Source organism: Xenopus laevis, chromosome 3S (genome assembly GCF_017654675.1).
Source record: "Xenopus laevis strain J_2021 chromosome 3S, Xenopus_laevis_v10.1, whole genome shotgun sequence".
NCBI classification, from domain to species: Eukaryota; Metazoa; Chordata; class Amphibia; order Anura; family Pipidae; genus Xenopus; species Xenopus laevis.
Genome location: NC_054376.1, coordinates 2,013,812 through 2,085,900, shown reverse-complemented (window position 1 = coordinate 2,085,900; position 72,089 = coordinate 2,013,812). Strand labels below are relative to the sequence as shown.

General features: G+C 43.0%; 1 protein-coding gene across 3 annotated transcripts; it reads right to left on the bottom strand.

The window, feature by feature from the left end:
- Positions 1 to 14,913: 14,913 nt before the first annotated feature.
- Positions 14,914 to 60,387, bottom strand: LOC108712531 (PHD finger protein 21B). Of its 3 annotated transcripts, none has more exons than XM_018254750.2 (13): positions 60,020 to 60,387; positions 29,850 to 30,128; positions 27,912 to 28,004; positions 27,479 to 27,823; positions 25,555 to 25,683; positions 25,235 to 25,286; positions 22,820 to 22,896; positions 22,460 to 22,511; positions 21,194 to 21,216; positions 20,297 to 20,455; positions 20,051 to 20,123; positions 19,629 to 19,732; positions 14,914 to 17,988 (listed from the first exon to the last, which is right to left on the bottom strand). In XM_018254750.2, exons 1-13 carry the CDS (start codon positions 60,119 to 60,121, stop codon positions 17,737 to 17,739), a joined length of 1,740 nt encoding a protein of 579 aa, XP_018110239.1. In that variant the 5' UTR covers positions 60,122 to 60,387; the 3' UTR covers positions 14,914 to 17,736. The 3 variants fall into 3 exon arrangements, with proteins under 3 accessions (XP_018110239.1, XP_018110238.1, XP_018110240.1); XM_018254749.2 differs by having other exon boundaries at positions 29,850 to 30,131; positions 60,020 to 60,386; XM_018254751.2 differs by lacking the exon at positions 60,020 to 60,387 and adding an exon at positions 58,562 to 58,773 and having other exon boundaries at positions 29,850 to 30,131.
- Positions 60,388 to 72,089: the final 11,702 nt, after the last annotated feature.

Genomic DNA, 72,089 nt, shown 5'->3' with positions numbered 1-72,089 from the left:
CCACTGGGACAGAATGTTCTGTTATACAGATAGCTAGAATCTCAGCTGCCATAAAGCAGGACAGGACTGCTGCTTACAATGGGGATCAGATAGGATCTGTGCAGCCACTGGGACAGAATGTTCTGTTATACAGATAGCTAGAATCTCAGCTGCCATAAAAGCAGGACAGGACTGCTGCTTACAATGGGGATCAGATAGGATCTGTGCAGCCACTGGGACAGAATGCTCTGTTATACAGATAGCTAGAATCTCAGCTGCCATAAAGCAGGGCAGGACTGCTGCTTACAATGGGGATCAGATAGGATCTGTGCAGTCACTTGGACAGAATGTTCTGTTATACAGATAGCTAGAATCTCAGCTGCCATAAAGCAGGACAGGACTGCTGCTTACAATGGGGATCAGATAGGATCTGTGCAGCCACTGGGACAGAATGTTCTGTTATACAGATAGCTAGAATCTCAGCTGCCATAAAGCAGGACAGGACTGCTGCTTACAATGGGGATCAGATAGGATCTGTGCAGCCACTGGGACAGAATGTTCTGTTATACAGATAGCTAGAATCTCAGCTGCCATAAAGCAGGACAGGACTGCTGCTTACAATGGGGATCAGATAGGATCTGTGCAGCCACTGGGACAGAATGTTCTGTTATACAGATAGCTAGAATCTCAGCTGCCATAAAGCAGGACAGGACTGCTGCTTACAATGGGGATCAGATAGGATCTGTGCAGCCACTGGGACAGAATGTTCTGTTATACAGATAGCTAGAATCTCAGCTGCCATAAAGCAGGACAGGACTGCTGCTTACAATGGGGATCAGATAGGATCTGTGCAGCCACTGGGACAGAATGTTCTGTTATACAGATAGCTAGAATCTCAGCTGCCATAAAGCAGGACAGGACTGCTGCTTACAATGGGGATCAGATAGGATCTGTGCAGCCACTGGGACAGAATGTTCTGTTATACAGATAGCTAGAATCTCAGCTGCCATAAAGCAGGGCAGGACTGCTGCTTACAATGGGGATCAGAGCTTGATTGTATAGCTATAGGAGGGCAGATTGCTGATCCATCGGAGCCAAACAAAACGTGGGGTCTCACACAGGGTTAATTAGAGAGAACGTTGGATTCGGCAGAAATTCCACTTGTCAAACACTTAGTGAGACCCAATCTATTCGCCATCACCACGGAGGGCTCATTCATGTATTGGGAACATTGGCCTGTGCCAAGTTGTGCCTAAACAATGTGCCAATCAGGTTACACTGGGGCCTGAACCCTGCGTCATTTACGTGTAATTGGGAGGACGCTGGCCCCTCCCCCACATGCAAAACCATTAAACCTTTCTATTAACTGTACGTTTTTTTTTTGGACATTGTGATATTTGGACTCAATTTCCAGTTATTATTCGGCCTTTCTGCAGCTACAAATTCATTATTATAATTGGTTGCTGGGGTCTGTGACCCCATGAGTGGTAAATCCTTCTTCAATACATGATGTGAGTGAAGCTGCCGATAGATAAATCAATAGAAAGATAGATATATAAATAAATAGATGACATATATAGGGAAACAATTAGAAACCTTTCTCACATCTTTCCTAAGCAGAAGAACATCAGCCTCTTTCTTTCTCCTGACAACTTCCTTGACTACTTGCTGGTCAGACTGGTGGGAAACTGACCAGCAGGTGGCGCTGTTGTAACACAATTCATTCATATTAACAGCACATGTATCCCTTAATATCTTGGTATAAAAAGAAAATAAATAATGAATGTAAATGACAAAAGTGCTTAGAATAACCCCCTCATCAATTTTACATTCACTTATTGTAAAGGTTTACTTATCCTTTAAGGCTAAGTACAAAAATCAATATAAGACTTAAAGGGGAGGTTCACCTTTAAGGTAACTTTTAGTATATTACAGAATGGCCAATTCTAAACAACTTTTCAATTGGTCTTCATTATTTATTTTTTTATAGTTTTATAATTATTATGACTCTTTGCAGCTTTCAAATGGGCGTCGCTGACCCCTTCTAAAAAGCAAATGCTCCGTAAGGCTACAAATGTATTGCTATTGTTACTTTTTATTCCTCATCTTTCTATTCAGTCCCTCTCCTATTCATATTCCAGTCTCTTATTCAAATAGTGCATGGTTGCTAGGGGAATCTGGACCTTAGCTACCAGATTGTTAAAATGCAAATTGAAGAACTGCTGAATAAAAAGCCAAATAACTCAAAATAAAAAATGAAAACCAATTGCAAATTGACTCAGAATATCCCTCTCGACTTCATCCTAACAGTTATCTCAAAGGTGAACAACCCCTTTAATAGCTCAGGAATATCTTTGGGGCAGGTCAGGGAAGGGAAGACCCCATGGGTTCTATTTATAAGTTCTTAGAGGGACACTTTTGCTCCCCCCAAATTAATTATTTATAGCTGACGCCAATATGGATTGTAAAGGTAAAAAAAAGCGAGGGTCGCTGACCCTTTGCTCCCCAACCCAAATGTAGAGGTTGGCAGCTGAGGTTGCACTCCTATTGGCTGTGACACCACATGACCTAAGCAACTGCCTCCAAGTCTCTGTCACCCATCACAAGGGAACCCCAATTGTTACCAGGGTCCGGCTTATTCATCTACCCCTGATCTGCCCTCGACATGTCAACACCCCACCCATGAACCACCCAAAGGCTTCACTTTTGTACAACTCCCAGCATAGCCCTTGCACTCCCTGATACCCTGCTGAGCAGCCAATCATTAGCGACATACAGTATAGGTCTATTTTATGATCCGTTTCACAGGGGCCTGTGTAAATATTACGATTCCCAGTCCCTAAAGGAACAAACCTTTTATAGACGCTACAATTTCCATATGAATGGGAGAGCTGAAAGGTGACGTTGGGCTTGAGTGGTGTTGCCGTTGCTATGTGGTTGCTATGGTGATTCTATTATTACAAGTGAAACACATGATGATAAAGAAGGCCGAGGGGCTCTCACTGGGAAAACAAACTGTTCCTCTCTCACCCATTGCTCTTATTCATTAAGGAGATCAGTAAATGCAGCTGCTGCAGAACCTCTTGGCTGCTAGTCATTTGCCTGACTAGTACATTCTTGCCCCAATGCAGTAATAGTGATTGTCAGCTCTGCTGCTCAGTGGATTACAGGGTAATGGAAGCCAACAAGACAATCTTTGTACAGACTGAAGGCAGAACTCTTCATGGGCACAGGGTCTCTTATACAAGGGGTCCCCGGCAATAGGGGGAGTCGTTTTCCAAAACAGAAATGAGGGTACATAACCGAACCTGCTCCAATCGCTATAACAGTGTCACTTACAGGATTTTACTAAGACAAAGTTGTGCCAGTAGGTTTACACTCTATACTTAAACACATTCTCATTACTGGGTGAAACAACCTGGGGGGACCCAATACCTTCCCGAAAACTTGACACCTCAACCCATTGTGTCCTCTCGACCTCATCTCCTTCCCTGGTCTCTCTGTGTCCCCCTCCCCAATCCTTCCCAAACTTTCTGTCATTGCTTCTATGTGTCCTCTCTGTCTACTGCCCATTCCTACCCCAGTCTCCATGCTCAGTAGGCTTTCTCTTCACTCCATGTTTTCTCCTACTCCTTTTTACCCTCTATGTCTATTCCATGTCCTTCACTGTGTCCTCTCTGCCTTCTCCCCAGCCCTTTCCAAATCTTGGTGTCCCCTCCTTCTCCCCACTCCTCTGTGTCCTCTTTATTCACTGGGGCCTCTGCACTCCTTCCCTGATATCCACCATATCTATGCCTCCTCCCAGCTTATTTCATGATCTCCATGCTCTCTATAACTTCATCCATGATCTCAATACGCTCTCCATCACCTACTTCATTGTCTCTGCTCTCTGACTAGTCTTTACTCCTACCCTCATCTCCATGTCCTCTCCAAATCCTTCCCGAATCTCTGTACCCTCTTTGCCCTGATCTCTACCTCCTTTCCCATCTCTTCATTTTCTTTCCCAGTTCTTGCCCTGTCTATGTCGTCGATCTTACTCCTCACTCCTTCCCTGATCTCCATACAGTCCCTTTCCTCTTCTTCTCTTGACTATGTGTCCTCTTTGGATCCTCCAACCCCTGTGCTCAATCCCTATGTCCTCATGATCTTCTCAACAATCATGGTTTTCATTCCTCCTCCACCTTCACTCCACTTTTTCAACTGATCTTCCTGCCCTCTCTCCACATTTTCCTTCATCCCCATGTCTTCTCCTCCATCTCCCTGTTCAACAACCTCTAATAGCTCTGACAGTTGGGAATGTTTCTTGCTGAAGAATTGCAGAGGCAGCTCTCATGTCTGGGGAATAATACTTTGCTGAGTTATTGATAGATTTCATACCCACTTTTTCCACTAGAGGTCACTGTTTCATTAGAGTTATGGATAATGTGTTACTGGTTGCTCCTGTGAGGGACTAGAACACGTCACCTACTCGCTCCCAAATGTGACCTTTTCTTTTTTCCTTCACTCTCTATGCTCCTTCCTTTCCTCCGTTCCTTCCTTCCCCCCTTTGTTCTATCCTCCTTCCCTCTCTCTGTTCCTTCCTTTCTTTCCTCCATTCCTTCCTTCCTCCCTTTGTGTTTTCCTCATTCTCTCTCTCTGTTCCTTCATTTCCTCCATTCCTTTCTTCCTCCCTTTGTACTTTCCTCCTTCCCTCTATCCATTCTTCCTTCTTTCCTCAATTACACCCTGCCTCCCCCTCCCTCCATGGCTTCCTTCCTTCACTTCTCTCATTCCTTCATCCCTTCCTTCCTAGCTTTCTTCTTCACTCCTTCCCTCTCTGCATTCCTGCCTTCCTTCATTCATTTTTTCCTCCTTCCCTCTCACCATTTTTTCCTTCTTTATATTAAACCCTGCATTTCCCCCTCCCTCCATGGCTTCCTTCCTTTGTTCTTTTCTCCTTCCCTCTCTCTGTTCCTTCCTCCCTCACTCCCTTCATTTTTCCTTCACTCTCTCTGTTCCTTCCTTCCTCCCAGGATTCCTTCCTCCGTCCCTGACTTCCTTTCTCCCTCCCTGGCTTTCCTGAATCATTCCTTTTTTTTCATGTCTTCTTCCTCCCCATTCCATCCTTCCTCCCTCACTTCCTGGTTTCCTCTCTCCCTGGCTTTCCTTCCTTCTTCCTCGTAACATTTCTTCTTTCCTCCCTCTTCTGATTCTTTCCTCCTTCTTTCCCTCATTTCCCTTCTCTCTTGTTTCCTTCTTTCCTTCCTTATTTTATTTATGTTATTAATTTTCTGTATCATTCCTCCATTGATTTAGTCAGTTGAACCCAATGCCCATAGTACAGTGATGCCAGAGGAAATATCAGACCCCATTGTACTTAGAGGAAATACAATTTTTCATTTCATTGGGGGGGGGGATAAAATAGTCCAAGTTGCCATAGTGACATGTAACCCTGGAAACCCTAATCCTTCATGTTATACAGATACAACTCTCAATGTATTTACTGATGTCACATCAAAGGCTGCTCTGCTCTTTCTATAAACCGACAAGAAACCACCATCGAGGCACAAGGACCAAAGGAAATGGTTAAAGGCAAAGTAAACCTTTGTTTGTGCATGAGCTGAATAGTTTAAATCTCATGAGAAAATACAATTAGAGGTTCAGAAGTAGACAGGTATATACATGGTCTGTATCAAAATGTGTCCAATGAGCCATTCTTCAATAGGAAGAGATCTCACCATCAGCATAGGAAGGGGTTCTTTACTGTAAGGGCAGTCAGGTTATGGGATTCCCTACCAAGAGAGGGGGAATGAGTGATTCATTGGTGGGGAGGAAAGGAGATCTCACCATCAGCATAGGAAGGGGTTTACTGTAAGGGCAGTCAGGCTATGGGATTCCCTACCAAGAGAGGGGGGATGGGTTATACCTGGTGGGAAGGAAAGAGGAATGTCAGAATATTGGTGCTGTACAACAGATTAAATATCCCCACGTTATATATTGCATTGCTGCTTATAGCTCAGGTGTGTGGGAAAGAGGTGAAACGAGGGAAGAATTACAATGTTGCACCGACAATCATGGCACTTCCATCAGACTAAGACAAAGCTCCACAACTCACGTGTTGCTTTTATGTTTCCAGCAATGAATGTGGATAATCGATTGGACTCATCACTCAGTCGGACAATCGAAATATTTGCACGGGCAGTTTTTAACATTTGATTTAATTTCCAACTGAATTCTGCTTCACTAAAAACCTTTGTTCAGAAAACCCCCTGGGAAATGAAAGACTTACTTGAAAGTGGAGTTAATTATTATGCAGGCTGAGAGGGGTTCCCAAACTTTTTCACATGACTGTATATATATATTTGACAAGACATATGGCAACGAGATTAAAAGGCCCAGCGCTATTAGATTGCAGAGACTGTAACAGACTTTCATGTCCATTTAATTATAGGGATGATTAAAGGGCTCCTGTGGGGCCCCAATTGGCTGATGATTTAAAGGGACGCACCTTGTTTATATCTCTCAGGTCTGTTTGCAGCCTCCCTCCCTGTGGCTCCGGTATCTCTGGAAGGAGCAGCTGGTGCTGGAAATACAACAGGACAGGGGCCCAAACGAGCTTTTATTTCCCCGTCTCATGAAGGGAATGAAATGTGACAGATGGTTCTACCTGCGCCTCGTCTTTGCCCTTGTAATAAATCTAATGGGATCCCGCCGGTGTCGCCAATTCATCACGTTAATCTGAACACATGGTCTCACACCTGAACATTCCCGGGCTCCTTCTGCTTCCAGATTAAAATGCAAAGCTTGTGTCAGTACAAGAGCATTAAAGGTGACGTTAACCCTCCAAAAAATGCCAATTTCAATTATTATTCTTATTGCTTAGAGTTTCGTTCAACCCAATCCCAGCTGAAATGTCAATAATAATGTGGTTGCTAAGGGATGTGGGCCCCTAGCAACCAGTTTAAACACTGGCTGGTCCTCTCTTACTATATGTCATACACAGATTGTAGGCACAAACGTATTTTACTTTTAAGGAGGGTTTGTGTCCCCTTAAATGACATTGCGCTACAATGTAACACTTCATGTGACTGTCTCTACTTCCTTTGCACGGGGGAGTGTATTTCCTGGTACTAGTGTGACTGTCTCTACTTCCTTTGCACGGGGGGGTGTATTTCCTGGTACTCATGAGACTGTCTCTACTTCCTTTGCACTGGGGAGTGTATTTCCTGGTACTCATGTGACTGTCTCTAATTCCTTTGCACGGGGAGTTTATTTCCTGGTACTCGTGTGACTGTCTCTACTTCCTTTGCACGGGGGAGTGTATTTCCTGGTACTCGTGTGACTGTCTCTACTTCCTTTGCACGTTGGAGCGTATTTCCGGGTACTCATGTGACTGTATCTACTTCCATTGCACGGGGGAGTGTATTTCCTGGTACTCGTGTGACTGTCTCTACTTCCTTTGCACGGGGGAGTGTATTTCCTGGTACTCATGTGACTGTCTCTAATTCCTTTGCATGGGGGAGTGTATTTCCTGGTACTCGTGTGACTGTCTCTACTTCCTTTGCACGGGGGAGTGTATTTCCTGGTACTCATGTGACTGTCTCTAATTCCTTTGCACGTTGGAGTGTATTTCCGGGTACTCATGTGACTGTCTCTACTTCCTTTGCATGGGGGAGTGTATTTCCTGGTACTCGTGTGACTGTCTCTACTTCCTTTGCATGGGGGCGTGTATTTCCTGGTACTCGTGTGACTGTCTCTACTTCCTTTGCACGGGGGCGTGTATTTCCTGGTACTCATGTGACTGTCTCTACTTCCTTTGCATGGGGGAGTGTATTTCCTGGTACTCGTGTGACTGTCTCTACTTCCTTTGCACGGGAGAGTGTATTTCCTGGTACTCATGTGACTGTCTCTACTTTCTTTGCATGGGGGAGGGGAAGGGGGGGATATAATCACTATATATAAATATATAAGGAATTTATTCCATTAGCCAAGAGCTCACACAGAGCTGGAATGTGATGCTGGGAATAAATTAAATGATGGGTATCAGGTCTGTATGAAACAAGTTCCACCTCGTGGTAAAAAAGCAAATCACATCGTTATTATGATTATATTAGTTCTGATTATATTAGTTCTGATTATATTAATTAGCCAATAAAGGGATCACCTTTATACCACTTTTGTTATTTTTTTATTTCAAAAGGGTTGTCCTGTAACATTTACAGAAGAAAACCCCTGGCAAAGGTCCTACAGCGCCACCTGGTGGAGCGTCACATCTATTACAGCCGCACAGCAAAGGAATGACAATCGGCAGGTTTAGTTTTCCTTTGTGCAGGACTTATGGCAGTGAATATTAAAGAAACAGATGGTTTGTTGAGTAAACAATTGGTTCTGGTAATTACTCGGTGAAGAAGCAGAAAAATTAGATCGGAGTCACATTATTCCGAAATGAACTGCCGCATCCATTATGTACAGATTTGTCTTCTGTATCTCAGCGAATAGAGGGGAAGTTTAATGAGAGTCCTTGGGAGCCGCTTTTAATTATCAGCAACCAATCAGAAATCTGATGTTAGATAAACCTCTAGAATAATCTAGACTATGAGCAAATTTAGGGGCTGTTCCTGCTGAATTGTGCTTAGTACAGGGAATACCTATGCTGCCATAGTTTTATGGGATCTCTCTGTACAGACTATGAGCAAACTTAGGGACTGTTCCTGCTGAATTGTGCTTAGTACAGGGAATACCTATGTACCATAGTTTTATGGGATCTCTCTGTACAGACTATGAGCAAACTTAGGGACTGTTCCTGCTGAATTGTGCTTAGTACAGGGAATACCTATGTACCATAGTTTTATGGGATCTCTCTGTACAGACTATGAGCAAACTTAGGGACTGTTCCTGCTGAATTGTGCTTAGTACAGGGAATACCTATGCTGCCATAGTTTTATGGGATCTCTCTGTACAGACTATGAGCAAACTTAGGGGACTGTTCCTGCTGAATTGTGCTTAGTACAGGGAATACCTATGCTGCCATAGTTTTATGGGATCTCTCAGTACAGACTATGAGCAAACTTAGGGACTGTTCCTGCTGAATTGTGCTTAGTACAGGGAATACCTATGCTGCCATAGTTTTATGGGATCTCTCTGTACAGACTATGAGCAAACTTAGGGACTGTTCCTGCTGAATTGTGCTTAGTACAGGGAATACCTATGCTGCCATAGTTTTATGGGATCTCTCAGTACAGACTATGAGCAAACTTAGGGACTGTTCCTGCTGAATTGTGCTTAGTACAGGGAATACCTATGCTGCCATAGTTTTATGGGATCTCTCTGTACAGACTATGAGCAAACTTAGGGGTTGTTCCTGCTGAATTGTGCTTAGTACAGGGAATACCTATGTACCATAGTTTTATGGGATCTCTCTGTACAGACTATGAGCAAACTTAGGGACTGTTCCTGCTGAATTGTGCTTAGTACAGGGAATACCTATGCTGCCATAGTTTTATGGGATCTCTCTGTACAGACTATGAGCAAACTTAGGGACTGTTCCTGCTGAATTGTGCTTAGTACAGGGAATACCTATGCTGCCATAGTTTTATGGGATCTTTCTGTACAGACTATGAACAAACTTAGGGACTGTTCCTGCTGAATTGAATGATTGGATATCGGGAAGTTGTATCAGGAGTCAGAGGCAGCAGTGCAGAGAAGAAAATGAATGGATTTTGGGAAGCTGCTTAGAAAGACAATTTTGGGTTTATTTCCCCTTTCAAGGGAGTATTATAATTTTCTTCCCACTATATAAAGGAATATATCAGTGGATATAAATATAATTATTTTATTTCCAGGGCAGTGCTACTAAGAAATGGTGTTGAGTTTGTCTCTATCTGTAGCAGAATCCGGTGGCGCTGTTCTATTGCAGCCGTATGGGAGATTGGGCCCTGGGCTGATAGTGGTGGGAAGCGGTACTGCAAGTGTTTGACTGGAACAGTTCCCAGAAGGGGCAGAGACCTTGTTTAATGACAGAGGGTGGAGTGTAAGGAATAACGGCTGGTATCCTCTAGCAACCAATCAGATGTTTGCTTTGGTAAATGCTGCCTGCTGATTGGTTGCTCGTTTACAGGCGGAGCCCCAGGGTTTAGCCACTCCCAAATTCATGTTATTGTCTCTGGAAGGAGATGTAGAAGCTCCATAAAAGACGGCAGGTCAGGACTGAGAATAAAAATAGGAAAATTATAAAAAGAATATTTCCCCTGAGTCTTGGATAGACCAACAATTCCAATTCTTACATTTGGGTTATAATACAATGTTTTGTGAATCTTCTAGTTCTAGAAAAGAATCTTATTGCCCAAAATGTAAGAAACAGAATGTGGATATTTTTTCCACTATATTTGGTCACGTCCCACGATCAAGACATTTTGGGATAAAAACAGGAATTTAAAGAGAAAAAATAACTAAATTTAAAATTTAAACTTGTCCCACGGTTCGTTCTTCTTGATCTTATCGAATATTTCAAAGAATATCTTAAAGATTCGCTTCCTAATGTTTTTTTGGTTCGGCCGCAGGACGGAAGACAATTTTCTTTAAAATTGGATTAAAGATACGGCTCCTGTTTTGGAATTTGTTTTCCGAGACATTTCTAATCTTTGTTTACAAAAAGCAATTAGATTTAAAGTCAGAGATCGTCCGATAAGGAAACGAGGGGCAGATTTATCAAGGGTCGAATTTCGAAGTAACGGGAGTTTTTTTATAACTCCCATAACTTCGCAACTCGATTTAAAAACAACCGATCAAAATTTATAAAAAAAAACAACAACTTTTTTTCCCATTTTTTTTGAGGGAATTGGTCCGTTTTCGATCGTACGATTAGAAGTAACAGCGCATTCGAATCGAAGTTTTTCCCACAAACTTCACCAATCGCTACTAGGAGGTCCCCCATAGGCTAAAACTGCAATTCGACAGGTTTTAGATTTGTTAGAATTTTTAAAGAGACAGTACATAATGAATTTTGACTATTCCCTAGTCGAAGTACACAAAAAATAGCTTGAAATTTGAAATATTTAAATTCTAATTTTCACTTCGACTTTTGATAAATCTGCCCCTAAATGGTCTATTTATTTAGAAACTTCACGGCAGAGACGTACGCTGCTATTTTGCGAAATTAGTCGCCCAGCAATAAATCGCAACTTCTTCGGGCGACTAATCTCCCCGAACTGCCTTCCCGTCGACTAGAATGAAAATCACCAGCAGAATGGCACTCGGATCGCTTTTCGAAGTCGCCCAAAGTTTTCTCGTGAGGCGACTTCAGAAAACGAAGGTGGTCTCGCCCTACCTGGGCACCTACGGGCTCTAGTCTAATGAGGCACCTTTCTCTCACTCCTCCTGCATCCTAGATATGAACTACAACTCCCAGCATTCCATCTATCAACCCAAGAGCGGTTTCCCAGCATGCCTCCTGCCATCTTAGTCTTGCACACAGATCTGATGATTAAAATGAATATATATTATATATATAGTTGTAGTTGAAATATATATATATAATACCTTCACGTGCAGTACAGAATTTGGAACTTGCCCTGACAGAAATATTGTGATTTCTTGGAAAATCTCAATTTACATTTTAGAAGAGGGATCTGGTGCCACCTAGTGTATCTGTAGGGGAACTGCAGAGCGGGAGCTCAACATGAAAGGTGATCACGTGACTCTTATAAAATGAATAAAAAGCTGAAAATCTTATGCAGAAATTAAATCGCATACAATTTGATGTGGGGGAAGTGGGTTTCAGAAGAGCAGCTGCAATATAAATGCAGATCCAGTCACTGCTGGTTGGAGCTGCTGCACTGAAACAATCACTTGCCATAAACTCCAGTATAACAGCGCCACCATGTGCTCAAGTGCTGCAACTGCTCTTATGATTGGAACAGTGGAGGGAAGGGCAATTGCTATGGCAACACTATTGTAATACAAATCTGTCCAACCAGAAAGATCCTTTGATTCCTCCGAACACCCTAAAGCGACTGCCCAGGGGCCACAAACATATTGAGGGGTAATTACAAGACACTTACTGTTAATTATCTCTAATTGAAGCCAATGCAGGAGGCTCGGCCTGGGGGGTGACGTCTCATTTTGTATCTGATGGAGAGTGTGGAGGATCTCGGCCGACTATTTGTTCTGCCGTCACCATCTGTTCTCCCTCCGCACCTCTGGAGATGGAAATGAGAAGGGGCAGTTATTTTGGGTCAGATCCAGTTAATTTCTTTGTTTGTTATAAACACTGAGAATGGGGTCCCACCTATGAGAGCAGAAAACACATGGCCCCCTAATTATCATGAGAATTTTATGAAAAAGTGACGCCACAATTTAAACATGGCGGTCATAGGAAATCGCTAAATATTGGCAAAATGACTTCTGTTTCACTTCAACAGACATTTGGCCTATAGTAGAGACCTGGAAACTCAGGGTAACATCAAAATGGACCAGTTGGACTTACCCGGCAACCGGGCGACTGTGGGTGATGTCACAATGTGCAGATCCGGAATGACACGGTGACAAATGGTAACATCACAATGGGTGCATTTGTGCCCAACCTGGAGACATGGTGACTAGGGGAAACTTCACAGTGGGGTTTTGGGGATATTTAGGGTTTTTTTTATTCAGCAGCTTTACAATCTCAGCTATTTGGTTGCTAGGGTCCAAATTCCCCTAGCAACCAAGCATTGATATGAATAAGAGACTGGAATATGAATAGAAGAGGCCTGAACAGAAAGAGGAGGAATAAAAAGCAGCAATAACAACACATTTGTAGCCTTACAGAGTATTTGTTTTTTAGATGGGGTCAGTGACCCCTAGCAACAAGAGCTGCTGAATAAAAAGCTAAATAACTCAAAAACTACAAATAATAAAAGCTGAAACCCAATTGCAAATTGTCTCAGAAAATCCCTTTCTACATCATACTAACAGTTAACTCAAAGGTGAACAACCCCTCCTTGTAAAATAGAATTAGAATTTTTCTTAAAACTACAGGGATGGGGGGGGGGTTTGGCGGGTGACACGATCTTCAATATAAAAAAACCTTTTTACCCCCAAAACTCTAATATAATAAATATTCCATCAATAATGACATTAAATAATGAAAAACAAATAAAACCTTTCAAAAAGTTATTATTAAATAAAAAAATATATAAAAAAAAATGTAAATAAATAAAAAACCAAAATATGGGAATGCTTCTATGAATCAAAGAACATTAATAAAGAAATTAACAAATGTATTTTAATGCACTTTAAATCAAAATGCCATTAAAAAAAACTAATTTTAAAAAATGTAATTAAAAAAACAAATCTATATAAATATCATGAAAAATACTTTTAAAATGTCATTATTCTGTAAAATGGAAACATGCAGTTATGAAATAATAAAGAAAAAGACAGTTCCTGTCCTGTTCATGGCAGCTATTTGTTTTGATCTTGTATAGTTTTTCAATTATTTCCCCTTCTGCTTCATTTCAGCTTTCAAATGGGGGTCAGCGACCCCAACAGCCAAGAAATGATTGCTCTGTGAGGCTAAAATTCAATCGGTATTGCTACTTATTTTTCTGTTCAGGTCCCCTGCTATTTATCTTCCAGTCTCTCACTGAAATCGCTGTAGGGTTGCTAGGCGAAATTGAACCATAGCAACTAGATAGCTGCTGAAATTTAGAGTAGAGAGCTGTTGAACACAAACTTAAATAATTCAAAACTGCAAGACCCTCACAGTCTACAACATATTAAACATTAATTTAAAGGTGGACTACCACTTTAAGTTACTGACACAAGAAGCATCTCCTGACGCTCCCCTGCTCGCTTCTATGCCTTGTGTCACATTCAGACCTATAAATGAGCAGAAAATAGCAGACACTTACTGATTAAAAGGTGGAAGGGGGTGTCTGCAATTTCCGTCTCCCCTCCCCCCAAAAAAACGTTCTTAGTACCCCCTCTCTCCCCATTGGCTGGGAAGATCCTTAACCTACAATAGAACAGCGCCCCCTGGTTCCATAGTCGTAACAACTGCTGCGTAAACTGGAGCCATTTCCGATAGGCGGAATGGGCGACTTTCATCTGACAGTGAGGTGCTGGGAGTTGGAGCACTGGGAGTTCTAATTTAATGATGACACTCAACCACATTATACTTCTTAAAGGGGTACTGTCCAATCCTATTCTACCTAATAGCAACACCCCAATATCCATTCATTCCTCGTTATTAATATATTTAAATGAATGTATATGTCTGTCCCCTGTTTGTTCTGACTCAGTTAATCAGCTGTGTCACGAGTGAGAACCAGCAGTGCAGAGACTACATAGAGCCAGACAAGACTGGAAACGTATCTACATATTCTCCTGCCTCAACTTTTCAGTTGGTCTTCACTTTATTTTAAATTATTTGTCCTGCCTCATCCCAGCTGTCAAACGAAAGGAGTCGCTGACCCCAGCAGTAAAAAAAAACTATTGTTCTGCGAGTCTACAATTTCATGGTTATTGGTGCTTTTAATTATTATTTATCCTTTTATTCAGTCCCTCTCTCCTATTCATCTTCCAGTCTCTCGTGCACACAAACGGGCCTGGTTGCTAGGGTAACATGGAGCCTAGCAACCAGGCGGAGGCTGAAATTGCAAACCGGAGAGAGATGCTAAATATTTCAAAACTCCGGAAATCTTTGGGTAAATTGTTTGACTTTTAAAAACCATACAAATATAGTCAGAACATTAATATCAACATTATCATAAAATGACAACAGGAAACAATTTGTACAATTCTGCAAACATTTCGGTTTATATTTTTACTCCTTCGCCCCCTTCATCGCAACCAATGAGCTTTTCTAGTTCAAGTCCGGTTAGAATAAAGAAAGGCGGCATCTGATTGGCTGCCACTGTGGGTCCCTTGCCCCGCCCACCGGTCTCTACAGGCAAATTTAAAGAAACAGAGACAAAATATTCAATCATTTAATGCATCATATAGAAGTAAAACTACATTGGCATATTTAGGACAAACACTTTATTCTCTCTATGCACACCATCAAATGGACTGTTCCCTGTTTGGGCGCCGGAGAGGAGCCCAAAAGCGTCGCTTTTTTACTAAATTCTTAGTTTCTTTTTCCCCTTTCGGCACTTGAGGGAATAACAGTAAAAGAAAAAAACTACTTTTACCAGTCCCACATACATGGTTTGTTTATCTCCGAAATCCCTCGCATTTTCTAGCTGCACATTTCTGTCAAATTTAAATAAAATATTGAAAAATAAAAAAACAAAAAGCGGCATCTGAATGCAACGTATCACAATTGTGTTTCAAGTCATTTGTTCGTCGTTGGTAAAAGAATATAAAAAGAATCTCGTTCAACCCAGTGTTGCGTGTATTAAAATAGATCTGTATAGTACTGCACAGTATCTCCCGGAGGCGTGGAACACAAAAATAAATGCTTGGGATTCTTCTTCCCCTTTAAAAAGCTTCCGATAGGCTGGAGCCTCAGCTGCCTGTCTCGTCGGGGGCTTCCTACACACGAAAGCAAACTCTCAATATGAGATCAATCAATTAGGAATTAGAATAATAAGCAGCCGGTGATACCTGAAAAGAAAATCATAAATAAAAGTGATGCTTCCCCTTTAAAAAAAAAAAATGGATGCGACCATGGGTATCGAGTAAAGGCAGTTTATAGCAATATGCAAAGTTAATACAGCAATGATGCAACTGCCATGATTATCAGTGAGTGGCACCCACAGCTGTCAATCAATACCCGTCAGGGTCGCTATCTCAGCCCTTAAAGGGGTTGTTCGCCTTTAAATATAATTAGAGTATGATGTAGAGAGGGATATTCTGAGACAACTGCCAATTTGTTTACATTTTTTATTATCTATGGTTTGGGAGTTATTTAGATTCGTATCCAGCAGGTCTCCGGTTTGCCGTTTCCGCCATGCGGTTGCTAGGGCCCAAATCAACCTAGCAACCATGCGCAGATTTGAATAAGAGACTGGGATACGGATAGGAGAGGCCTAAAAAAACCCAATAACAATTAATGCGTAGCCTTCCAGAGCACTTGGTTTTTAGATGGGGTCAGCGACCCCTGTTTGAAATCTGGAAAAGGTAAGTCATTCTAAAACTAAAAATTGAATTTTTTTTTTAACATACTTAAAGTTAATTTAAAGGTGAACCATACAGCCCACATAAGTCATGCAGCTAAGGGGGTTGCCCCTTACAGAAGGGATGATGCAGCCACCCCCATTAGGGTTTCAAGACGAACCTATAGAAGGTGAATTTGGATCCCTCCCGTTTAAGCTCTAGATCATTCACATCAGAGGAATCACCTTAGATACACACAAAATACAAATAAAGGGGAAGTAAAGCTCAAAAATTTGTCTGTGATGTTTCTGTACCAGTCCAATGCCCTTTAGCAGGGACGATCCATTGGAGGAGAGCTGAGCTAAGGGAGCCAAACACAATATACAGTACATATAAACCTCGTTTTCTACTTAATGATTTCCCACGATCCCTAAGCTTAGCTTCTCCCCACTGAGCATGTGCAGTGCCGCCGACTCACACAAAATATGCCTGACAAGATCCAAGATGGGGAGCAACTGGATCATTACTGTTCTAGGGCTGGTACAGTCTATAAAATACAGCCTCTCTGATTCAGGCTTTAGTTCCCCTTTAAATCACTCGGCAACATAGACCTTTATTGCAACAGGAAGATCACCGAGCTCTAAAAAACCATTAGAAGCTTTTTTTTTATCCTTCAAGCAGTAAATAAATACATAATATTAAAAAATAAGAAAAAAAACAAAAATAAATAATTCTCATATAAAAAAAAAAATTGATATGCGTGACGGGAAACTGTTACATGAAACCGTTAATTTTCTTTTTTTTTCTAACCCCCCTTGTACCATAAAAAGCGGATAAATTCTGCCGGAAAAAAAAAATGAATTAAAAATAAAAATCATCTTGCTTTCACATTTCCTATTTTACAGTAAAAACTCAGTACAAAAAAAGGTCAAGTTTGTTTGTTTGGTTTTTTGTTTTTTTTGGCATATTGTCTGTACTGGCAAGAAAAGAAAAAATATTATTTTTTTTTTTAATCCGTTAGCAAAATCTAAATAAATCGGCCAAATATAACTACTTTTTGTTGAAAATCTTTCAAACAAAAAAAACCCCCTTCCATGAGAAAAATACATCGATAGCAAAATAAGTAGAAAGTAAAGTTTTTTTCGGTTGTTCAGACAAGCGTGAAAATACTTCAATAATATCCCCCCCCCCAAGGCCAAGTTTTGGACAGTTTTATAGAACTGTATTAATACTGAAAAAAACATTTTTTTTTTGTTTGAAGGCTCCGAGTTTCGCCAAACACAACCCTTTTTTTTTGTTGGACATTTCCCAACTGTCACCTCGCAGCAGAAGAAACATGGCGGTTGGACATAAATAGGGTTTTGAGCAGTGAAAAAAAAAATTCTATTGTTAAAATTCCCCATTTCCCTCGTTTGTATTCCCCCAAAATATATCCTCGCCCCTCCCCGTCCCCCTCTAAATCTACCGTATATTTGTCCTTTATTTATTTCTCATGGTCGTTCTGAAACAGAAATCCCCTTCGAAGACACGACTCTTCCCCCTCGGCCATTTTTGTTTTTTGCTTAAAGTTTTTTGTTTGTTAAATTCAGAAGAATTTTAAGGCCAAAGTAAAGGAACAGAAGAAAGTGACAGCCCCCCGACAGCCCTCTGTTTTTTCCTCTTCTTGGCAACGATTTGCTGAAATGACAGTTTGATGGGTCACTTGTTGCTCACAGACGGCTGCAGGACTTTGTGGAAAGCGGTGTTGGCGGCGGCAGAGGCAGCTGATGGTTTGATCCAAGAGACAGTGAATGGAGAGGAGGAAGAGGATGAAGAGGAGGAGGTGGTTGTCATGGTGACCTGGATCATCTGCTCATTCTGGATGAGTTGAATGAGAGTTTTGAGGCGTTCCAGAGAGCACTGGGTTCCTTTCTGCTGGACCAGCAACTTGTTCTTTAGCTCCAAGCATTTCTGTCACACAAAGATACAAAAACAAAAATTGTAAGCTCACTGGGGCAGGGACTGATGGGAATGTGATAGGGACCTTAGATTGTAAGCTCACTGGGGCAGGAACTGATGGGAATGTGATAGGGACCTTAGATTGTAAGCTCACTGGGGCAGGAACTGATGGGAATGTGATAGGGACCTTAGATTGTAAGCTCACTGGGGCAGGGACTGATGGGAATGTAATAGGGACCTTAGATTGTAAACTCACTGGGACAGGGACTGATGGAATGTGATAGGGACCTTAGATTGTAAGCTCACTGGGGCAGGGACTGATGGGAATGTGATAGGGACCTTAGATTGTAAACTCACTGGGACAGGGACTGATGGAATGTGATAGGGACCTTAGATTGTAAACTTGCTGGGGCAGGAACTGATGGGAATGTGATAGGGACCTTAGACTGTAAACTCACTGGGGCAGGGACTGATGGAAATGTGATAGGGACCTTAGATTGTAAGCTCACTGGGGCAGGGACTGATGGGAATGTGATAGGGACCTTAGATTGTAAGCTCACTGGGACAGGGACTGATGGGAATGTGATAGGGACCTTAGATTGTAAACTCACTGGGGCAGGGACTGATGGGAATGTGATAGGGACCTTAGATTGTAAGCTCACTGGGACAGGGACTGATGGGAATGTGATAGGGACCTTAGATTGTAAACTCACTGGGGCAGGGACTGATGGGAATGTGATAGGGACCTTAGATTATAAGATCACTGAACTGATGGGAATGTGATAGGGCCTTAGATTGTAAATTCACTGGGGCAGGAACTGATGGGAATGTGATAGGGACCTTAGATTGTAAGTTCACTGGGGCAGGAACTGATGGGAATGTGATAGGGACCTTAGATTGTAAGATCACTGGGGCAGGGACTGATGGGAATGTGATAGGGACCTTAGATTGTAATCTCACTGGGGCAGGAACTGATGGGAATGTGATAGGGACCTTAGATTGTAAACTCACTGGGGCAGGGACTGATGGGAATGTGATAGGGACCTTAGATTGTAAGCTCACTGGGGCAGGGACTGATGGGAATGTGATACGGACCTTAGATTGTAAGCTCACTGGGGCAGGAACTGATGGGAATGTGATAGGGACATTAGATTGTAAGCTCACTGGGGCAGGAACTGATGGGAATGTGATAGGGACATTAGATTGTAAGATCACCGGGACAGGGACTGATGGGAATGTGATAGGGACCTTAGATTGTAAGCTCACTGGGACAGGGACTAATGGGAATGTGATAGGGACCTTAGATTGTAAGCTCACTGGGGCAGGGACTGATGGGAATGTGATAGGGACCTTAGCTTGTAAGCTCATTGGGACAAGGACTGATGGGAATGTGATAGGGACCTTAGATTGTAAGTTCACTGGGGCAGGGACTGATGGGAATGTGATAGGGACCTTAGATTGTAAGCTCACTGGGGCAGGGGCTGATGGGAATGTGATAGGGACCTTAGATTGTAAGCTCACTGGGGCAGGGACTGATGGGAATGTGATAGGGACCTTAGATTGTGAGCTCATTGGGGCAGGGACGAGATCTTGCCTGATGACAATCAGTGCATAAAGGGGAGGGAATATTGGGGGGCTGTGGGCACAATCACCTTCATGGTGTTATTCAGCAGTCGCTCCTGATCCTCAAGCTGCCGCTGTTCGTTCTTCAGTTCGTTGCTTTTCTTTTGCAGTTTTCTCTTCTCCTCTTCTTTTACTGTGAGATGTTGAATAGAGGGGTTCAACATAGAAAACTCAGTTACCCCCAGAAATTGCAATACCCCCCCCTCCATTTAATGCCCAGACAGACTTGATTTCATTTCTTTATTTATTTCTAATATTAACCTTTTCTTAATGCTCCTCCCCCAAACATTCCCTCTCCTCCCCCAAACATTCACTCTCCTCCCTTCACCGCTCACTCATGCCCCGAGTCCCTGACTGACAGTACAATCAGTTGGTTGCAGGGGATTTGTGTTATGGAATGTCTGACCGATGTGCAATTTTGGGGGTGTCAATAAGAGAATATAGTCTGTACCTGATTTGTGGGTGACGTACGACTGGACTAATGTAAGGGCCCCGCTCCATGGCGCCGTGTCTTTCTTTAATAGCTGATTAAAACAAAATATCACATGATTAATTACAAGTTTCCACATCTCTGCCTCATATTTTAAAGAAGAAGGAGGTCACTGCCCTAAAAGGCTGACAATCTAACCAATACGCACAAGTACTTGTCAATGTGCTGCAATGAGGATTCTACCGAACATCAAGCAAAACATTTTACCTTTTGTTGGCACTTTGGACACAACCAGACTCCTTTGGGTGGTACTTTTAATGGCGGGTCCAGACAATCTAAATGATAAGCTCTTGGGCACGTGCCGCACGTCTGCAGCTCACGGTCTCGTTTGCATGCGGAGCAGTATTCATCATGTGTGATCTCATGCTGGGAATTAAAAACATTAATGTTATATGCACACATCCAACATGAAGCAGCAGTCCTGTCCTGCTTTATGGCAGCTGAGATTCTAGCTATCTGTATAACAGAACATTCTGTCCCAGTGGCTGCACAGATCCTATCTGATCCCCATTGTAAGCAGCAGTCCTGTCCTGCTTTATGGCAGCTGAGATTCTAGCTATCTGTATAACAGAACATTCTGTCCCAGTGGCTGCACAGATCCTATCTGGTCCCCATTGTAAGCAGCAGTCCTGTCCTGCTTTATGGCAGCTGAGATTCTAGCTATCTGTATAACAGAACATTCTGTCCCAGTGGCTGCACAGATCCTATCTGATCCCCATTGTAAGCAGCAGTCCTGTCCTGCTTTATGGCAGCTGAGATTCTAGCTATCTGTATAACAGAACATTCTGTCCCAGTGGCTGCACAGATCCTATCTGATCCCCATTGTAAGCAGCAGTCCTGTCCTGCTTTATGGCAGCTGAGATTCTAGCTATCTGTATAACAGAACATTCTGTCCCAGTGGCTGCACAGATCCTATCTGATCCCCATTGTAAGCAGCAGTCCTGCCCTGCTTTATGGCAGCTGAGATTCTAGCTATCTGTATAACAGATACAATGGCACAGATCGTATGCTATAAAAGTAAATTATTATTGACCTTTTAGGAATGTGAATATACATTTCAGAAATAAAAGACATTGCCATCAATTTGAATATCATGGCACCTACCTTCCAAAATAGATCCTCATTGGCTTGCAGGTAAAAAAAGGGGTGACAAGATTAGTGGTCGGTAAAAAAAAGCCCTATCCATTAAGGGGCCTTTAAGTGGTTAAAAAGAAGTTCTCTAAACATTCATTTCAATTGTGATATTGACATTCCGAGATCATCTGCCAATGGTTGAAGACCAATTATATATCAATAACCGTTACTAGGAATAATTTCACTTTATTAAAACCATAGTCTATTTATATGAAATCTGCAGGTGCCAGAGGATAAAGTGCAACAAAAATAAAGACACGTGGAACCTGCTACGTCCATTCAAATAAACTGGCGGTATTAGCTGGTCTTGTAAAAGGATTGTTAAGGCAGCCAAAAAGCAACACCCATTGTTGCTCGCATGAATAAGGGGGGCATGTTAAATGAGAATTAAAGCCTAAAAATTAATACAACTAAAAATGTCATATTTTATAAAGTGAAATGATCCAGGACTTCAATGATCACCACTAATTATCCAGCAGAAAATGAGCTTCCCTGGCTGTAATATAAGCTGATGCTACAGGTTTGCTGATTATTCAATTCTGATGCTAATTGCACTGGTTTCTGTGCTGCCATGTAGTAATTATGTGTATTAATTACTAATCAGCCTTATATTGTGACATTTCTATTCTATGTGTACTGTATATTGTGAGTGGCTCCCTAAGCTCAGTAAGTGACAGCAGCACAGAGCATGTGCATTGAATCAGCAGAAAAGAAGATGGGGAGCTACTGGGGCATCTTTGGAGACATAGATCTTTACTGCTAAAGGGCTGTGGTTGCCTTGGGCACAAAACATCATGTACAACATTTCTACCTACTTCTTTAGTTAGGCTTTAGTTCTCCCACCAATTAGTGGTGTGCTTATAAGGACAGAGACACACACTTCTTCGGGGCGACTAATCTTCCCGAACTGCCTTCCCGCAGGCTAGTATGTAAATCGCAGGCGGGATGGCACTCGGAGCACTTCATTTTCCGAAGACGCTCGTCCTTGTGAGGCAACTTCAGAAAACGAAGCACTCAGAGTGCCACCCCGTCGGTGATTTGCATTGAAGCCAGCGGGAAGGCAGTTCTGGGAGATTAGTCGCCCCGAAGAAGAGGAGATTTGTCACCGGGCGACTAATCTCCCCGAATCTGAGCGTGTCTCCGCCTTAAAGGGATACAGGGTCTGGGTTTAGTCTGGAAACAACTGGCCTATCACACTTCACTTTCTCTATCAAACACTGAACCGCAGATACTTACCTCTCCCTGATATGAATGGGTTACTCAAATAGTTTGACGCAAAACGTTTCCGCTTGGGGGAAAAAAAGAAAAAAAAACTTAAGTTCAAGTTTTAAGAATAATAACTGTATTTAAAGACATCATCGTAGCACATACACTGCAGATATTGTTGCATTGCAATTCCAAGCATTCCAGCACCGGCGGAAGGTTACTGGGAGTGCTGGGAGTTGCATTTTGACTACAGGTTACCCTTGCAGCCCACTTATCTGAGCAGCATTTGATTATATGCAGGGAATTAAAATAAAATGGCGCTCAGATAAGGGAATCTATTACAGAAGAGGGGGTGTGTGTGTAGTAAGCCCAAAAGCTTAGATCAGATACCTCAGGTTCAAGGAGTCCGCTATAGGCCGGATTGGCTGTGCTCCTCCTCTTTCGCTCGTGACGTTTGCTTTGGATCTCTGTAACCGTGGAAACGACATTAGTGATTTTTTGCATGCAGCACAAAGTCAAGGAGAGGCTCAGCAATGAACACACATGAATGAGTCTGGGGTGGGGGGTATTTTAACCCACTGCTCCTTCCCTGGGCACCCCCCCCCCCCATGGTACACCACTATGGTATTAAAGGGTCCTTTAGTGCAGAAATAAGATTTATAATATTTTTCAATGACTTCCCATTTGGGTTAGGGACCCAGTAAATTGATATATTTAGCCAATATATTTCTTATATGTGGCCCTGCCGTGCACAATCCCTCCGTTTCATTAAAGGAGGTTAATACAATAAGTTCCACGGACGCTCCTGAAAAATGGATCAACGATTGTAATCCTGGCGGTACAAAACGGATTGTGCTACTTGGTAACAGATGATCGATACGGCTTTAAAGGGTAAGTCAAGGCTTCCTGTCAAGTTAGGGAATCTGTTGCAATACACAACTTTCTAGTATATATTTATTTATTTATTTTGGCTCTCTATTTAGGAGCTATGAGTTCTGGTTCCTCCAGACTTAAGGTGGTCATACACGGGCCGATATAAACTGCCGATAGATTAAGACGGCAGCTTATTGCGTAGTGTATGGGCCCTCCGATGGGCTTCCCCGATCAACATCGACCAGATGGGTTTAAAAAACCCATTGGATCGAGGACCGCATCTGCTCGTTGATGTGGTCCTCAATCCGATCCGCTCATATACTTCCCGTTGCGATCCAATCGTTGGGCTCTAGGGCCCATGATTGGATCAGCCCGATATCGCCCACCTCTCCCAGTGCATGGCCACCTATATCCTGATACAGCCACTGTGCTCCTTCCTCTCTTCAACAGGAGCCAATCGGCAGCAAGTACATGCAGTGCCTGACAATGACATCACCATCAGTAGTCACTCTGATTGGCTCCATCCGAAAAGAGGGCAGAGGATGCTGCAGTGACTGCAATGATATTAACAAGATATTATTATTAACATGTATTTATATAGCGCCAACATATTTCGCAGCACTGTAGGATATCAGACCGTTTGAGTATAACCCTTACCAATGCAAAAAATAATATATATATATATATATATATATATATATATATATATATATATATATATATATATATATATATATATATATATTAGAAAGCTGTATATTCAGAAGGGATTCTAACACAATGCCTTAAAGGGATACTGTCATGGGAAAAAATATTTTTTTCAAAATGAATCAGTTAATAGTGCTGCTCCAGCAGAATTCTGCACTGAAATCCATTTCTCAAAAGAGCAAACAGATTTTTTTATATTCAATTTTGAAATCTGACATGGGGCTAGACATTTTGTCAATTTCCCAGCTGCCCCTCGTCATGTGACTTGTGCCTGCACTTTAGGAGAGAAATGCTTTCTGGCAGGCTGCTGTTTTTCCTTCTCAATGTAACTGAATGTGTCTCAGTGGGACATGGGTTTTTACTATTGAGTGTTGTTCTTAGATCTACCAGGCAGCTGTTATCTTGTGTTAAGGTGGCCATAGACTCAAAGATCCGCTCGTTTGGCGACATCGCCAAACGAGCGGATCTTTCCCCGATATGCCACTAACGGCATGGCTATATCGGGGGTAATCGAATCGAATTACGATGCGCCAAGGGGCTCCGACGGGTCGGTCGAGTAAAAATCCAACCTTCCCGATCGATATCGTGGCCAGATATCGATCGGGAAAACCTGTCGGAAGCCCCCATACACGGGCAGATAAGCTGTCAAATCGGTCCAAACGACCGATATCGGCAGCTTTATCTGCCCGTCTATGGCCACCATTAGGGAGCTGCTATCTGGTTACCTTCCTATTGTTCATTTGTTTGGCTGCTGGGGGGGAAAAGGGAGGGGGTGATATCAGTCCAACTTGCAGTACAGCAGTAAAGAGAGATTGAAGTTTATCAGAGCACAAGTCACATGACCAGGGGCAGCTGGGAAATTGACAATATGTCTAGCCCCATGTCAGATTTCAAAATTGAATATAAAAAAATCTGTTTGCTCTTTTGAGAAATGGATTTCAGTGCAGAATTCTGCTGGAGCAGCACTATTAACTGATTCATTTTGAAAAAAATTTTTTTTCCCATGACAGTATCCCTTTAACCTGATGAAAGGTCTTCACTTCTCCTTTAACTCTGCATGTTTTAGTTAACAAGTTAGTAATGCCAAAAACGTTGTACCTGTGTTTCTGGGGAAAATGTGTTGTTTTTTTGTGGAAGTGCACCGAAAAAGTGCCAGTTTGCTGTCAGCCAAAGAATGAACAGTCCCCAGTTTTGTACATTTAGTTAGTGAAAGGGTTGCCTTACCTTCCAAATGTTCCGTGGTGACGAGGCCCAGTGCTACCATGAAGGCAATTTTCTAGGCAAAAAAAATAAAAAAGCAAAGAATGTTTGTGGGGCACCTCCATGCGCAGGATCAGAGAATCCAGCAGAAGAGACAGGAGTAACAACATATTAAAGTATATTCAGAGATGCTCTAAAGGCTGTCGGGTTCATTACAGACATTTCTTGAAGTCGTATAACTAAAGGCCATAAACAAAGGTGATGTGTATGGAGGCATTTGTCCAATATCTGGCCCAATGCTGAATGGAAACTCACAGATTATACCCAAAATATATGTTTTTTACCTCTGGATTCTCTTCCTTTTTCTTTTTGGCAGCTGGGGGTCCCTGAGGTCTCTGCGTCTCTTCTGAAAGCTTCTTGATCTCAGTTTTGCATTCTGGCTGGCTCTGGATTTGAGGCTGAATAATGATAACCTGCGAAAGGTAAAGCATCACATCAGTATCGGAGCGAGAGAAAAAAACAGCAGAGGAGCAAACTGAGCATGCTCAAGCCCTAGCCCTGGAGGTTTAAAGGAGAAGGAAAGTAAAAAATTGAATCCTACTTTATTGCCTGTCCCACCAGGCCCCCTCCTGAAACGATGTGGTAAAAACTTGCATTACACTGCTGCATCTGAGCACTAACACTCCGAAGTTATGGCGCTTGTAACAGTTTGGCGCGGCCATATTCAAATAGGCGCGTCACTTCCGCCCTGCGCTCTGTTGTTAATGCGCATGTTTGATCTCAGCTCCTTAGCGATGACGAGCGGAGGTGTCATGTGACCGCATCGTCATCGCTGCACATAGAAGAAAAATGATTCTAGTGCGCATGCGCAGGGCACGGATGCAAACGATTGCGCATGCGTGTGCCCTATTCAGAAGCATTTGTGGACAGAAACAAAGGTATGCTATTTCATACATGCTTACACTTTTTTAAAAAAACGATTGCAGCTAAAAGATTGAGTGAAAATCTAATGGGAGATTGCTTGCTGGTACTTATAGGCAACACTTACAGCTTAAGTAATTTTTTGGCTTTCCTTCTCCTTTAAGCTGAAAACAGGAAGTCTGATACAGAAGCCCATGAGTACACAATAGAAGGAGAGAGGAACAAACTGAGCATGCTCAAGCCCTAGCCCTGGAGGTTTAAGCTGAAAACAGTTAGTCTGATACAGAAGCCCATGAGTACACAATAGAAGGAGAGAGGAACAAACTGAGCATGCTCAAGCCCTAGCCCTGGAGATTTAAGCTGAAAACAGTTAGTCTGATACAGAAGCCCATGAGTACACAATAGAAGGAGAGAGGAACAAACTGAGCATGCTCAAGCCCTAGCCCTGGAGGATTAAGCTGAAAAAAGTAAGTCTGATACAGAAGACCATGAGTACACAATAGAAGGAGAGAGGAGCAAACTGAGCATGCTCAAGCCCTAGCCCTGGAGGTTTAAGCTGAAAACAGTTAGTCTGATACAGAAGCCCATGAGTACACAATAGAAGGAAAGAAATGTGATGTTTGACAGAGGACTCAGAGCAGCATTACTTTGAGGGGTTACTGGTGTATTTATATAGACCTTTCTGATAAAGCTTACTTACTTTTAGCTTTTCCTTCTCCTTTAACAAACCAGCTTTATCTATGAATTAGGGATGTACCAAATTCACTTTTTTGGGATTCAGCAGAATCCCTGAATCCTTCGTGAAAGATTCGGCGGAATACCGATCCTAATGCAAATTAGAGGCAGGAAAGTAAAAGGTGGGAAAAATGTTTTTTTACTTCCTTGATTTGTGACGAAAAGTCACGTGATTTCCCTTCCCACACTTAATTTACATATGCAAAATAGTATTCGGTTGGGCCATGCACAAGGATTCGGCCGAATCTGAATCCTGCTGAAAAAGGCAGAATCCTGAACCAAATCCTGGATTTGGTGCATCCCTACTATAGATGTAAAAAGCCTATACAACCTTCCACCCATTCAGTCTCAGCTCTGTATCTGGAATCTGATTGGCCGTGAGCGACACTGGCCTGTAAATGGGACAAGAGCAGTGCTTAACCCTATGTGGGCTCTGTTGAGTGGCACCAGCTTGTATACGAGACCCAAGTATCAACATCAGCAGACAAAATTTTAAACATGAACCAATCAAAAGCGGTACAAGGATATTGGTCCAACATGCATGGAGCACAAACCATATGCAACTGGTTATTGATGCAGGATAAATAGTTGCTCTGATGGATTTGGACCCACCTTACTGTCGGCGCTGATGAGGAGCGGCTGAACTTTAATGCTGTCGTTGACCAATGAGACTGTGCTGGTGTTAATGGGACTGGCATTGCTGGGGGAAGCGGATATAATGGCATAGGCAACACCGGGGCCGCTGAGGGGCGAGGAAATCGTTGGCTCTAAAACATTCTGGGATTGGATGGTGGAAGTCGGGATGTGGCCGACCGTATTGTTGGCGATGGGAAGGGCGGGGCTGGGGTTTTTGATGCTGACGACTGTGGCTTTTTGAAAGGTAGGGGGCTGCTTGGAAGGCTGCTCTCTGCAGGGGGAGATGGAGAGGCTTTCTGGGATCAGGGTCTTTGGCCTAACCTGTAATAAAGAATAAAATAAACTGAATGTTATACACAAGGGACAATGATTTCCACATCCCATGGATTGAGGGGTCGGGGGTCCTTACCTGAGGTAGTACTGCAGGGCCGTGTCCTGCCAATCTGTGCAAGGAGCTCACCTGAGGGATTCTGATGGGCACCGCCGTTATTGTTCCCAATGCCTGGGGGAAGCAGGAGACAGAACAGTTGGCTTGGTTCATTTTATGGCCTAAACACACAGTCCATTGCCTTTCCCTTTATAGGGGTAGCAGGACGGGGAGAGAAAAAAAATGTCATGGAAACAGGAAACGTGACGATTCTTGATACTGATGTACATTAACCAAAGTCCTATGCGCAATGTATTCTGAATATGAATGGCAAAGGGAAGGGGGTTTAGCCTTGAGCAGCTTTCTTTGCTCTCGAGTGCTTTGTCCATGAGCCGCAAGGGTGAAAATATTGGAACGGAATTATTAACTCCTAAATGACAGTGGAGGGTGAACTAAAGCTTCAAAAGGAAATAGCTAAGAAATGTCATAGAAGCATAAGCTGCTCAGCCAAGAGCCCACTGAGCATGTGCAGTGCCGCTGACTCAGACAAAAGATGCTAAACAACATCCAAGATGGGGAGCTGCTGCTGGGGGGCAACTGGATCATTACTGTTCTAGGGCTGGTACAGTAAGTACAGTATATAAAATACACCATTACTGGACCTTTAATTATATCAAGCTTTGCAAGACCCAAACTGTAACCCAAACCTTAATCCTAAAAGCATGCACTTCTGACTTGAAAGTTGCCAGCACTGAGAGTGCAGAGAATACAGAAGGAAATGCCTTGGAAATGACTGATCTCTAAAGGGGGACTAAGCAATTCGATGCTACATAAAACAGATTTAAACTCAGTTTAGAGGTGACCCATTGAGCTCACACTCTGCGTCTCCAAAGCAAATCCAAGGGCTGATTGGACAGAGAAAGGCTACTCCATTCTTAAGGCTCAGTTTGTAATAAACGCAGGAATCCAGAGCAGTCTCTTCATTAATAAAATAAAAGCGAAAATGACAATCCCCCCCGAAACATAACATATTTTCCCAAATCGGTGGCATAATTTGATCATTTGGATTCTCGGCGTGCGAAAAAGAGCAATTAATGCTGCAGGCAATTAGCAGATGCCTCGGGGATACATTTCACATGAAACACAGAAATTTGTAAGATGCCGAATTATTATTATTTTATGTACAAGAAATTGTAAACAAAAAAAATACAAATTGCTGCATAAACCACATACTTGTCTGGATTCCAACACAGCCCAGCCAATGGCAAGTGCCCCTCCGATATGACTGCTAATATACCAGATGAGCAGATTTGTCCTTGGCACGTGGGCATACACTCCACCTGGACTTTTCAAAGGCGACCAATCAAAATGCATGGATGAAGCCATACACTACTTCTATACAAATGTTGTTAGACAACTCCCGGCATCTCAACAAGCACTGGGGGTTGTGGTTGAACAACAGGTGACTTTGAGGCTTGAAGTGGAGAAGCATCTGTAGAGCACCAGTTTGATTCAAACCAATCTACACATAGACGGCTTGCTAACAATATGCACCATAGTCTTCTAAAGGAATACACGGCTACAATAAGTACAATATATGGGAATTTGGCACAAAAAAAAAAGAGACTGCCCAACGCACTCAGTGTCTAAAGAAGGAGAAACGTCAGACTTAATCTGTGCCGAGATTTGAGAAAGGTTTTCTAACTGTTTTCCTAAGCAGAAGAACATCAGGCTCTTTCTTTCTCCTGACAACTTCCTTGACTACTTGCTGGTCAGACTGATCAGAAAATGACCAGCAGGTGGCGCTGTTGGAACAAAATTCATTCATATTAACAGCACATGTATCCCTTAATATCTTGGAATAAAAAGTAAATAAATAATAAATGTAAATGACAAAGTGATTAGAATAGCACTCTCATCAATTCCACATTCACTTATTTTAAAGGTTTACTCATCCATTAATGAGGATCTAAAACTCACCTGCGTATGGGATATGTTGGACACCCTCCTTGTTGCCAGATTTAAGGTCCCGCCCACCAGTTTGCCGGTAGTTTGGAGGTTGATTGGGGCGCTCTGTTCGGTGGCGTTCGCTGCCGAAGCAGCTGCGGAGTTGGTGGTCTTCTGGCCATTGAGGTGTGCGGTTACCATAGTGATGGGGGCTTTGGCCGGAACGACAGATATGGCGATGCCCTGGCCGCTGGGTGATTTGATGAGGGGGATGGGCTTGGCACTACCAACAGGACATTTTCGGACCGCCAGCTTCTGCCAGACACAGAGAGAGAGAGGAGAGAAACCAAAAAAAAAAAATGGTGAGTTGAGGCTACTATACAAACACATGCCCCCCTGATCCCTCCCATGTTTATATCTAGGTTCCTCCCACTGATGCTTCCTCACAACGAGGAGAGGTTTGCCCCATGGGCTACTGGCATTGTCCCTGCACAGAATAGAGACAAAGCTCCGGCTGCACAGAAGGGAGCAGAATCGCATCACTGCACCGCAGCTAAACCTCCAGCACCGCAGCTAAACCTCCAGCACCGCAGCTAAACCTCCAGCACCGCAGCCAATCCTCCAGCACCGCAGCCAATCCTCCAGCACCGCAGCCAATCCTCCAGCACCGCAGCCAAACCTCCAGCACCGCAGCTAAAACTCCAGCACCGCAGCTAAAACTCCAGCACCGCAGCTTAACCTCCAGCACCGCAGCCAATCCTCCAGCTACTACCAGTCTTCCCTGCTAGCAGCATTGACTTTCACCCCTCACTAGAGATTAAGCTTTCTCTGCCGACTCTGACCACCTTCCTGCAGTGAATCAGATGCACCGACCCTGGGGACCAACAGCCGCACATTACGGGGGAGCTGATAAAGCTTCTCTTTCTTATTGATACAAAAAAAGGGGGGGATTGTCCCATCTCTAAATGTGAATTTGCAGAGCAAGAGATGCCGGAATGATTTTTAATGAATAAACTAGGAAATGTTCTAAATACCTGACCCACATTTTTCACGTTCGTTATTTTATCATGCTTAGATTTTTTTCTTTTTTTGTCAATTCTTTATTTCTGAGTATATAAATCATATAAGGGGGATACAGAAAACAAAACAAAATTGTCCCCATATTCAGAATATAATAGCTCAGATAAATTCATACATTTCACGCTTATTCTCATCAAATTCTATCAGGTGCCGTCATTATCTATAAACATTAAGCCCTTTTGAAATGTTCAATACATTTGCTTATTCAGCTCTAACCCTTGTTGGAGATATAGAAATATTTAAAGAGATCCCCCAGCATGCATCTGTAGGGCCGAATAATCCCAAAGCAACCGCGCATAAGATCACAGGCCCCTTGCCAGACATACATATTCATGGAGAATCAAAAGGAGTGGTTAGATTCCATAAGGGACATACGGAAAAAAAATCTGATTTCACAAAGTGGTGGTGGGGGGCTCTGTGGGTCACAGACCCTCATCTCTAGAAGGATTATGTTCGGCTTGAGTGTCAGCCTGCATGCCCAATGTCTCTTTGGTCGTATGAAATATGAGACATTCCTCTTATTACAATCCAATTGCACAGCAGAATCAGCACATTAAAGGTGTTGTTCCCCTTTAAATTAACTGTTAGTATGATGTACAGAGGAATATTCTGAGACAATTTGCAGTTGGTTTTCATTTTTTTTTATTATTTGTGGGTTTTGAGTTATTTAGCTTTTTACTCAGCAGCTCTCCAGTTTGCAGTTTCAGTCACCTGGTTGCTAGGGTACAAATTCCCCTAGCAACCATGCACCGATATGAATTTCTATATTGATACTTTTTATTCCTCATCTTTCTATTCAGGCCTCTCCTGTTAATATTCCAGCCTCTTATTCACATCAATGCATGGTTGCTAGGGGAATTTGCACCCTAGCCACCGGAGAGGGTCTGGAGAGCTGCTGAATATAAAGCTAAATAACTCAAACCCCACAAATAATACAAAATATAACCAATTGCAAATTGTCTCAGAATATCAGCTCATTTAAAGGTGAACGACTCCTTTATTGCTTCTGTTGACAATTATTGCTATGCACAGCCTTTACAGGAATCCAGGCCACAATTTTTGTTTTTAATCTTTAAAAATCAGCTTATCCATTTCTGTTCCCAAGATGCTCAGCTAATAAAGAACCAGCTCAGAGCAGGGGTGGGGTCTAAGAATGGAGGCGTCGCTGGTGTCATGCCCTCTTCTGCTACGTGGGTGGGGCAAGAAACAAGCCGCAGCCAATCAGAATATTACAACCTGCAGAGATCTAGAATCAACCGTTAGCCAATCAGCATAAAGTATAGACACCTAGAACCTAGCTGCAGCGTTACAAGACGAGCTGAACTATTGGTGTAAGTTTGACCAGTCTGTAGCCAATCAGAGCATTAGTTCATAGGTCTACACAAGCCTATAACCAGTCTTTGGCTAGAGCAACCCAGGGGGGTAACTACAGAGGTAGCAGACCCTGCAGGGGAGGCCCAGGAGGTATAGGGGGCCCCATGAGGCCCAAATAATGAGCAAATTCAATATCCATTAGTAGAACAGGAGAACCTCTGTATATGTTTGGGGCCCTAAAATTAATTTGCTGTAGGGCCCTGTTTAGCGTCGCCACCTTTCCATACGTCGGAGACCGGGCAGGGGGGCGGGACTGTGACATCAGTGGGGGGGTCGTGACATAGATGAGAGTGGTTATGATGTCAGGGGGTGGGGCTATGAAGCCGCAGTCAGAGATTGGCTGATCGCTGTGTCGATCAAGGGAATCCTGCCCGGTTTATCTTATATGAAAAACCGGGCAGGAAGCTTTGACCCGGGCAGACCTTCAAACTACCAGGCTGTCCGGGTCAAAACCAGGTGGTAAGCCTAGCCCAGTAACATCTAGTTAGATTAATGCTAGATGCTGCTCCTGGTAACTTTAAGAGCTGAATTTCCAGTTTTCAGACGGGAAATTCGGACCCCCAAGACCCCCTCTGGTGCCAAAAAGATGTGCGGGGGAGGGGAGAGGCAACAGCAAGTAGAGGGGCCAGCATCTCCCCTGCCTATAAAAGCATCAGAACCTCTACAATGATAGAACAAAAGGTAGCCAATCAGAACTTTTCACAGGGAAAAAACAGCCAATCGGCAACAGAATGGCCACAGAGTCGGGACCAACAGGTGGCAGTTGCAGAATTAGTAAAGGGGAATATAACAAATCTGCACATCTATGGCCAGAGCCTGTGTGGCCCTCCATTACGGACAAGTATTAGATACAGTGGTGTAAACAACAGAAGCCCTTAGGGTAAAGGCACACCTGGAGATTCGGGGAGATTTAGGGTTAGGGTTAGAAGTTTACCCATGAGGAAACTTCGGGCGACTTCGGAAATCGAACCGCCGCGAGTGCATTGGCGCATGGGTTTTTTCATTGAATCAAACGGAAGCCACGGGGAAGCAGTTCGGGGAGATTAGTCGCCCCAAAGAAGAGGCGATTAGTCGCTGGGGCAAATAAATCTCACCGAATCTCCAGGTGTGCCCTTACTCTTAGTGTGTAAACAGATGGGCAAAAGGCTTCCATAGATACCAAGGTGCTACTGGTGCAAGGAGATCTCTAGTAGAACTTGCAGGAGCGGCTCAATGGAAGCCGCATCACAGCAAGAACTAGCCAAATCAATATCCCCCACCCTTCCCCTTTCAAGAAGAATAAATCGGCTTTATTAAAGGAGCTGCCAACGCCATTGTGATTTCTGGTACAATCACAAGATGTCACTTATTATAGGAAACAATTGCCTCCCTTCAACGCACGGCTGGACTCCTCTTCTCTAGAAGGATAACTTGCCCTTTAAAGGGGACAAGACGATAACACAAAGCAAAGGATATGGCCGTCGTGTGAAGCTATCTGAGGTTTTCGGGAATGAATATAAAAGAACTAAAACATGCAGATAAAGGGGAAATTAAAGCTAGGAGGGACACACATAAAGTTGCAAATCTGTACTATTGCAGCCTGATATTCCTATAAATCGGGCATATTCCCACTAGAGGGAGCAATGAGGAGCAACTTCGGGAGAGTCGGACTCCTCTACTACATGCGCTGCCTGCTGTACCGGTCGATTGAGGCGAGATTGGGTTTATACAAACACTCAAGAGTTAAAGCAAACACCTTTAGAGAAAGGGAAGAAACAGCTTCCATCAATGCCATATTCATCTCAGGGAAGAGTAAAAAGCCAGAGAGAGAGCAATGATATTATTTTAGGCATACAGGGTTTTTTAACGCGAAAAAAAATATGTATCTAAGCCACCATCAGTGTTATAACCACAACCCCTAAGGACACCAAACCCCCACCCTTCGTATGCAGAAAGTTCTACACCTGTCCACTACGTGTGTTAAAATCTCCTTTCCCCCCACCTGTAAACCGCCATTGGTGTGTTCTAATCCCACCCACTGCTTCCTATCCCTCATCCTGTAAACCCCCATTGGTGTGTTCTAGTCCCACCCACTGCTTCCTGTCCCTCATCCTGTAAGCTGCCATTGGTGTATTCTAGTCCCACCCACTGCTTTCTATCCCTCATCCTGTAAACCGCCATTGGTGTGTTCTCGTCCCACCCACTGCTTCCTGTCCCTCATCCTGTAAGCTGCCATTGGTGTATTCTAGTCCCACCCACTGCTTTCTATCCCTTATCCTGTAAGCCCCCTTTGGTGTGTTCTCGTCCCACCCATTGCTTCCTGTCCCTCATCCTGTAAGCCCCCATTGGTGTGTTCTCGTCCCACCCACTGCTTCCTGTCCCTCATCCTGTAAGCCCCCATTGGTGTGTTCTCGTCCCACCCACTGCTTCCTGTCCCTCATCCTGTAAGCCCCCATTGGTGTGTTCTCGTCCCACCCACTGCTTCTTGTCCCTCATCCTGTAAGCCGCCATTGGTGTGTTCTAGTCCCACCCACTGCTTCCTATCCCTCACCTGTAAGCCCCCATTGGTATGTTCTAGTCCCACCCACTGCTTCCTGTCCCTTTCCCTGTAAGCCGCCATTGGTGTGTTCTGGTCCCGCCCACTGCTTCCTGTCCCTCACCCTGTAAGCCACCATTGGTGTGTTATGGTCCCACCCATTGCTACCTGTCCCTTATCATTTAAGTGTTCTAATACCACCCAGTACCCCTCCACCCATAAGCTGCTGGCAAAGTGTTCTAGCCCCACCCACTGTGAGTTACAGACTCCTTGCCCCTCCCCTTTAAACTGGTATCAAAGTTTTCTAGTCCCGCCCACTATGAGGTAACCAATCACCTACAATATGAATAACAACTATAAAATGTTTCTCACTTTCATTAATCTCACTCATTTTAAAGGAAGATGAAAATGCCAATGTGTTTAACACAGGCAAGTGCTGCTGCCTCGCTTTCAACTGGCCATTTTATATCCCCAATATTGTGAAAAGCGCAGGCCAAGGCAGTTTTAATGTTCCGCTTTGAATGAATGGGGGGGGAAATAAATCGCCTGTTACTACAGATCTCCCGAGAGAAAACACTGAATCAGTTTATTCTACTTGTCAGATATAAAAAAAGCCATTTAGGGGAAGAAGAAAAAAGGAAATCCCTGCGAGTGTGAGATTTAGCCAGAAGTGACGCTTTGTATCGTTATTCACCTCTTGTACATGTTAAATGAATAGAAAACATTAAAGGGACGGAAGCTGTTGTAGTAAACAATGTGCTGTATTTATTGGGCCGGCCTATAAGAACAGGCACTGAGCGAGTCCTGTGGCTACAGAAAAGCGTGACCTGATCTACCATAAAGTGACCTCATTTCCGCTGCAATCGGCTCCTACGCAGCTCTTTTATATTCTTCCAAGGGAATCCTGTGTATCGACCTTGCATTTCTGAACATACAGAACATTTTATAATTGATAGTTGGGGTGAGCTGCTCAACGCATGGGGGAAATCAGAGGAATACAAATCAGAGTAACCCAACTCCCAGAGGAACGGACAAACCTTCTCCCGGCAGGCCCCCCATTATGCCCTGGACCTATGGGAAAAAGATCCTCGTCAAACGAACGAATCTTAAATTGCATAGCGCCCGGCTTAAACCAACTATACTCGTTTTGACGGGGTCGCCAAATGAGCAAATCTCTCCCCTTTATTCCCACCTTGAGGTTTGGCCCTAGTGCCCAACGATAAGATCACAACGGGTGGTCGGATGAAGAACCACATTAACTAACCTACCCGCTCCTCAATCCGATACGATTTTTACACCTGCCAAATCTTTCGCCCAGAGGCCACCCATACACTGCCCGATAATCTCCCATCTGTCGGCAGCTTATATCTGCTTCTGTGTAGGACCTTAAAGGGGAAGGAAACCTAGTCGGCGCAAACCCCCCACCCCCCCTCCCGTTTGTTGCCCCCCTCCCTCCTCCCCCCTGGCCTACCCGTCCCGCTGGGCAAATGCCCCTTACTTGTTACTTACCCTTCTGCGCAGGTCCAGTCCAGGGAGTTCACCGACAACATCTTCTTCCACGCGATCTTCTTCCTGCTTTGAACGGCGCATGCGCAGTAGGATCATTTCGCCGGTACGATCTACTGCGCATGCGCGTGACTTTTGGCGCATGCGCAGTAGATCGTACCGGCGAAATGATCCTACTGCGCATGCGCCAAAACGCTGTTCAAAGCAGGAAGAAGACGCGCGTGGAAGAAGATGTTGTCGGTGAACTCCCTGGACTGGACCTGCGCAGAAGGGTAAGTAACAAGTTAGGGGCATTTGCCCAGCGGGACGGGTAGGCCAGGGGGGAGGAGGGAGGGGGGCAACAAACGGGAGGGGGGGTGGGGGGTTTGCACCGGCTAGGTTTCCTTCCCCTTTAAGGGCAGAGACACACGCTCAGATTCGGGGGGAGATTAGTCACCCATCAACAAATCTCCTCTTCTTCAAGGGTGACTAATTTCCCCAAACTGCCTCCAGCCGGCTAAAACGTAAATCACCGGCGTGATGGCAATCGGAGCGCTTCGTTTTCTGAAGTCGCCCAAAGTTGCCTCACGAAGGAACTTCAGACGACTTTGGAAAACTAAACACTCCCTATGGCAATTTAGATTCTAGCGGGAGGCAATTCGGGGAGATTACGTCCCCGAAGAAGAGATTTGTTGCCGGCCGACTAAATCTCCCCTAATCTGAGCGTGTGTCTCTTAACACTTTTACACCAGATGTGGACCAATCGGATTGCCCACCCCATGGAGCAGCCCCAGCTTAGTTTAATGCCTAAACGGATCCTCCTTTAGATTTTAAGGGATTACCTCCATGGGATCAAGTTAGAATCAAACAATCGACGGCTGAGCACACAAACAAATGATGGTGATCGGATTCAGGGAGACACAATAGTGGTGTGTGTGTGTGTGTGAATGAGACCCTATCCCTCCCTATAGAACCATTAACAGCTGAAAGTCTCTCTTCTCCAATGTAACACAGGAACAAAGATTTCAAGGATATTTTTCTCTTACCCACGGGCGGTTTTTCCTGCGCTCCCCTGCGTTGCGCTTTCTTCCATTCAGCCGCAGGGGAGCGCAGGAGTAGGGGGGCTGTACTCACACAGACGCATGTAAGTGCCGAACGCAGGTTGGGACGCAGCATGTTGCATTTCACCTGCGTTTGGCGCTTACATGCGTCTATGTGAGTACAGCCCCCTTCAAAATAATTGAGTGCGTCTACTCCTGCGGCTGAAGCGCAACGCAGGGGATCGCAGGGAAAACCGCCCGTGTGTAAGAGCCCTTACACTGAAAATATTCTTGAAATCTGTTCCTGCGTTGCAATTTCTTCCGTTCAGTCGCAGGTTTAGTCAATTATTTTGAAGGGGGCTGTACTCACACAGACGCATGTATGCACAGGTGAAATGCAACATGCTGCGTCCCACCTTCGTTTGGCGCTTACATGCGTCTGTGTGAGTACAGCCCCTTTCCCAATAAATGAGTGCGTCTACTCTGGTGATCCCCTACGGCTGAACGGAAGAAAACGCAACGTAGGGGAGCGCAGAAAAAAACGCCCCTTAGTTTCCCAGGAACGAGGCTGAATTCTACTGAATTAATAGCAATCCCTACCTTTAATCTCCTTTGATATTATCAGTACAGACACCCGGTATTTCTTACGACTGAGGCCGACCATAATAGTATAACAGAAACCTCTGCTACTATGTATCACATGTAAAACGTTAACGGGTCGCTGACCCACTTCTGTAGGGTTTATTAATAATAATAATAATAATAACAATTCTATCGACACGGCTCGGGCATTTGGTTTAAACAGGCAACTTTTCTTTTCTTTTTTTTTTCCTGCTGCGATACAAGTAAAGTGCAGTTTATAAAAAAAAAACTGCAAGTGGTGTGGCTTTGTGGTGCATCTGTGCCTGGTAATTGTGTGCGAGGGTCCATCTGCTAGTAGATTTCTAACCCCTCCTTAAAGCCATTTGTAGAACTAACCAGATGCTCCTTTCTCCACTCTTCCCCCAATTAGGTTTTCCAACAGAAAAGAGGAGAGCGGAGGGGGGAGGCTTGTAAATATCCCCCTGACAATATCCACAGGCAACCATCTTATTGTGCACTCACACACACACACACTCTAACACGCACACTCTAACACGCTCACTCTAACACGCACACTCTAACACGCACACTCTAACACGCACACTCTAACACGCACACTCTAACACGCACACTCTAACACGCACACTCTAACACGCACACTCTAACACGCACACTCTAACACGCACACTCTAACACGCACACTCTAACACGCACACTCTAACACGCACACTCTAACACACACACACTCTAACACACACACACTCTAACACACACACACTCTAACACACACTCTAACACACACACTCTAACACACACACTCTAACACACACACACTAACACACACACTCTAACACACACACTCTAACACACACTCTAACACACACACTCTAACACACACACTCTAACACACAACAATGTGCATATGAAAGAAAGTAGCACTTTGATTAGTGTTTTAAAAGTCAGAAACCGCACACACAGCTGATCTATTGAACTGTGCACCTCCCTATTGATTTGGGTTTCTAAGGGAAAAAAAAAGGAGTAAGAAAAGAAAATGCTCTTGATAAAAAAAAAAAAACCACACACACACACACATCACACACACACACATACACATCACAGAAAGAAATTTAAAGGGTAACTTTTCTCATTACAAAGAAAAATATGAATTGGAGTGGCAAGCAACTTTCTGATACAAGTCGATTAAAGACGGAGGGTTATTTACCCTTCAATTCTGCTACATCGTTGCAACGGTGTCAAACTATAAAACCAGTTCCAATGCGGCATTAAGAGTTTCTTTGGATTAGACGCGAAAAAGAAATAGTTTAGTGTGGTGTTCTCCTTTAAAAAAAAGGGGGGGGAAATGGGATCCATTATCCGGAAAAGATCTGAATTACTGAAAGGGGGGTCTCCCATAGACTTTGTTTTAACCAAATTTTTTTAAAAATGATTTCCTTTTTCTGTGTAATAATAAAACAGTTGCTTGTACTTGATCCCAACTAAGATATAATTAATCCTTATTGGAAGCAAAACCAGCCTATTGGTTTTATTTCATGTTTATATGATTTTCTAGTAGACTTAAGGTATGAAGGTCCAAATTATGGAAAATCCCTTATCCACAAAACCCCAGGTCCCGTGCATTCTGGACAGGGCCGCCATCAGGGGGGGACAGGGGGGACAAGCGTACCGGGCCCGGGCATGAAGGGGGGCCCGGCAGCGCTGCATTTTTTTGAAGATCCGGGCCCCCCTTACGAGCGCCCGAGCCGTACGTCTTGCCTCTTCAGTGCCGAATGCGGAAGTGCCGAAAAGCCGAAGCCGATGCGCCGAAAAGACCCGAAGTCACGGAAAAAGCCGAAGTCCCGAAGTCACGAAGCGCCGAAAAGACCCGAAGTCACGAAAACAGCCGAAGCCGAAGTCCTGAAGCAGCGCAAAGACCCGAAGTCACGAAAACAGCCGAAGCCGAAGTCCTGAAGCGGTGAAAAGACCCGAAGTCACGAAAGGAGGCGAAGTTGAAGTACTGAAGCCATGAGTTCAATCCTACTGAACAACAGTTTGTGTTTTTTTTTTTTTAATCCCCTGGCCACCAATGTATTATTTTAATATTCTATAGGCCCTGCCACCAATCTTTTTTTTTAAAACTTTTGTTTTTGGGGCCCCAATTTTTTTTTTAACTCGTAAGGGGCCCCTTGCCACCATTGTTTTTTTTTGGTTTTTTTTTTTAAAAAAAAAATTAATTTTCTTTTTGGTGGCCCCCAAATTTTTTTAACTTTGGCCCCTGCCACCAGTTTTTTTTTTTTTTCAAAAAAAAATTTTTTTTTTTAAATTTTTTTTTGGGGCCCCAATTTGTTTTTAACTTGTAAGGGGGCCCCTGCCACCAGTTTTTTTTTTTCAAAAAAATTTTTTTTTTCCAAATTTTTTTTTTGGGGCCCCAATTTGTTTTTAACTTATAAGGGGGCCCCTGCCGCCAATGTTTTTTTTTTTTTCAAAAAAAAAATTAATTTTTTTTCAAATTTTTTTTTGGGGCCCCAATTTGTTTTTAACTTATAAGGGGGCCCCTGCCACCAATGTTTGTTTATTTTTTAGTTTTTTTTACATTTTTTTTGTTGGGGCCCCAAGTTTTTTTTAACTTATAAGGGGGCCCCTGCCACCAATGTTTTTTTAAAAAAAAAAAAAAAATTTAATTTTTTTTTTGGGGCCCCAATTTTTTTTATAAGGGGGCCCTGACCATCAATAGCTTTTTACAACTTGTGTGGGGGGGGGGGGTTACTTTTTTAGCGCTGATGTCTGTGTGGTCTTTTAACTGCGATGTGGGTGGGATATGGGGCGGAGCTTGGTCGTCAGTGTGGGCGGGGCCCAGGGGGCCCCAAAAATTTTTTTGTACGGGGCCCCGTGATTTCTAATGGCGGCCCTGATTCTGGATAACAGGTCCCATACCTGTACCTTGTACTTGATCCCAACTAAGATACAATTAATCCTTATTGGAAGCAAAACCAGAATATTGGCTTTATTTAATGTTTATATGATTTTCTAATAGACTTATGATATAAAGATTAATATTACAAAAAGATCTGTTATCCGGAAAGCCCCAGGTTCTGAGCATTCTGGATAACAGGTCCCATACCTGTACCTTGTACTTGATCCCAACTAAGATACAATTAATCCTTATTGGAAGCAAAAGCAGACTATTTATTTCATGTTTATATAAGCCCCAGGTTCTGAGCATTCTGGATAACAGGTCCCATACCGGTATCTGCCCCCAGCTACCACAGAACCGTTGGAAAGTTTAAGTTCCGGAATATAATCGGATAATATATTAGTTGACTTGGAATTCAGGGTCATTGTATTGAATGTAATTATAAATGCTGCTTCTGTTCCACTGGGAAATATCTATTTAAAAAAAAAGCTGCATATTTCTCTACTGATCAGGGTTTCATGTCAGATAAATATTAATTAACGGAGAAGGCGCTTCTGTTGTTTAAAAAGGCTTCTCATTCATGTAACAAAGAGGGAAATTATGCAAATGGGATGTTTTTTATAAATAAACGGATGTTAAATTAACATTTTGTTATTTAATCAAACTCTTCTTACTTGTCTAATTAGGTGAAGGAGGAGAAGGAATGTTCTGGGCACACAATAAGCTATACCCTCATACTGTACTGTCTAAGGGAATCAATATGGCACCTCCTCCTCCCATATGTATAAATACAAATATACAGAGAAGGAATGTTCTGGGCACACAATAAGCTATACCCTCATACTGTACTGTCTAAGGGAATCAATATGGCACCTCCTCCTCCCATATGTATAAATACAAATATACAGAGAAGGAATGTTCTGGGCACACAATAAGCTATACCCTCATACTGTACTGTCTAAGGGAATCAATATGGCACCTCCTCCTCCCATATGTATAAATACAAATATACAGAGAAGGAATGTTCTGGGCACACAATAAGCTATACCCTCATACTGTACTGTCTAAGGGAATCAATATGGCACCTCCTCCTCCCATATGTATAAATACAAATATACAGAGAAGGAATGCTCTGGGCACACAATAAGCTTTACCCTCATACTGTACTGTCTAAGGGAATCAATATGGCACCTCCTCCCATATGTATAAATACAAATATACAGAGAAGGAATGTTCTGGGCACACAATAAGCTATACCCTCATACTGTACTGTCTAAGGGAATCAATATGGCACCTCCTCCTCCCATATGTATAAATACAAATATACAGAGAAGGAATGTTCTGGGCACACAATAAGCTATACCCTCATACTGTACTGTCTAAGGGAATCAATATGGCACCTCCTCCTCCCATATGTATAAATACAAATATACAGAGAAGGAATGTTCTGGGCACACAATAAGCTATACCCTCATACTATACTGTCTAAGGGAATCAATATGGCACCTCCTCCCATATGTATAAATACAAATATACAGAGAAGGAATGTTCTGGGCACACAATAAGCTATACCCTCATACTGTACTGTCTAAGGGAATCAATATGGCACCTCCTCCTCCCATATGTATAAATACAAATATACAAGTTGTACAATAAACAGATTTCCCCTTTAGAAGGCCACATATAGGAGTAATCGCTGTGGGATAAAAACAACATGAAGACTACAACAACTATTTATTCTGCTCGCTGCGAATCAGAGGCATAAAATCTATATGTTACTACAGAACCGGCCACCACTTAATCAATAAACCCCAGAACACAAATCTCCCCATGGATCGGAAGCATTTGGTCGAAGCTGCACCTACAAACTCATTTGGATTCACAGATTAACCCCTTCCTCTCCCATAGGTGCCCTAACTGATCCCATCCCCCAGCGCTCATTACCCACTTCTACTGAACTATATTCACAAATCACATCTCAACCCCCCGCGCTTCACTTTCTCTCTGGAACGCGGTCACACGCCACAAATATGCAGATTTTTTTTCCCCCTTTACGGAGAATTATTTTGAAGGGCGACTGTTCTTTAGGCGAAGGGCAAACTAGTCAGAAAGTGTTCGGAAGGAGCAGAAATAGCAGAGGACAAAAGAGGCCTAAGGAAAGTATCAGTGAACAATCAATGAATTGCTGTGGTTGCCTGAAATGATGAACTCTGACATGAAACTCCGCTTTTCTGCAAAGTCAGGAACAAACAGATGTCTCTTTGGAATAACTAGAAGGCTGGTTATTTAATAGCTGATTGTCACTCACCCCAGTGCTATGGAAAATAGACACACGGAGCTGGTTACCTTCCCCTTTAGACAGCCACTCATACATATATATATATATATATAGAGATATATATATATATATATATATATATATATATATATCTATATCTATATCTATATATATATCTATATCTATATATATATCTATATCTATATATATATATCTCAAATCTAAAAGGACATAGTCATCAGTCTAAGTATAATGTTAATAATTACATGACACACATTATATATTTGCAAAGTTACAATAATTCAAGTGTTTGATCAGGTATATTTGTTCTCCAACAGCAGCACCTCCTTTATATGAAAAAGCAACAGTCCTGTCCTGCTTTATGGCAGCTGAGATTCTAGCTATCTGTATAACAGAACATTCTGTCCCAGTGGCTGCACAGATCCTATCTGATCCCCATTGTAAGCAGCAGTCCTGTCCTGCTTTATGGCAGCTGAGATTCTAGCTATCTGTATAACAGAACATTCTGTCCCAGTGGCTGCACAGATCCTATCTGATCCCCATTGTAAGCAGCAGTCCTGTCCTGCTTTATGGCAGCTGAGATTCTAGCTATCTGTATAACAGAACATTCTGTCCCAGTGGCTGCACAGATCCTATCTGATCCCCATTGTAAGCAGCAGTCCTGTCCTGCTTTATGGCAGCTGAGATTCTAGCTATCTGTATAACAGAACATTCTGTCCCAGTGGCTGCACAGATCCTATCTGATCCCCATTGTAAGCAGCAGTCCTGTCCTGCTTTATGGCAGCTGAGATTCTAGCTATCTGTATAACAGAACATTCTGTCCCAGTGGCTGCACAGATCCTATCTGATCCCCATTGTAAGCAGCAGTCCTGTCCTGCTTTATGGCAGCTGAGATTCTAGCTATCTGTATTACAGAACATTCTGTGCCAGTAACACAAATCCTAAAATACACAGGTTGTTAAAATGGCATGTAAATCTACTTTGGAGTGTTTAGTTCCCATGGTGAAGAACAGGCAGCAACGCAAGTTTCAATGCCTAATGAAGAACTGCCAACCTGATTCCCGAGAATAACAGATGTCAATATGCTGGTGAGGGGCAATTTAAAAAAAATATAAAAAAATTTGTTAGTATACTACGAAGCCTTTATTAAGAAACATCTTACTATCCATCATGCAACGCTCGATTTCTCCTCCCTGGCTAACTCCTATAAGGAAGGCAGGGAGGAAAAATGGAGAGCCACACAATGGATCACCGAGTCACTTAATCACTTAGTGACTTTAAAGTTTAATATGTGTTGGTGTCTTTTTTTCGTAGCATACAAACTAATTAAAAAAATTTTTTTTGCAGTTACTGGTCCTTTAAGGAGGTAAAGGTACAGGGCAGGTGCCAAAAAGGCAGTAAAGAGAGGCAATGGGGGACTCAGGGGCTCTTGAAGTCATAGCTCTGGTGGACCCAGAGTGCCCCAATCTGACCCTGTTTAATGAGCGCACAGGTCCCCCACATCACCCAGTGTGATACAGGCTCCTCCCTGCAGTAAAGTATATTAAAGCCAGTGATGGGAGAGACACCGTTACGTGAGCAACACAAGGGCACTGTTCCCATTTCAGCATCCAGAGCAATTACGTCTGAATTGTGATGCCTTTATCTGCTGCAGTCTGCCTGCAACTCCAGCGCTGCTTCTGTAACAGGGGCATTGAATTAAAGCGACGTTTCAACCCAAAAACGATGCTTTACCTAATGAAAGAACGTGGGATATTAAGCAACTTTCCAATATACATTCATGGCACATTTTCACTGCTTCGGAAGTTATAAGTCAATTCATTTGCAAATGGAAGCGGCCTCTGTCTCTCCATGTTTGTTCTCTCCGCCCCAGACTTTGCAACAATGTAACAGAAGGAGGATGGAGGACCTGGGAAATTCACTTGCAACATTGTTTCAAAAATCAGAACCAGGAGTACAAAGATAGATACATACAAACACTTTCAATAGCAATTACAATTGGGAAGTTGCTTAAAATTATATTTTTTATTTAAGGGGGGGTTCACCTTTAAGTTAACTTTTACTATTTTATAGAAAAGCCAATTATAAGCAACTTTTCAAATAGTCTTCATTATTTATAGTTTATTTATGATTTGCCTTCTTCTTCTGACTCTTTCCAGCTTTCAAATGTGGGTCACTGACCCCATTTAAAAAACAAATGCTCTGTAAGGCTACAAATGTATTGTTATTGCTACTTTTTATTACTCATCTTTCTATTCAGTCCTCGCCTATTCATATTGCAGCTTCTTACGCAAATCAGTGCATGGTTGCTAGGGGAATTTGGACACTAGCAACAAGATGGCTGAAACTGCAAACTGGAGAGCTGCTGAATAAAAAGATAAATAGCTGAAAAACCATGAACATTAAAAAATGAAAACCAATTGCAAATTGTCTCAGAATATCCTTTTCTACATCATACTAAAAATTCATGCAAAGTTCAACAACCCCTTTAAGCACCACTTTATCTTTGAGTCAACCTCCCCTTTAAAGGAGGTGGTTCACCTTTAAGGTAATTTTAGTATGTTACAGAATGGTGAATTCTAAGCAGTTTCTTACTCAAATCAATGCATGGTTGCTAGGGTAATTAGGACGCAAGCAACAAGATGGCTGAAACTGCAAACTGGAGAGCTGCTAAATAAAAAGCTAAATAACTAAAAAACCATGAATATTAGAAAATTAAAACCAATTGCAAATTGTCTCAGAATATCCCTCTCTACATCGTAAAAAAAGTTAACGCAAAGTTGAACAACCCCTTTAAGCAGCACTTTATATTTGAGTCTACATACCCTTTAAAGGGGGTGGTTCACCTTTAAGATCAATTTTATTATGTTATAGAATGGCCAATTTGAACTTTTCAATGGTTCTCCGATATTTATTTTTTATTAGGGATGCACCGAATCCAGGATTCGGGCTTTTTCAGCAGGATTCGGCTGAATCCTTCTGCCAGGCCAAACCAAATTCTAATTTGCATATGCAAATTAGGGGCAGGGAGGGAAATCCAGTGACCTTTTGACGCAAAACAAGTAAGTAAAAAATGTTTTCCCCTTCCCACCCCTAATTTGCATATATTCAGGCTCGGTATTCGGCTGAATCTTTTGCTAAGGATTTGGGGGTGTGGCCGACTCCAAAATAGTGATAGTTTTAGAATAAGTCTTTTTTTTTTATCTGGGGGTAGGTAACTTTTTCACCTCACATAATAAACCAGTAATGTTATTTTCCCCCTGGGCCAGTCAGTAAGGGAAAATATTATGTGGGAGGAGCTTTGTAGCCGACAGTTAGTTCATCCGAGCAATGTAACTGTCATGATTTACACGAGCAAAGATTTCAACTTTCCTCCAGCTGAGACGATTCTAGGCCATAACAAAATTGCTGTGTTTTTGAAAGCTGAAAATGACTGAAATCAAATTTTTGTTTTTAAATTTCAGCTGCAATTTCAGATCTTCCGCACTAACAGTTTTAGAGTTTAAAGGGCCCGGGCAGTTACTACAGTGCTGTAAACCAAGCATCAGAATTCCTGCGACTGACTGCTGATCACTATGGAAACTGTACATGACAGTTTGCAGTTGCAAAAAAAAAAAAAGGAGGGGGAGGGGATTTTAACATTTCTACTGTTTTGCCGTAATATCCTTGAAGGTTTGCAGTCTCTGAAAAGAACTTTTATCATTGAAGTGGAGGTCTTGTTCAAAGCAAGCAACGATTAGAGCAATCAGAGTCCGCTCGTTAAAGAAGGAATTAGAAAGAGACAAAATAAAATGCCATTGAGTCATCCGATTGGCCTTGTAGATGTATAATAATGAAGGCCCACCAACGGAGCGGCGTTATTCAGAACGAGCCATTAGACGCGAGAGCGCCAAGTCGGCACATTCCGATCCAGTCGCCAGGGAGTGCAAACTGCAAGGTGGATGGGGGAGAGGAAAATGTATAAATTAGCATGTGTAACTGCCATCTGCAACTGCCTCCCATGCATAAAGCACGTTGCTAAGCGACCGGCAACTATAGAAGTTCATTAAAGGACATTTTTAAAAGAAAGCTGCCAGTGAAGAAGGGATATCAGTATGGGACCTGTTAACCAGAATGCTCGGGAGCTGGGGTTTTCCAGATAATGGATCTTTCTGTTTATTTACCTTAAGTCTACTAGAACATCATGTAAACATTAAATAAACCCAATAGGCCGGTTTTGCCTCCAATAAGGATTAATTTTATTTTAGTTGGGATCAAGTACAAGTGACTGTTTTATTAATATTATAAAATTTGGATTGTATGGATTAAAGTCTATGGGAGACAGCCGTTCCATTATCTGGATAACAAGTTTCTGGATAATGGATCCCATACCTGTACTGGCAAAACATCACCCTAGTTAAAGGGATCCTGTCATCGGAAAACATGTTTTTTTCAAAACCTGACAGTTAATAGTGCTGCTCCAGCAGAATTCTGCACTGAAATCCATTTCTCAAAAGAGCAAACAGATTTTTTTATATTCAATTTTGAAATCGGACATGGGGCTAGACATATTGTCAATTTCCCAGCTGCCTCCAGTCATGTGACTTGTGCCAGCCCTTTAGGAGAGAAATACTTTCTGGCAGGCTGCTGTTTTTCCTTCTCAATGTAACTGAATGTGTCTCAGTGGGACCTGGATTTTACTATTGAGTGTTGTTCTTAGATCTACCAGGCAGCTGTTATCTTGTGTTAGGGAGCTGTTATCTGGTTACCTTCCCATTGTTCTGTTGTTAGGCTGCTGGGGGGAAAAAGGGAGGGGATGATATCACTCTAACTTGCAGTACAGCAGTAAAGTGTGATTGAAGTTTATCTGAGCACAAGTCACATGACTGGGGGCAGCTGGGAAATTGACAATATGTCTAGCCCAATGTCAGATTTCAAAATTGAATATAAAAAAAATCAGCTTGATCTTTTGAGAAATGGATTTCAATGCAGAATTCTGCTGGAGCAGCACTATTAACTGAATCATTTTGAAAAAAAATTTTTTTCCCATGACAGTATCCCTTTAAATCCATCTCAGGCACTTGACGCAGTAAACATTCACCGACCCCAGTCTGGATAAGGGCACTCGTTTTAAGACCATATCAAGAATCCATGCCATAAAGGAAGACTGAACTGCTGTAGTTTGCTAAAAAGGATATAGTCACAGGTCTGCCAGCAAACAAATTCTGCCATGCAAGAACAGCAAGTGCCATAAACAGTTCCAACACATTTTCCAAACCTGTATTACCGTTTGCAAAATGATATACACTTAAGGATTTCGGTTCGAGGGGCTCAGCCTCAAGACCAGATAGAGGAATGACTTTTTTTGGGGGTCCTGGAACCCTAGATTTTGAGTATACACTTATTGGATGCTCTAGATATTTTTTCTAAATCTATTAAAAGCTAAAGAGGGCTTGCAAACAAATCTCGGACCTTGAAGGAACTAGAACGGCGTTACGAAAAGTGAACTTCCCCTTTAAATAAACCCATTTGGTTAATGAATATACTGAAGGCGGACGCACAGATCTCAGTGCTCCCCAAGGCCTTCTATGGAATCCTCCAATACAAAAGAGCTAGGGAGAGTTAGCAGATCCAGGATCAGCATTTATACCTGGTCTGATGAAGCAAAGTATAAAGTGCAAGAGAATTAAAAAAAAAGCAAAGCAACCTGGAACGTTACTTTCTCGTGCAGATCGTGCAAATAACAGTTGTGCATTATCTTCGCTAAAGCTGATGATAGACGTGCAGATTTTACCCTTATATCCGACTAACAACCGGACGTCACAACTTCCGACCTGCCACTATCCATTCACATTACATAAAGTAGTAAAAGAACAAATCAGACGACGTACGAAAGTTATGAGTGACAGATAGAAGGGACAGTCACCCATTGATATGGTCAGATAGGCAAAACATGCAGAGAAATTATTATTAAATTATCAGTAATCTCATTGACTAAACGGCTGATCGCCATGGTATGAAAAATGTCCACACACTGTCCGAAATAGTACGTACCTTCGATTCTTACGACTTTATCTTTGCGTCTATGGCCAGCTTATCTCTAGCTTAGCAGCCAGCCCTTTGGGGTCGGCGATACCTTTGTTCCCAGATGCTGCGCCCCAAAGGATGTATAATCCCCCCAAATTAATCCTTACAGCGCAAGGTTTGGTGCTGACTAGGCGGAATTGTTTCTTTATTCCAAATAAAGGGAGCGAAGATTTGCACAGTTCACGTAAGAAATGATATATAAAAGACTTAAAGCAATGACAATGTGTAGATGAGACAGCTTGTGCCAATAAGAAATTCCCCAAATATTTGCATTATATGGCCTGTAAGGGGCCTGTCCATCATAAAGAAGACAAAACAAAGCGGCACAACCATCTGTTCTCTGAAGTTTCACAAAGGGACAATGGCCTTTCTACAGATCACCACCGACACAATAGAAACAGATTCAAATCTGAACTTTCCTCGCCCTCTTTCATGGGACCTTCTTAATTACTGTTCAGACAGATAATGACTCCCAGTTATAAGAATACGGTGCACCCACTGAAGCTGAATAGAAACCTATGGGCTGGGGGATATATAGACTAATCCCAATGTGATCATTTACACCCTCTTTGCGCTACTACCAGAGCGAAAACTTCGGGTCACTTCGGAAACAAATTGCTCCGAGTGCCATCCCGCCGGTGATTTCCATTTTAGCCGACGGGAAGGCAGTTCGGGGAGATTAGTCGCCCCAAAGAGGAGATTTGTTGGCTGGGGAGACTAATCTCCCTGAAAATGCCTGCATGCCCTGACCCTAAATACCAACTATACACGACTTTATTTACTAGTTACAGTTAATGGGGATGTGGGTGCTCCAGGCCTTAAAGCAATCGTGATCTCTGCCTCTTCAGCACAATTCATATCTTGGTGCTTTTATCTAAAAAAAATGTTGTCAATAAAGGAAATTAGTTTTGGGGATTTATTAAAAAAAAAAAAAAAGAAAAAAAACATGTTTTTGGGAGTGAAGATTCCTTTAAAAGTGCAGCATCAGTTACACAGAGAAGGCACAATGGCAAGACTGAGAATCAGCAGCTCTGTGTCCCTAAATAATTCAGAATAATAATCCAGAAGCCAGAGCACAGAAAGCATATACGCCACTAGTTTTTATTGGAGCCGCCATTACAAGTCATGCATATGGGAGTTATTTCTAGAAGTCCAGTCGGATCCAGCGCCGACATGTTCCAGCAGAGATGAGAGCTCACCTACGGGTAGGGTTGCCACCTGGCTGGAATTTTACTGGCCTGACCTGTAAAAATGATGGTTGCTCACAATGTTATTAATAGGGTAAAAAATAAATATATAGGAAAGCCAGTGAAATGATCCCAATGTTATTAATAGGGGAAAAAACTAAAATATAGGAAGGCCGGGATTTTTTTCCAGGTGGCAACCCTACCTATGGTACGTGATACTGTATATAGTAGTGCAACAAAATCTATGTCCTTATATATATGGAAAAGATTTGTACTCATACACGAGTTTGGTCCAAGTGGGTTAGGGTCAGACATAAAGTCAACCCATGCTTAACTATGTGATGAAAAATTCATATAAACTTCTTAAAATCTTCACCCACCCATTTCTTCGATTTGCACATAGTATAACTGAACGCCAAAGCCCATCTAGAAATTTGCAAAAGCTCCCATCATTGATTGGCTCTGAAGTTGATTCCTTAGAAGAATTACGCCTTAAGCTGCCCATAGACGAGCAGCTTTATCCTTATGTCCGATTGTGCAGTGTAATCACCCGACCTACAACTAACCATTCAACTAACTTATGGATCTACAACTAACCATTCAACTAACTTATGGATCTACAACTAACCATTCAACTAACTTATGGATCTACAACTAACCATTCAACTAACTTATGGATCTACAACTAACCATTCAACTAACTTATGGATCTACAACTAACCATTCAACCAACTTATGGATCTACAACTAACCATTCAACCAACTTATGGATCTACAACTAACCATTCAACTAACTTATGGATCTACAACTAACCATTCAACTAACTTATGGATCTACAACTAACCATTCAACTAACTTATGGATCTACAACTAACCATTCAACTAACTTATGGATCTACAACTAACCATTCAACCAACTTATGGATCTACAACTAACCATTCAACTAACTTATGGATCTACAACTAACCATTCCACTAACTTATGGATCTACAACTAACCATTCAACTAACTTATGGATCTACAACTAACCATTCAACTAACTTATGGATCTACAACTAACCATTCAACTAACTTATGGATCTACAACTAACCATTCAACATTCAACCATTCTTTTTACTACAATAAAGTAGTAAAAAGAACAAATCAGATGATGTTCTGGACATTAAGGGGCAGATTTATCAAGGGTCAAATTGAAAATTCGAATCCTAATTTTCGAGTTTTTTTATGGTCAAAACTGTCAAATGCAACTAGGGAATTGTTCAAATTCGAATCGAGTTTTTTAAAAAAATTAAATTTTCAAGATTTATCATACTCTGGCCCTTAAAGAACTCGAATTCAACTTTTCGCCACCTAAAACCTGCCAAATCGCTGTTTTAGTCAATGGTCGATGTCCTGGGATCAATTTGGTGTTTTTTGCAGCCTTACTGACATGCAAGGTTTTTCTTCGGAGAGAGTTTTTAAAACTCTAAACAAACTCTATTCGAATTTGAGTTTTTGGGTCTACCCTAGTCGCCCGAGTTTTACAAATTGGATTTTTTTTAAATAAATTTCGATTGATCGAATTTTGAGTTCATGGGAGTTTTTAAAAACTCACATGAATCTCCCTGAGCGTGTACCCCTGCCCTTAATCTACTAGAAAGCCATATAAGCATTAACTAAACCCAATATGCTGGTTTTACTTATAATAAGGATTAATTACAGTATATCTGGAAACTGGAAGCAAAATCAGCCTATTGGGTTTATTTAATGTTTACAACATTTTCTAGTAGACTTGAGGTATAAAAATCCAAATGATGGAAATATCCGTTATCTGGGAAATCTCAGGCCCTGAGCATTCTGGATAACAGGTCCCATAACTGTACTTTGCCACTCTATAAACCCAAGAAGAGTTCTAAGAAGCAACACTGAAAGGTTGCGGAAGGTAAAATGAAAAGCGTTGGAGAGAGAGAAATTCAGAGTTATGGCTCCAACCCCTCTTTTATTTACACCAGATCCCTATTCTCGAGAGAAGCTGGAACAGGAGATTTTTCCCGAAAGCTACAGAATAGCAAGAAAATCAGCCACAGTCATGTTAGCAGGAGCAACACCGCACTCTATTAAACTGCGCTTTCAACAGCCTCAAGCAACAATAATCAATATGTCCGAAATCATCTGATAAAGCGAGTGAAAGCGAAAACGTGCCCCAACATGACACCGGCAGATTGAATCGGGCCCTAGGAACAAACACTCTCTCTTGTATAAACATTACTGGTTCTCCACGGCTCCAAACAATTAAAGAACCAGCGCCACGTAAAAAAAAAATCTGTATTCACATATGTGCCAATTTTACTTTCCCTTTGCAGGGATTTTCAAGTCATGAATATGTATTGTATATAAAGAAGCGCTCCATTCTCCAATGTTCTATAAAATATCAGAATATAGATATACATAGACAATAAGTCAACAGTGATCATGAAACACCGTATCGCGACCGCCCGAAAATCACAAAGACGGCCAAGAATCTCATATTGGGATCCATGCTCTCTGACGGAAGCCCTGTTTTTGCACCAAACGGACGTAGAGACAGATAGCTGAAATTGCAACCCCTGTGCGCTACTGCTGCACAGTTTCAGAAGTCAGAACCGGCAGTGTAGAGAATACCGCTTCCCGTGGTTATTACCTTTACAAAAGTGGTTCATTTCATTTCATTACTACTTATGGGAAAGTGGTGTTGAATCTGTTTTTTTTTTCATTCCGAATGAAAGTTTTTGGGTTGAGTTCCCCTTAACTCCCGAATATGGTTTGATAGTAAAAAACATCAGAAAGAACACCATCCCTCCTACGGTGCAAGAGAGCCGGCTGCCACCCCTTTCACTTGGAAAAACAGAAGCATCAATCCCACACACTGCACCAAAGGCCAGCAACATACATGTAGTTATCATACTCCCAGATTGTCTGTTTTCTATTAACACAAGGATCAATTACCCCCTGTTTGTGACTCCTCATTAAGGAACTGTCAGCCAAGGGGGGTGGGATTCTCTTTCATTATTTCTTATCCATTATAAGGCCTGTGCATACAGCACCAGAATCATCTCCTAGTTTCCTTAGGGCCCCCGCTTGGAGGAAATGAGTGTTTGGAAAAATTCCTCCCACTTGTACTTTAATCGTGGTCAATAATGTAAGCACTGCGTATCTTGACAGCGCTATATAAATAAATGATGATGATGATGATAATAGGTATTTACTGCATCGAAATCCTGGCGCATTCTCCAAAAACCGGCAGAAGTTTTGTAAGGTTCCTTGCTAAGCTTAGAGGAAACATTTTCTCATGCAACAGTCCAAAAAATAAGTAGGGATGCACCGAATCCACTATTTGGAATTGGGCAGAATCCCCGGTGAAAGATTGTCCGAATACCGAACTGAATCCTAATTTACATATGCAAATTAAGGGCAGGAAAGGAAAAAGTTGAAAAAAAATTCTTCTTTTGTGATAAAAAGTCAAGTGTTTCTACAACCCGCCCCTAATTTACGTATGCAAATTTGTATTGGGTTTGGCCAGGCACAAGGATTTGGCTGAACCTGAATCCTGCTGAAAAAGGCCGTATCCCGAACCAAATCCTGGATTTGGTGCATCCCTAATATTAAGAGTAGGCAGCTGTTTCACTTGTCAGTCTAAAGCTGGCCATAGATGCAAATATAAAGTCCTATGAATTGTGGATCATCCTGGATTTTTTATACCATGGCGTAGAGTCCTGCGCGGGTCCATTTTTTGGAACCCGTACCAGCAACCTGCAATCCGCAAACCGGACCCAGCATTCTTACCCGCAAGTACATTATCCGCAACACGGACCCGCTGACCATCAAGAATGAGGAAGTGCTGTAATTTTAAACCGGATGTGACATCAGAAGTAGGCGTGATCAGGGGGGAAAAGGAGTAAAACAGGAAGTGCTGTCATTGTAAACCGGAAGTGACATCATCGGAAGTAGACATGATCAGAAAAAAGGAGTAAAAATTGCTACTGAGAAGACCAGCGGCCCGTAAACCTGCAGAACTGCGTCTATACCCGCAATCGGAACTTCTACTCGCAGGGTACCCGACCCACTGCAGGTCTCTACCATGGTGATCGCCCATTAAGACGATGGGACAGGTTAAAATATTTCTACCGGCTAACGATAATTTCTCTGCATGAGTTGCCTATCTGACCATATCAATGGGTGACTGTCACTTCTATTCGTTGGACATAACTTTCTACGATTGCTCAGAACATCATCTGATTTATTCTTTTACTACTTCATCCAATCGGAATGGTTAGTGGCAGGTCGGAAGATTGCGACGTCTGATCGTTCGTGGGATACAAGGCTAAAATATGCACATCTATGTCCAGCTTTACCCGCAAACGCGGAATACGCAATAAACCAAGGAAACCTTAAAACAATACCAGAACAAAGCTTAATATTTGGGCAAAGCGTTGAAGGCTCGGTATCCATCCAAAGAGTCGACATGAAAACCTGATACGTTAAAATGTTGAACACCAGAGTTGGTTACATTGGATCTGAAAATAAATGCTAAGAACTATGGTAATTAATTGGATTCCTGATTTTGGTGCCATGTTTTATATATATATATATATATATATATATATATATATATATATATATATATATATATATATATATATACACACACGCACATATGAGCTGAAAATGCTGAACTGTCGGCTATGACTAAAAAGAGCCAAAAATAGTTGGCGCTGTTCAAGTTCAAGCCAAATGTTTCCCTTTACACTGAAGTAACATTAATTAGAGGTTGTTCTACTGGTCGTTAATGAGTCGGCGGATTAAAGGCAAAGATCTACTGGGGACAAGATACAGTGTTAATGTTTACACGGATGCCTCTGCTTCATCAATTCATCCAGATACTAAAAACAATGGAGTGTAACCAGGACATGCAACTGCCAACACCAATATTAACTGACTGATGGGTGAGTCAGGTTCCAGGAGAAAGGAATATGTATCAAACCTGTTCTTCCAATGCTCATTAAAAGAGACAAGATCCTCTTGCGAGGTGGTTCCTGAAAAAAATTGCTCCTCTTAAAGGGCACCTGTTGGCCGAAAACATTTTTCCCCAATCGAAGGTGCGGGCTAATAGAGACCGATCTCTGGTTGGAGGTAACAGTATATTTTTTTTAAAATTTCCGCCAGCTCTAGGACACCTGACCAGGAGGACCATTTTGGGGCACACGCATGAGCATAATAAGTGAACGCAGCAACTTTCTCATTATACACATGACGACATTAGATCATTAGGCACAACATGGCTGCTCCCACCAGGAGTGTCCTAAAGCTGGTGTTTAAAAAACACAACGTTTACCACCAACCAGAGTGCTGGCTCAATTATCCCGCACCTTAGGTTGGGGATAATATTTTTGCCCTTTAATGTCTACAAAAAAAATGTGGGCCTACCTCTGCCCTTTATCAAGCCGAGAGGGCTGCATGTGATTTAGAGAACTCCCCTTTGTTGCAGGGTTACCCGCAATCATTCAACTTTTAGAATTCAAGATTAGAACAACTTGATCGTGTTTTTGGAAGGTAAACGGGAGCGGATAGTGGACTGACTGGAAACCAAAGGTTGAGACTGATTTGGAACAAATATGCCGTAACTTGGCCAAACACATTATTTGGTACAGTCACTTGAGCTCATCTCTTCCTGCACCGGGATCACATATCAACCACCCACCGAGAAGCTGCAACTCTCAGCATCCCAACCTGGGAGTTGTAGTGCGACATTTGATTGTCTTCAGATTCCTTTCTAGATATATATTTTATGATTCTCCACCGGTTCCGCTCCATACCCGAGTCGAGGACCGTTGGAGAATAAAATATGAGAAATGATGCAAAACAGATGCATAAAAGTTCCAAGAAGAAACACAAGCCTGCTGGCAACGAGAAAAGAACTACTCAAATGCAAGCTGTTACTCCAGCAGAAAGGGAATTATTCACAGTCACAGTTGCCGACGAGAATCTGGAAACAGTCACGTTTATCTAGACAAAAAAAAACCCCAAAATCTCCTTGAGCTGTTGGAATTAAGTGCTCGTGTGGCAACGTACTGCAGATAACTTTGCCGGAATAATAAGCGCAGCAGTAGCGCGCCCCTCCGTCGTTGGGAAATACAGAGAAGTTAATAGGCAGCGAGCGAGCGAGCGAGCGCGGATATACACTCCCAGAATAACCAATTGCTACGCAAACATGTTTATGTATCACTAGAAACGGCTTGTCAGGGGCGATAGGTTTGCGAAATATACGACCCTGCCTTCTGCATAGCGGCTTAATCGCAGATAAACGATTATTAGGTGTAAGGTTGCGGCTACACACCATGTGTCGTAAGAGCACGAGATAAATATTGGGCTGTAAGCTCACTCGTCTAACTCCTCGCTAAGACAGAACTGTTGATACACCCTGTCGATTGGGATAAGTTCCGAAATATTAGCAGCCTCACCTCCTTTCCTTAAATTTAGCCTCGATAAAGAGGAGCCTTATCCTCGCTGCGAAATAAATGACTGCAGCGACGTGTCTTAAACATTAAACAGCGCGATGTTGGCTGCCAGCGCTTGAATGCATCGTTGCAGTAAAGCGAGGGGAAGGGAGAGATAGAAGGGGAAAAAAAAAAAAAAACAGCCTCAGTAAGAGTCAAGTCAACAACTTGCTTATTCTCCAGAGCCTAAAGGAATCAGAGACAGATTGGCTTCGCTAGTGGAAACTATCGGATTTGATTCTGCACAGTGATTAAACATCTTTGTGCTTCGCCGACAAGGGTCTTGTATCCCCTCCCCCCCACCTCCAAAAACGGCATCAAAGCTATCAAAATGGTAATGTTCAGCATGAATGGGGCCCATCCCCCCCCCCCTTCAAACTCTGCAGAGTTTTTCTCCATGTTAGGAAGAAACCAACACCCCTTCCTCACAAAATGGAAGCTTCCACTACAAAACTGAGAGTGCCGAGAGCTCTCACCCCCCCAACCCGAGATTAACGTCACCTAAAGTCGGTTGGAAGTAAAAGCGGATGGGAAAGACGACGGGGAGGAGGAGGAAGGCAAAGGCGCTGTTCCAAGTTAAGTGCTGAATGTTACATTCCGAAGGAAACGCCGATCGATTCTGTGAACAAAACTGCACAGATTGACCCTGGGGCTGCACAAAACACACAAACGCCATCACACAATGACAAAATCCCATATACTTTAGTTGCTGTGATTGTGTGATTGGAATTGTGTGTGTGTCGGGGGGATTTCAGCACCATGAACAGATGCCATTAAAGTCATTGCACAAAACATTCAACTGCTCCCAACCCCCCCCCCTCCATTTCTCCTCCACACCAGCTGGCACACACACAGTTAACCGCGCCGCCTCCATATTGGCCAACGGAAAGAAGAAGAAAAAAACAGATTGGTGAAAGTGAGTAAATAAAGTGGACAAGGTCGCACATAAAGTGATCCATTGGCACAGGGGGGGGTTGTCTGCAATCGGCAACAAAGAGGCACAAACACATCCGTCAGATTGGGAAGGGGGGGGGCAACACCCTGTTAGTGCATCACAAGTAACACAACACACAAAAGTCCCCCCTTCACGTTATTTACACCCTCAACTCACTCAAAATGGACGACTCAGGGAAGAAAAAAACAGAATGAGATCTCAAACTAGTGCCGTCCTATTGGGGGGGGGGGGCGATGTAAGAGGTTGTTTTTACATTTACCCAAGTGGGGGGGAGGGTATGGGTTACACACACACACAAACAGTTAACTTTTACACAAAAATAAAAAGATCACATGCCACGAAAGTGAAGAAACACCCGAGAGAAGCTCCTTGAAAAATCTCACGTTTGACTTGAAATCTCATTTTTGTACAAAAAAAAGCAGTAGAATGTGCAGAAAGTGTAAAGCAAATAAAAACGTGGAGTTTACTGTCGCGCTCGGGCTGCAGATCAACAAGCGCAGACGCGCGTCACTCACACGTTAATAACTTTACTCAATCCCACGGCTCAATATTTGCACAAATTGTATGAAACAAAAGACACAATAGTAACTTGGGGTGTTTGGGGGGGAATTAGATGAGGAAAGAGCTGGATGGAAATAAAGTTTGTGGGACTCACAAGTCTGGGCTCCATTAGAAATCACACAAACATCACGAGATTAATTAGAGAAGAAATGTAGGAAAAAGAATTGGGAATTACCTGGGGCTCCTCCTTCATCGCTCCGACACTTTCTCTAATAAACTCGGGGGTCAGCGGGAGCAAATGAAGGAACGAAAGAAAGAAAAGGAGGAGGAAAAACAAAGTGAGACGGGAGGGGGGGAAGTGCTGGAAGTTTGATGGGAAAGGGGAGGAAGAAAGAAGTAAATAGACCAGTCCCCCCCCAAGCAAAAGTGATAAATATTCAGCTCTGGTCTGATCTCCAGTCTCAGCAGCAACAAGAATAATAATAATAATAATAATAATAAATAATAATAATAATAATAATAATAATAATAATAATAATGTTACTTGCAGGGCTCCAGCTAAAGACAAGGGAGGGGGCAGGGAGAGGGGGAGGAAGGGAAGGGGAGCCGAGGGGAAAGTCAGGGGTAAAGGGAGGGAGGAAAGAGTGAGGGGGGGGAGAATAAAGGTGACGGGGGGGGAGTAAGTAGAGAAGAAAGTAAAGGGGGGAGAGTAAGTTGAGTGAGTAGAAAGCTCAGGGAGGGGGTCGGAGGAGGGGGGAACATTACAAACAGTAAATAAGATCTTCAGCCCCCCCCCACTGCAGCTGTCGATGGACTACAACTCCCAGCAGGCTGTTAGTAGAGGAATGCTGGGAGTTGTCGGAGCTCCAGCTGAGGGGCTGCAGGGAGAAGAGGCGACTGGGGGGAGAAAGTAACAAAGTGGGAGAGTTACAGGTGGGGCAAAGACTTGGGGGTGCTGCAGAGAAATAGGGGTGACAGTTGGTGCTGATGAAAGAGAATATTTATAGGATTAAAGGAGGAGCCAAGCGATGGAATGACAAATAGGGGGACTCAGTAGAGGAATGGCCAATGACAGTGAGGGGCTCTATAAAGGAACTTGGGGTGACAGTGGGGTGTGGTTACACCAAAAAGAGGGTTGTGGGGTGTCTGTAAGAGAATTGGGTGGTGATGAGAATGGGGAGACTATAGGGTGAAAGGGAAGGAAAGTGAAATAATTGGGATGTTAGTGATTAGTGTGAGGGTGTTGCACATATGGGGGTGCAGATAAAGAGAAAGAATGAATTGGGGTACAGACTTATGAATAGAGTATAAAAGGGTGCAGGTGAGATTAGGGGGCGCAGGAGGAGTTTGTGACTCACAGGAGCTGGGGGGGAGAATGAAGAGGAACTGGAGGTGCAGAGACTGAGACAGAAATGAGGAGGAGTGGGGGTTGTACTAATGGGGGGCTGAGAAGTGGAATTGGGGTTCAGGAGTGATTCTGGGGGGCTGAGGGAATGAGGGGGGCAGAGAGAGAAATGAGGAAGAGTTGGGGAGTGAGTAAAGTAAAGAAGGGGGGGCTGAGAGGTGGAATTGGGGTTCAGGAGGGATTGGGGGGCTGGTGAAGTGTCTGGGGGGAGGAGCAGCTGCAGAACAATAGCCCCCCAATAAAGTAGTTGCTGAGCGCCCCCAGTACATGAGAGAAGAGGGGGGGTACCTGGAGGCGGGGGACGGGGTCGGGCAGGTCCATGTCGCGGGTCGGGGAGTCGAGGCCGCTCTGAGGAGGAGACTGAGCAAGTTCTGAGGGGACCGGACTCATCACACACTCGGTATCCGCGCACAAGTCTCCCGCGAGCCGCCCAGGAGTCCCGGGAACAGGTGGAAAAACGAGTCGGAAGCCCGAGCCGCTCCCCAATGAGTCTCCGACACAAGTTACCGACACAAGGCGAGTTGCGGAGCCGACCCAGCTGGAACTACTTTCTCCCCGATACCCGCGGAGGGATATCACTTTGCTCGGCGAAGAGAGAAATGAAAAAAACTTGTTCCGCGGCTCTCACACACGCGCGCGCGCGCTCCCGTCCAAAGGACACGGCAAGAGAGAATGCCCGGATGCGGCGCAGTGTTGACAGGGGCCGTGCGTATCAGCCAATGAGCATAGAGGGGCGGAGCTCCTTGTAGAAAGCGTGCGCATGCCCGAGGAGTGAGGGAGCTGTCCGCTACTTCAGGAGGCAAGTCCTGGCCGCTGTGTTCTGCTCGCAGGGGATGCTGGGAAGTCTAATGGCCGATTCTTTGTAACTTTTCCTTTGGTTTTAATTGTTTGTTTCGTTTTTATTATTTGCCTCGTTTCTCTGGCTTTTTCCTATGGGGGTCACTGACCCCACGTTACAAACACCTGCTCTGTAAGGCTACAAATGTGATTTAGTGTTACTTTTTATTCCTCCTCTCCTGTTTATACTCCAGTCTCTTATTCACATCAATGCTTGGTTGTTATGGGAATTGGGACCCTAGCAACCAATGGCTGAAATTGCAAACTGGAGAGCTGCTGAATAAAAAGCTAAATAACTCAAAAACCACAATCACTTTCTTCTTTACTCTGTGACCTGCAACACTCTACTGATTTATGTCTATTTACTATGCATCAAGCTCATTATAGAGACACATGACTTTATTTAGAGAATCCATGCTTACGGGCTGTTCCTGCTGAATTGTGCTTAGTACAGGGAATACCTATGTGCCATAGTTTTATGGGATCTCTCTGTACAGACTATGAGCAAACTTAGGGACTGTTCCTGCTGAATTGTGCTTAGTACAGGGAATACCTATGTGCCATAGTTTTATGGGATCTCTCTGTACAGACTATGAGCAAACTTAGGGGACTGTTCCTGCTGAATTGTGCTTAGTACAGGGAATACCTATGCTGCCATAGTTTTATGGGATCTCTCTGTACAGACTATGAGCAAACTTAGGGACTGTTCCTGCTGAATTGTGCTTAGTACAGGGAATACCTATGCTGCCATAGTTTTATGGGATCTCTCTGTACAGACTATGAGCAAACTTAGGGACTGTTCCTGCTGAATTGTGCTTAGTACAGGGAATACCTATGTACCATAGTTTTATGGGATCTCTCTGTACAGACTATGAGCAAACTTAGGGACTGTTCCTGCTGAATTGTGCTTAGTACAGGGAATACCTATGTACCATAGTTTTATGGGATCTCTCTGTACAGACTATGAACAAACTTAGGGACTGTTCCTGCTGAATTGTGCTTAGTACAGGGAATACCTATGTACCATAGTTTATGGGATCTCTCTGTACAGACTATGAGCAAACTTAGGGACTGTTCCTGCTGAATTTGTGCTTAGTACAGAGGAATACCTATGCTGCCATAGTTTTATGGGATCTCTCTGTACAGACTATGAGCAAACTTAGGGGCTGTTCCTGCTGAATTGTGCTTAGTACAGGGAATACCTATGCTGCCATAGTTTTATGGGATCTCTCTGTACAGACTATGAGCAAACTTATAAGAGTTATAAGTGAAATTATCAGTAGAAATAAGGGAATTAATGTTGGGACGATAGGGACCAATGGAGGTTCATGCAAAGCCGAACATACGAGGATAATAATTGTATACTTGTTATTTCTGTTGGACAATATTCCGAATATTCAGATGATATTACATGGCAGCAGGTAAAACAGGCTTCTTACTTACACTGTTGCAACGTGGGATATGAAAATTCCATAAGTTGTCCTTGTCCACCTCTTGTGCTACAACTCCCAGCCTGCATGTATCAGTGGGCTTCTAGGAGTTACACGGGGTTTACAAGGGGCCGTTCTCTGACATCTGCATGATATATAGTTATATACAATTATATAACACTGATTAATATTTTTTCTTATTTGCTTTAACAACATTTAATGGGAGGGGGGCACTCACCTTAGATAAGTATGGTGTAGAGTAGACAGTGGAATTCTAAGACACATTGCCATTGGTCTTTCTTTTTTAATATAATTGTGGTTTTGAAAAAAACTAAAGAAATTAATATTTTTTGAATTGCAGCTTCCTATTGGGTTGTGCCTCTTCTGTAAGTGCCATTCCCAAGGTCAGAAGAAGGTGATAAAGCGGAGCTGAAAGTGACTGATGGATAAATTCTAAGTATCACTCATGTATTATAAGGGATAATGTACCCCCTACTGTAAATGATAAGGATATTAGAAGTCACTGAGGGGTTGTTCTGTGACCATATAAAGACACAAGGCTGCAGGCTGAGTTATACAGGGAACTCTGAGTATCACTCATGTATTATAAGGGATAATGTACCCCCTACTGTAAATGATAAGGATATTAGAAGTCACTGAGGGGTTGTTCTGTGACCATATAAAGGCACAAAGCTGCAGGCTGAGTTATTCAGAGAACTCTGAGCATCACTCGTGTATTATAAGGGATAATGTACCCCCTGCTGTCAATGATAAGGATATTAGAAGTCACTGAGGGGTTGTTCTGTGACCATATAAAGGCACAAGGCTGCAGACTGAGTTATACAGGGAACTCTGAGTATCACTCATGTATTATAAGGGATAATGTACCCCCTACTGTAAATGATAAGGATATTAGAAGTCACTGAGGGGTTGTTCTGTGACCATATAAAGGCACAAGGCTGCAGGCTGAGTTATACAGGGAACTCTGAGTATCACTCATGTATTATAAGGGATAATGTACCCCCTACTGTAAATGATAAGGATATTAGAAGTCACTGAGGGGTTGTTCTGTGACCATATAAAGGCACAAGGCTGCAGGCTGAGTTATACAGGGAACTCTGAGTATCACTCATGTATTATAAGCGATAATGTACCCCCTACTGTAAATGATAAGGATATTAGAAGTCACTGAGGGGTTGTTCTGTGACCATATAAAGACACAAAGCTGCAGGCTGAGTTATACAGGGAACTCTGAGTATCACTCATGTATTATAAGGGATAATGTACCCCTACTGTAAATGATAAGGATATTAGAAGTCACTGAGGGGTTGTTCTGTGACCATATAAAGGCACAAGGCTGCAGGCTGAGTTATACAGGGAACTCTGAGTATCACTCATGTATTATAAGGGATAATGTACCCCCTACTGTAAATGATAAGGATATTAGAAGTCACTGAGGGGTTGTTCTGTGACCATATAAAGGCACAAGGCTGCAGGCTGAGTTATACAGGGAACTCTGAGTATCACTCATGTAGTATAAGGGATAATGTACCCCCTACTGTAAATGATAAGGATATTAGAAGTCACTGAGGGGTTGTTCTGTGACCATATAAAGACACAAGGCTGCAGGCTGAGTTATACAGGGAACTCTGAGTATCACTCATGTATTATAAGCGATAATGTACCCCCTACTGTAAATGATAAGGATATTAGAAGTCACTGAGGGGTTGTTCTGTGACCATATAAAGGCACAAGGCTGCAGGCTGAGTTATACAGGGAACTCTGAGTATCACTCATGTATTATCGTAATGCACAAGTTTCAGTGAGTCACATGACAGAGATGACATCACTAAACCAGTGGGAGCTGCATCTTCTATTTGTTCCCCTTTAAAGAGAAATGAAAGGGGACTGTGCATTTGTTGACACGGAACTGTTGGGTTATTATCCCATAGCCTTGATGTGAGAACAGAGAGATGAAAGGAGAGGAAGACGATGGTTACAGCCACAAATAGCTCACAACGCGTGATTGCAGCCAACGCATTTCATACCCTGACGTTTCTGCATGCAGTAGAATCCTACACTGACAGCTTTATCTCCAACACCATTAAGTGTGAGGCTGACGTGTCATAAAAGCGAGACGTGCCCATCCGACAAATCATCGTCTGTCACTTTGTATGAGTCGACCCGTTACTGCAGCATTTCTCTCATGGCATTTAAAGGGGAACTGACACACAGATCAACACGGATTTAACATTTCTAAGATTTCTTTTATAGATGTATTTTCTAATTTTGGATGAGTTGTGTCACTAAGTAGGTGTTGGCAAGGGGTTAATGGCAAAAACTGCCCCCCCCCCTTCCCAGAGAGCCATAACTACTTCTAAATAACCTAATTGTTAATTATCATCCTAAAATTAGCAGCGAAATGTAAAGAGCTGTAGTCCTGAATAAATTAAATCTACTCCACGAATCATCTTTTATTAGAAAATGGTCACCAGTCACATAAGAATTATCCTTTTTACAACAGCGGGACAATTGTACCATAACTGACCAATCACATGAGACCTTTCCATGGTGCCATGACTTCCCAATGAGGCGAGAACAATCCATGATAACGTAATACTGCCCAGTAAGCTGAGAGCTGTCCATGGTACCAAATTCAACCAATTAGAGTCGTCAGGCCAATAATATGAGAGCTGTCACTGGTGCCAAATTCAGCCAATTAGAGTGACCAGGCCAATAACATGAGAGCTGTCACTGGTTCCAAATTCAGCCAATTAGAGTGACCAGGCCAATAACATGAGAGCTGTCCATGGTTCCAAATTCAGCCAATTATAGTAACCAGGCCAATAACATGAGAGCTGTCCATGGTATCAAATTCAGACAATTATAGTAACCAGGCCAATAACATGAGAGCTGTCCATGGTTCCAAATTCAGCCAATTATAGTAACCAGGCCAATAACATGAGAGCTGTCCATGGTATCAAATTCAGCCAATTAGAGTGACCAGGCCAATAACATGAGAGCTGTCCATGGTACCAAATTCAACCAATTAGAGTGACCAGGCCAATAACATGAGAGCTTTCACTGGTTCCAAATTCAGCCAATTATAGTAACCAGGCCAATAACATGAGAACTGTCCATGGTATCAAATTCAGCCAATTATAGTAACCAGGCCAATAACATGAGAGCTGTCCATGGTTCCAAATTCAGCCAATTATAGTAACCAGGCCAATAACATGAGAACTGTCCATGGTATCAAATTCAGCCAATTATAGTAACCAGGCCAATAACATGAGAGCTGTCCATGGTGCCAAATTCAACCAATTAGAGTGACCAGGCCAATAACATGAGAGCTGTCCATGGTACCAAATCCAGCCAATTAGAGTGACCAGGCCAATAACATGAGAGCTGTCCATGGTACCAAATCCAGCCAATTAGAGTGACCAGGCCAATAACATGAGAGCTGTCCATGGTATCAAAACTGCTAAATCAAACAAGAACTCGCCAGGGTACCGGCTCGTTACATGTGAGTAGAATTGTTTGGAGCAAAACGAGAGCCATCATTGCACATAGATCTCTTAAAAGACAGGCTTTTTGGGGTACTGTCGCAGACTGTTTGGGTACTTTCTCTCAATTTGGGTCTTGCCTGTGCCCACAGGGATATGATTTGGTTTTGTCTTTTAACCCCTTGCTCTTTCCATTCTGATTTCTATGTACACTCAGTGGTCCCCAAAGGGTTACACACTAAATCCTTTAGTAACCAATGATTAGTAATTAGTATGGCACAGAGCAAACGGGAAATTCTCCTGTGGGCAAACACAAAGCAAATTCAGTTTCTGATGAGCCACTTATGGTGCCAAGTTTAGCTCCTGAGTTTGAGGCCATTTATGATACAATGGATGGGATTGGTCAGATTTAGAATCACTCTCATTTGGGCACCAACCTATACCATCAACCGATATTTACACCTTTATCCAAATGCTGGATCCCTCCGTGCCTGAACTCTGTGATTTGTCTCACCCCCCTGAGAAAGTCTCACAATAATCTGACTGGAATCAAGCGCATTCCGTGGTAATTTCATTTGTTAAATGTCATTGTGATTATTCAGAGCGGGATGAGATCAGTGCCGGCTGGTGATTGTGCCGCTTTTCTGCAGAGCATCTTCCATGTTCCACAAGGAATTATTATAGAGGCGCTTTATTTGCCACACTGTCGGCCCAGATTAATGTTACCTTGGCACCCTCCTGAGATGCTCTTGTTTTACCCATCATGTGACACAAAGTAATGTCTCCTCTAAGCACTTGTGCACAAAATTTGTCGCCCACACGGCACTTGTAATTCACTATTGACTGGGACCTCCATTTTTTAAACTGTGTGCCCATGGGATGCTATTTGTTCAGAAAGACAACTAGAAATAAGTAGGGATGTTACTTTAGTGGGGTTGCAAATGAGGGGTGATCAAACAAACTCTGTATGTATTGGGGCCTGTTGAGATAATGTATGTAGAAAGAGTAGTAGGATAGCAGGAAAATGACTGTAAGGGCAAGATGGAGACAGTAAGGCAAGATGGAGTCAGTAGGACAAGATGGAGACAGTAGGTCAGGATGGAGACAGTAGAACAAGATGGAGACAGTAGGACAAGATGGAGACAGTAGGACAAGATGGAGACAGTAGGGCAAGATGGAGACAGTAGGGCAAGATGGAGACAGTAGGGCAAGATGGAGAGAGTTGGACAAGATGGAGACAGTAGGACAATATGAATAGAGTAGAGCAAGATGGCAACAGTAGGAAAAGATGGAGACAGTAGGACAAGATGGAGAGATTTGGACAAGATGGAGACAGTAGGGCAAGATGGTGACACTATCTTGTCCTAGTGTCTCCATTTTGCCTACTGTCTCCATCTTGTCCTACTGTCTCCATCTTGCACTATTGTCTTCATCTTGTCCTACTGTCTCCATCTTGCCCTACTGTCTCCATCTTTTCCTACTGTCTCCATCTTGCACTATTGTCTCCATCTTGTCCTACTGTCTCCATCTTGCCCTACTGTCTCCATCTTGTCCTACTGTCTCCATCTTGTCCTACTGTCTCCATCTTGTCCTACTGTCTCCATCTTGCCCTAATGTCTCCATCTTGCCCTACTGTCTCCATCTTGTCCTACTGTCTCTATCTTGCACTATTGTCTTCATCTTGTCCTACTGTCTCCATCTTGCCCTACTGTCTCCATCTTGTCCTACTGTCTCCATCTTGCCCTATTGTCTCCATCTTGCCCTACTGTCTCCATCTTGTCCTACTGTCTCCATCTTGTCCTACTGTCTCCATCTTGTCCTACTGTCTCCATCTTGCACTATTGTCTTCATCTTGTCCTACTGTCTCCATCTTGCCCTACTGTCTCCATCTTGTCCTACTGTCTCCATCTTGCCCTATTGTCTCCATCTTGCCCTACTGTCTCCATCTTGTCCTACTGTCTCCATCTTGTCCTACTGTCTCCATCTTGTCCTACTGTCTCCATCTTGCACTATTGTCTTCATCTTGTCCTACTGTCTCCATCTTGCCCTACTGTCTCCATCTTGTCCTACTGTCTCCATCTTGCACTATTGTCTTCATCTTGTCCTACTGTCTCCATCTTGTCCTACTGTCTCCATCTTGTCCTACTGTCTCCATCTTGCCCTACTGATGGAGACAATAGGGCAAGATGGTGACACTATCTTGTCCTATTGTCTCCATTTTGCCTACTGTCTCCATCTTGTCCTATTGTCTTCATCTTGTCCTACTGTCTCCATCTTGTCCTACTGTCTCCATCTTGTCCTACTGTCTCCATCTTGCCCTACTGTCTCCATCTTGTCCTACTGTCTCCATCTTGTCCTACTGTCTCCATCTTGTCCTACTGTCTCCATCTTGTCCTACTGTCTCCATCTTGCCCTACTGTTTTTTTCTACGATCTCAACTACATGTAATATACCTCATTCTTCCAACCTACGGCCATTGCTCTACAGAAGCCAAGGTTAATCATTATGACATAAATTCCCTAAAACAACTCGGATACAAGAGACGGAATAAAGTTTAAATTCTTTACTGTACTGGGATATGGTTCTGATTGCCCCTTGGATGACACATTACATGTCAGTCACCAGATGCTGCAGGGCGGGGGAGGCATTTAAATGTTCTGTTTCCTATCCCTTTAAATGTAGCATTTGCCTTGTGCATCTCTCGACTGCTGTACTTATTATGAACAGTCACACTCGCAGGGAATTGTATGCGCAGACACTCGGAGGCTCTGGAACAAATGGATAAAGAACTGGGGGGGGTGTAATTGTCAGAGCTGTGACCAAGCGCAGGAACAAAGGACAACAAAAGTCATTATTTCCCAGGTCATGCGTAGGACGGGCTCATGAATGATTGGCCTGACGGACCCACCACAGAAATTTACCCAGGGAACTGGGAGTCAGAACAATCTGCCGGGCAAAGCATCATGGGAAATGAATTGCCCTTTAATTATAAACGTGCGATTCCAAAGATCCTGGTGCTGTTTCTAAAATCAGTGCTCCAAATGCATCCGCCTTCTATGGTCGCAAAAAAATGATATTGTTATTATTATTGTTGATGATAATATTAATCATCATCATCATCCATATGAACGTTCGAAATATTCGAAAAGCACACACCAGTGGGACACAAAGGGTTAAGTTGAAAAAAACAAACAATTTTAGCTATTTTATAACTATAATACATGTGCGTTAAAAATATTCCAAAAAGTTTATCAATCGGCACTTTTTGTAACTGGACATTTTTAAAGGCCGACGTTGAAAAGAAAGCGCTTTTTTATCATTATTATTCCGGTCGGAAATCTTTGCATTTTTTTTTTTGGAGACCTGGGGGCAGTCGGCTGTGGGGTGTATCAATGCAAAGTGCGGTGGGGGCTGCAGCTGCAGTCTGATTGGAGGAGGAAGAAACAAAACAGACTAAAAGAATCAGCCTGTTTCTAGAAATTCAAAGAGATGCCATAGGGCAAATACTGGGGGCACAAGGGGTGCCTGGCTGCTTTACACCTTGTTTCTATATTTATTTTTGTTTGCTTTGGAAGCCCCTAGAAGTTTCATCCCATCCCCCACTTTAACCGTGGCTCCTTCCTCCTCCTCCTCCTCCTTCTCCACCTCCTCCACCTCCTTCTCCTCCACCTTCTCCTCCTCCTCCTTCTCCTCCACCTTCTCCTCCTCTTTCTCCTCCTCCTTCTCCTCCTCCTCCACATTTCCCATCACATCAGCTGCTACTTCCCATTTCATGGTTCGCTAGTGAAACTCTTCCACCCGTGCGTTCCCTTTTCTTCCCCTCCTCACTTCGGCTTTGGCTCACGATCTCCACATTCACAGAGCGAAGGACCTGGAATTTCCCAACGCTTCCCTTTTTCTGGCGAGATCTCTGCTCGGAGCTGGCGCATTCCAGTGGTCGCTGCACGTGGAATAAGATCAGACGAGACCCCCTTGAATAAACATCAGCCTCAATAAAAATGGGGGTCGGAGATCCTATGCTTTGATCCGACCGAGTCCAATCCGACTCTTGTTCACTGATGAAGATGACATGAGAAGAGGGAGGTCGCACCGCTGCTTTTCCAACAGCACAAATTTTATTCCCGTCTGATTTGCGGTCGTTTTGGAAATTGTCGGAAATTTTCATAAATTCTGGTGCGGATTTATTTCTTCTGGGTTAAAGGAGCATTGGATATTTAGTGTATCTACAGAAATATGCAGTATTTATTTGTCTGATATATACAGATATAGGATCCGTTATCCAGAAACCTGTTATCCAGAAAGCTCTCTGGGTGGAGGGTGGGTGCAGGTTGGGAAAAGCCAGATTCACACATCATTAATCCTCGGGGTATAAAAAATCCAGAAAAATATGTGTGTTTTTTCCACATTTTATAGTAAAAACCGCGATTTTTCATTTTGAGTTTAGTAAATACCCCCTAAATGTGCCCATAGGGAGCGAGTGTGGGCCTACAAGGCCTGGGACTCATCAGCGGCTGCATTTAGAGTGCAAGCTGTGGAGGGGCATCAGGTGCAAGGGAGCCCTGTACCTGCCCCAACGACTTTTGCTTTGCCCCTTGCACCTCTTTATCTCCTTCAGGAGAAACCTGGGGGTAAAGTCACAACCCCAACTGAAATATTCATTGATTATTTCCATTCATTTAGGATTTTCTTTTTTTTTTTTTTTTTAAAGATCCATATGTGTGCATGGCTGACGATCATTCATGAAAATGACCCCCAAACAGGTTAGTGCAATGAGCAAAGCACCCCGAGATCAGTGAACGGGGGGGGGGTTATTACTGCCTGAGAGAGCAACGGGCAATTATTACTCACTAACGACGCCTTTGATCCCATTGACAACAATAAAGAAAAACAAATAATTATATAAGAGCAGATTACGATTTCGGGAATAACATTTCCCCCTCCCCCGCGCTATTAACCCCTGTTACAAGTCGCTGGTTACATTGTGTTCCCTGTTGTTTCACTGTATCAGGAATAAACACACTGAATTCTATTTAGAAACAAAGTGAAAGTGAAGAGTTTGTACCGTTTGTGCAGGGCACATTGTGACGTCACTACATCGTCATCATCATAAGCCGTAAGTGGGAGCACCACAAGGGCTCGGTTTTTTTCCGGTATCCTGACAACCTAGTCGGACCCTGATTGGGGCCGCATTTTAATTGCTGGCAGCACCCACCACATTGGGGGGCCCCTGCTTTCTTATTATTGTGAGGGCCACATGATTACTGATACAAACCCTGAACTGTTTGACCCTCCCCCTGCCATCAAAGTGTTCTAGTTTCTAGTCCCACCCACTGCCTGAGTCAGAGACTCCCTGCTCTTCCTCCCTGTAAGCTGCCATCAGAGATTTCAAGCCCCACCCTCTCCCTGAGTCAAAGACTCCCCACCCCCGTAAGTGTCAACTTTACCCATTATGGGTCCTTCCACCCCTCCCCCACACTGTACTCACTATTTCCCAGAATTCCCAGCCAGACAAGTGATATATAGGCAGCGACGCAGGAGCCCATCTCCTCGAAGCCTTTAATGCACTTTTTGTCATGAGAATCAGCGCGAGGCTTTTGTGCCGAGATCCAATTATAAAAGGACTTTCGCCACTCGCCCGGTGAATTGGAATATTTCATTTGCGTCTCATTCTCCGAGAGTAATGAACTCTCAGCGACGAGTAAATGGAAATCTCATTAATTACCTGTGTCTGTCTGTCATGTGATATTAATCTAACGAGGCACATGTTACGCAGGGGAAAACGTACTGATTTATTTCACCCCGTCACATTAGGTCGCCAGGCGAAAGGCAGGTGGTGAGAATTAGGGGGGTCACTTTCTACCCCAGAGCAACGATAATTAATGGGAGTGGGTGTAAAAGAATTTGTTAAGTGAGGCCTAAATACAAGAGGAACAGCAGTCCTGTCCTGCTTTATGGCAGCTGAGATTCTAGCTCTCTGTATAACAGAACATTCTGTCCCAGTGGCTGCACAGATCCTATCTGATCCCCATTGTAAGCAGCAGTCCTGTCCTGCTTTATGGCAGCTGAGATTCTAGCATAAAAGACTTACAGTAGAAATGTCCGGCAGTCAGGAAGGGGTTAAGAATGAGGGAAATTATAAATAAATGAGTCCCATTAGCTGCAAATCAAGTGGCTGATTAGGAAGGCAGGTTGCTTTATGGCAGAGACACCCTAGGTAATTACCATTCTGACTCCTTAACTCAATCACCAGGATCTTTATTAAATTGTCCCAGTGATAATCGCCCGTAATATCTCAGGATCAATAGAATCAGTGTGGAAATGAGGCCCAGCTCTATTTAATGCCAATACAATACAGACACACAATCTCACTAGAAGTCATTTCAGAACAGGCCGACGCAACTCACAAGGTTTTGCAGCTGTGAAACTGCGGTTTTGTCCTGGATGGGTCGAGCCCCCACAAAATACTGCAGCCGATAAAGAAACTGATTTCTACCAGGCAATAATTAGTATTGCATAAACATAAAACACATTGATTGATCGATTTATTGATAGATTGATCATTTAAAGGGGAAATTACAGTGCAAA

Bases quoted from the DNA above. Each gene is read 5' to 3' on its own strand.
- LOC108712531 (XM_018254749.2), bottom strand. From the start codon at position 60,121: ATGAGTCCGGTCCCCTCAGAACTTGCTCAGTCTCCTCCTCAGAGCGGC. The intron at 27,824-27,911 runs GTAAGGACCCCC...TCTTTATTACAG, and splicing joins GCCCTGCAGTACTACCTCAG to GTTAGGCCAAAGACCCTGAT. The intron at 19,733-20,050 runs GTACAGACTATA...AACATCTCACAG, and splicing joins GTACGTCACCCACAAATCAG to TAAAAGAAGAGGAGAAGAGA.